The sequence below is a fragment of the Malania oleifera genome, chromosome 3 (genome assembly GCF_029873635.1).
Source record: "Malania oleifera isolate guangnan ecotype guangnan chromosome 3, ASM2987363v1, whole genome shotgun sequence".
Lineage (NCBI taxonomy): Eukaryota > Viridiplantae > Streptophyta > Magnoliopsida > Santalales > Ximeniaceae > Malania > Malania oleifera.
Genome location: NC_080419.1, coordinates 105,935,366 through 106,007,454, shown reverse-complemented (window position 1 = coordinate 106,007,454; position 72,089 = coordinate 105,935,366). Strand labels below are relative to the sequence as shown.

The window sequence follows — 72,089 nt, the reverse complement described above, 5'->3', positions numbered from 1 at the left end:
AACACTAACTCAGCGAGGCTTTTCTCGCTCTCCTATCTGGGGCTCCTGAAAAGTTAATAAGATTTAGGGGTGAGACACCTCTCAGTAAGGGAAATAAACTAATACTAGTGTGTGGCAACATGAGTATTTTGTGTTCTACATATATCATACATAACATATTCAGTACTGTTTTTTCGTCAAATATGGAAAATACATATATATATCAACACATGGCAGAACATACTGCATTTTCATAAGCATATCTCATCTCATATAGTAATAATAACAGAAAAACAATCTTGGAAAGTTAGCTGGCTATTGTCATGTATTACCCTCACGTGACTAGGTTGGGTGGCCCGAAGGCGGGACTTGACAATGGTTGGCCGACCACTTCCAATTCAAACAGTAGTTTGTAGGTCCGATGGATTTGCCAGACTTGGTCCGTACACCAGGGGCGATCACAGCACACTTCTTTAATAACCACATCGAACATCCAATCTCACACCACTCTGTACAGCGGCGTTAACACAAATATCATGATCACGAAGACCATGGACACATAGCAATGGTACAGCGCAAGTGCTAGCCTAGACCAAGCCAACCAGGTTCTGCTATCATATAACATATACTAAAACCGTGATACATTGATATCTTATATCATTTATTTTCACATCAATCATATCATTTTGCATATATACATGTATCATGAAAATCATCGGCCCGTACGCCGATATTACACATTTTATCATAGCTTGGCCCGTACGCCGGCAAATCATAGTACAACCCGTACGCTGGCAAACCACATGACATAGCACGGCCCATACGCCAGCAAACGTAGCACAACCCATACGCTGGCAAATCACATCATAGCACAGCCCGTATGCCGGCAAACATAGCATAGCCCGTACGCTGGCAAATCACGTCATAGCACGGCCCGTATGCCAGCAAATCACATCATAAAAAAAATCTCGGCCCGTAGGCCGATTTGCCCAATATAAAAATCCGTATCATTCACATTCCCAGAAAACAGTATTTCTTAACATATTATACTCATGCCACACTAAACATATTTTCCACGTATTTAAGATATCATTATTTAAACAGTATTTTCCCAAATATAAATCTTATATATATACATATTTACATTCCACAAATCACATACTATACATACATACATTTTCTGAAAAATAACTAGCTTAGTTTATCCTCTTACCTGACTACTGAGAAAGCCCCCAAAACAATCTAGTCTAACCCTCCATAGAACTTCTTGACCAATACCCTGAAACTAAAAATTCCTAGTATTAAACTTTAGTATTTCCATGCATACATCATTTCCTATAACTATCACAAGACCAAATACGGCTTAAAAAGCCTTACCTCAATTCAAGGATGATTTCCAACTTCGTTTTCCCAACGATCCACTCCGACAAACTTGTACAGAACTTCTCCAGGAGCGTCGTGGTAGCTTCAAATCTTTGATCTGGCGAGAAACGAGCCCAAAATCGAAGAGAGAGAGGGAGAAAATCAAAGAGGAAAGAGAGAGAGAAGAGATAGCTTTTTTAGAAAGTTAAAATCCAAATTTTCATACTTATAGAACAGGGGATTTCGTTGACGAGCCACGTCATTCGTTGATGACTCCTTCAATAATTTCGTCGAAGAAATTCAGTCCTCATCGATGAAATTCAGTTCGCTCAAAACGCCTCTCGGTATTTCTTCGTCGATGAAATTCAGTCTTCGTCAACAAATTTTCTTAAGCCTTTGTTGATGAATACAGGGGATTCGTCGACGAAGCCCTAATGATCCCCTTTCGTTTTCCCTCCAAAATCTTCGCGTTCGTCGACGAAGCCGACTGCTTCCTTCTGTTCCGGTTTCCATTTCCCATCCTCTATATCATTTAAATTCCATTTTAAATTCGGGTTGTTACACGTTCCACCTACCTCATGACGAAGCGACTGTCACATTACAGGACGTCACTGTTTTGTTTGGGTTGCCGATTGATGGGCGAGCCGTGACCGGTCGCACTACCGGACCAGTGAAGGGACCTACAGATCGTCAGGGTTGACTTGCCCTGCATACTATGTGCAAGCGTTTGTTAGGCGTCGTTCCACCCGAAAGCGAGTTGGTTGGTGCACGCATCCGTATGCGGTTCCTCATGGGGGATGCGTTTCATGAGCTTCCGGCAGATGCAGATGCATGGATGATAGCATGCCACGCACGAGCCCACTTATTGCATTTGATTTGGGGGTTCGCTACTTTGGCGTGGTTGTACAGGGAGATGTGTCGCGCTGCGTACTACTCGAAGACACAGATTGCAGGCCCCTCTCGCTTACTCCAGGTTTGGGCCTAGGAGAGATTTCTTTCCTTCACACCTACGCAGTGAGGTTTCCTGCAGATTGAGAGGGGTCAGGACGGTCGTCCGGTTGATCCTCTCCCACTCGCATACCGGTTAGTACCAATTTTATCTATCCCTCCTCTTTCACTCTATAAGTATTACGAATACTAATTCGTAATACGTACTAGTCTTGCATTTGGGAACTTACGTTTCATCTTATACAGATGGAGGGACAACTTGAGGGCACCGATGGTTGCGCTTCACATATTGCCCTAGTACAGGTTTGAGTTGGACATGCACTGGGAGCATGAGGTATAAATCAATTAAAGTATAGCATATGATATTCTTTCAGTTGTTTATAGTCCGCTTATCTTTTCGTTATGTCTAAGTGCAGTTTTTATGGATGCCCTACACGATAGAGATTCTAGCTGACCTGCCTCCTGACTATGCAAATGGGAGGGACCTGTGGGTAGCTCGAGTGCCACTCATATGCTTTCATATTATTGAGTGGTATCTCCCCAATTGAGTCATGCGACAGTTCGGGTATTGACAGGTCATTCCCGCCTGATTTCTGACGTCGGGGGTAGATATTGTTGGGGATGACCTCCATGGCATGGATGGGCGCGGTCAAGGGGTCACAGACTGGTTGAGTACGCACGCGATATTAGTCACTGCATGGGATCATCGGCGAGACTACATCATAGGAGGAGTGATAGAGCACAGTTTGATGTGTCTAGATGATCCATACTTCACTTGGTATAGGTCTATCACACGCCGCTTCGTCGACAAGACCGCTACTGTATATTTAAGCCTCCTAAGAAGACTAATCCCACAACTCATTTTATTTTATATATATATATATATATATATATATATATACATTCCGATTTGAATGCGTTAATCAAATATTTTCATATCCTGCAGGCTGACATAGTCATTGAGGCAGACTAGATCTCGTTGGATCCTGCGATCCATCGATTGATGAGTGCTGCACTGGACCTCGTCCACGAGGACGGTCGATGGATCCCAGGACGAGGAGGTCAACCTGATGTACCAGTACGAGGAGGTCGACCAGCTCCGGTACAAGGAGGACGACATGCCTCCTCTAGTCGTCCAGTGACTCCCATGTCCTCCCCACTGGTCGTACAGGCAGAGTACATGTTCGGCCCGTCAGCGCCTTATGCGCCTTCCACTGCAGCTGATATTGTCGGACCGTCGAGTAGACCGACTGATGCCCCATCCAACTCTACTACTACCCCATCGATGTCATTTTTATTGGACGATCTTTTCGATGGGGTGGAGGTCGATGCACCCCCTATGCTGCCTCGTTCTCGTCCCGAGACATCGTATCAGTTCTCACCGCGTGCGCTCCGTATGGATGATGATGATTATGCAGCACCTCTTGGGGGAGAGGATCCACATCCAGGACAACGGGATAGGACACCTGATGTTGTTGACCAACAGGGAGAGGATAGATGCAAACGACAACCACCACGACCCCGGAGACGACCTCGCTACGGCACAGAGTAGTTTAACATTATTTTCATTGCATTTGATTTGTATGTATATCATTGTTTATTAGGACAGTCATTTGTATATAATTGATTATTTTTTTATTCTTTTGTATATATCATTGAATAATTCGTATCTCTAAAGAATTAAATACTGCCAAATATAAAAAATGACACATAATTTGTATCGCTAAAATTCATGCCTAGTTAAGTTAATTCCTGAAATTGAATTATCTTTTACTGCAAAATTCGCATCGCTAAAATTTGTATGGTATTTGGTTAATGGATTTTACTCTTCATGATATATTTAGTATCGTGGGCTATCAAAGCAAGATTACTTGTGTATTAAAAAAAATAGTTTAAATTTTTGTTAAGCTAATTTTCCTATAATTTTCCAAGACTTTGAAAACAAATTAGACATTTAAGTGTGCATGGAAACTAGTGTCATAGATGTTTAAGACAATTTATTGTATTTAACTGCAATCGAGTTTTAATAAATAAATTTTAAATTAAAATTTTTAATAAAATAATTTTATCCCTTATCTCAAAATAATAATTTAAATAAGAATAATCTACCTATCCATATGATAGTATCCTAAGGTAATTTTGGTATAAATTTAATCATTTCTCAGTTAAACTCCAATAGATTAGTATTTACTTTGTTTTGTTAGGTCTCATAATATTATTCTATAAAAGACGTCTCACAAATATAAAACTTAACAATTTGGTCCCAATCTCTTCCTCTCCATCGTTCAAAAAATTCTAACTTGATTTACCACTACATGCAAGAAATTATTATGTCACGCTTTAATTATATTTAAAGTTGAAATTGAACTGATAACTAAAGATTATTAAAAAAAATCGAAACCAAACCGAACAAATCTATTAAACGAGTTTTGAATTCAGTTAAGATCAAAATATTGATCTTCAAATATATTATATCGATTTTCAAATATTTTTTACTAGACCCATCCTTGATGACTCGGGGGTTGTAAATTGAATTTCAATTAAAATTATTTCTACGCAATAGTACACACTCTTCATGCATCTAATAATTGATTATTTTTTATCAATCCCAATAAAATTCCCTAATAAAATAATTTTTGAAGCTGACTTAATTAGGTAACATTTTTTAATTAATTAGAAATCAGTACAATAGTGGTACAATGTTGTTCCATTTGAACATAGTCTAGAAGGGCTGCCTATTCATTTCACACATGACACAAGTTTTATGCCCTTGAAAATTAAAAAATTTTAAAAAGAAATAATAAACAAGAAAAATGTTTTGACTACTACACTTTAAATAGGAAAAGAGTCCAATAGCTTAAACTCCTAATCTTAAATTGATTAAGCACCCATGAATTTTTAAAGAATACCTTAAATTAATTCATATATTATAATCAGAAATTTATATATATATATATATATATATTATATAGTATGCATTAAAAAAATTGTATCATTATTACAGAAAAAACTCGGGTCGAGTTTTTTTAACTTAAATAAAATTTATTTTTGAACCCACCGACTAGCTGGAATTTAACTTTAAAAAAAATCTCCAATTTCTAGATGACTTCTTAATTTATATTGCTATATAAAATAAATTAAAGTAAGTTATAAAAATAAATAATTCAAAAAAAATTAATTAATGTTATGAAAAAAATATATTATATATGTGTTTGCTCTATTAGAATTGTTAATATGTTATTAATCTATTAGGTAGTTTAGTTGTTAATTTGTTCGTTATTATTTCAGTTGTATTTTTCATTTCATATACTCGTATAAATACTAGTATAGGTATCATTGTAAAGATAACTTTAATTACCGAAATAATACAATTTTATTTATTTTACATGGTATCAGAGCATTTTCCTTCCGCTCTGACGCTCTCCGTCTCCCTTCCCGGTTGTCTCCTGTTTTTCAAGAACTTGCAATCTTCATCTCCGAGAAGTTTTTCTTCAATCTCTGTGTCATCTTAGCTCATTTGCTTCAGAGGACTCCGTCATTATGATCGCGGTCGAACATTTCTACAGATCCAGAAAGTTGCCCATTCTTGCAATCTTTCATCCTCCCACGGCACTCGCCGGTGATTTCGCCATATTCCGTGCTCTCTTTCAGACCCTCTCTCGCATTGTCTATGGTTGTTGCGTTTTGAGGAAGGCCAAGCACGCCATTGAGGGCTTCTTGTCTAAACTGCAGCAAATTTTATCCAACTCAGAAAGAACACATGACCACGCGCTTCGTTACAAGACATCTCAATTTTTCAATATTCTGGAGTTTGGATCTGAAGGCGAGGGCCATGGCGCCATTGCCGGTGAACAGACTGGTGAATTTGTCCATGGAGACTCACAGTGATCTCTCCCAACTCCATTCCTCACCAAAACTTATCAACTTGTTGATGATCCTTCCTTCGAACGATCGTTCTTTGTAGATCTATTTTTCGCTTCTTATTTTAATGTTTTTTTTTAATCTCTGAATCTTGCTGGATCGCTGAATCTTGGAGTGCGACTCGCTTCTCTCCGAAGCTGTCTCAGATCGTGGCAATTCATATGTGCAAGTCGATGTTCGCCTCTCAGAGCACTACTCACCGGGCTCCATTGATTGTTCCGATTGTTGTTGCGGAGTTCATTTCCTGCGGACTCTTCAACTCTTTTCAGTTTGAAGTTCAGAATCACCTATTTTTGCCTCCTGAAAGATCCTCTCGCGAGCATTTTCCCCTCTCTCTCGGTTTTAAGAAGTGCTTTCTTGAACTTGTTGAGGAAGGCAACTCGCAGAGCCAACTCGCAGAGCCTTCAAGTATCTTTGCCTTCGCCACTCATCTTGGGTCCTCTCACAACCTTGCGTTTTCCAACCACTTCTTCGGCTCCGGTGTCCTTGTTTCGGCACCCGGGTTAGAATGTGGCTCGTATATCTGCTTTCTTTGATTTTTTTTAATTGCAGTGATTGCCGGTCAGGAGCTTTGCACCTTAGAGTGACTTCGCAGCTCTCCATTCTCATTTTTGGTTTGATCTGCTGGTCCGTGTCGTCGTCTCCGTCTCGTCTCCGGCTCACTTGTATTGGGTCTGATCTGCTGGTCAGCCATTCCCGGCTATGCCGTGTTTCCAGAGACAGTTAATCTCTTGGAGTTTCTTGATTTTGAAGGAAATTTTTACAAACTTTTCCTTCGTTTTGGGCCATATCTTTGGTCTTCACTTCGCAGCAATTTTTCGCCGGCACGTCTCGCCTGCTTTATGCATCAGCATCTTCTTTTACAGATCGTCTCCGTTGCCGTTGCCTTCTCTACTGCTGTCATGCTTCACATTAATGGAGGTTTTTTTTTTTTTTTTCATCATCTTTTTACGGCAAGATGGTGATGTGAAATCTTTATTCACCATCTCCATCTTGAGGGGGCGTATTAGAATTGTTAATATGTTGTTAATCTGTTAGGTAGTTTAGTCGTTAATTTGTTAGTTATTATTTCAGTTGTATTTTTCATTTCATATACTAGTATAAATATCATTGTAAAGATAACTTTAATTACCGAAATAATACAATTTTATTTATTTTACATGCTTAACTACCACTAAATTAAAAAAAATATTTTCAATTTTTTAAAATGCTCAAATTCTTTTACTTTAACATTTATTTTTTATTACTATCATATTACTACATAAATATTACTAGCATGGGATTAATCAGTTTTTCACAAATCTTGCAGCTTGGTGCTGCGAGATTTGTGCCACGCGTCACCTTCTCGCGGCCGCTCTCTTTAAATCTCACAGCTCCAAGCTGCGAGATTCTCTTGCACTCCATGCCACGCATCAACTTCTTCCTCGCTGCTCTTTTTAAATCTCGCAACTTAGAACTGCGAGATTTGGTTCTCTCCTTGCCACGTGTCGTCCTTCCAGCAGCCATCGATTTAAATCTCGCAGCATGAAGTTGTGAGATTACGTGAGTATTAATTTGAGAAAATTTTTCCTAATCAGAGTGTTATTTTATATTTTATTTATTTTCAATAATACGGAAAAAAAACTCCACACATGAGATAAACAGAGTTTTTCTAAAACTGCCCAGGAAAATCCAATCATATATCACATCAATCAATTAATCACACATCACCATGCAATTCTATAAAATTCCAACGACTCTCTGACACACAAGTCCTTGACTATATACATGGCGGAAAGAATAAATTTTGTTAATTAGACGATAGCCGGCAGATTAAAACATTAAGGGTGTGCTGCCGTGGTGTGTGTACTGTGTGGTATATTAGGAGTTTTTTTTTTGATTTATTTTTTTCTAGAAAATATATATTAAATAATACGTTTTTTGAAAAAATAATTCTTGAAATGACTCTAACGTAATCTCGCTACTTCAAGTAGCGAGATTTGTCACGTCTCATTCCGGGAATTATTCTTAAAAAAAAATTATTTAATATATATTTAAAAAAAATTAAATCGAGAAAAAACTCCTCACCGAACAATGAAGAGAGCCGAAGTGAAGTTACAATGTTGTTGCAAGCAAAAGCTAAAGTTTCATGTACGTCAACTAGACTAGACCCAGAGCAGGCTAGACTAGACACTTCCACTCCCTCTGCCATCCTATCAGCCACCTCAAAGAAAATTAATTCATTATTATTTCTTTGTTAAATATTTATGGATTTTCTCTTTTTATTTACTCATTTTTTAAGTGTATATATCTTGAGTTATTAAAATATTTATTTTTTTAATAACTGAAAGTTACCAATTTAGGGAAGAATCGTCTTATAGATAAAGACCTGATTTTCACAAAGAGCTAATCATAGTGCCTACAAATGCTATGGATTACAGAAAGAGTAATGCCAGTCCCATGCACAAAGGGTCGCATCCATGCAAGTGGTGCTATGGTCCAACTCAACTAATAGAATTAAGCTTAACCTCCAAAGAGATGGCATCAATGCAATATATGGATATATGATGATAAAGAATCCGAAGTGCTCCAGAATACTTACTTTGCTTTCATAGCTGCAAACCGTGCAGCCAAATCATCGTAGTCCGGTAGCTTAGGATGCACCGTGCACGTGCCGGGCAAGACTCCACATATTTGGCTGGAGGGAAGAGGCACGGGTAAATGTTTTTGCAGCCTCCAATGGAGGTGCTTGTTCCCAAGGAAGAGAAGATGATCTTACTGTGGTAGAAACCTTCTCAGATTTCACTTCAGGCTCATCTCTGCTTCTGTGGTGCTTCAATTTAGCAACACCAAGGGAATTGCGGTGCAAAGGACTAGCTCTTAATTTTTGTTTCACCTTTTCTAGTTCGTAGGCTGTTGGTTTCTTACTATAATGCAACAGCAGTTTGTCAATCATTCTTTCCTCTTCATCCTTCTGATGATGCTCATCCTCAATCAACACTTGCAAGCCCCATCTAGATCTATCCCTTCTCCTGCTACTTGAACTTTTCCTTGCAACACCAGTATCTTCTAAATTGACCCTATCGTCATGACTGGACTGCGATCTTAAGTGTCTCCTCCTGGATGATCTTCGTTTTGGCATAGGGCTGGCAGTGATATCTTCCTGATAATAATGTTCCTCATGGCCATGCAGATCTGATCCTATTTGGATCCCCTCTGGTGTAGCACCAGCATCAGCTCTAAAGTAGACTAAAGGGTCTAGTCGGGCTCCACTACAATCAAAACTAGCATTCTTAGCCCGTACACTAACCCTATGCTTGCTATGTTTCGATTTGTGATAGGGAGGAGGGAGGGCATTATTGTAGTGTGGCTTTTTTATCCTCTCTCTTTCTTCTTCCTTAACTTGCCTAATGGAATTAGTAGTATGGTGTTGGCCATCCTAGTTATTACCTGCAAATGATATTTCTATACGTTCATTTTTTACTAGCAGCCCATGAGATGAGTTGCCCAATCTTTATGAAAATCAAGTCCTTATCTATAAGACCATTCTTCCCTAAATTGGTTACTTTGAGTTATTAAAAAAAATAAATATTTTAATAACTCAAGATATATACACTTAAAAATGAGTAAAATAAAAAGAAACAATTCATAAATATTTAACAAAGAATTAATAATAATTTATTTTTCTTTAGGGGTGGCTGACAGGATGGCAGAGGGAGTGGAAAGGTCTAGTCTGGCTGACGTACATGAAAACACTTTGCACTTTCCAAAAACACTTTAGCTTTTGCTTTTCCTTCTACTTCTAGAAACTGCAACAGCATCGTAACTTCACATCAGCTCTCTTCACTCTTCGGTGAGGAGTTTTTTCTTGATTTAATTATTCTAAATATATATATATATATATATATTAAATAATATTTTGTTTAGAAGAATAATTTTTGGAGTGACACATGGCAAATCTTACTACTTGAAGTAGCGAGATTACATCAAAATCATTTCAGGAATTATTTTCCCAAAAAAGGTATAATTTAATATATTTTTTTTAAAAAGATAAATCGGAAAAAAAAAACTCCTTGTATTAGTGTGTGTGCAGGTCTGTGTGGGTGGTGTGGTATGTGTGTGTGTGTGTGTTAGTGGTGTGTGTACTGTGTGCGTGCATTAGTAGTGTGTGTAGCACTGTGTGTAGGTGTGTTTGCAAGCAAGAGACTCACCATGGATACTGCCGGAGCTGGAGAAGCAAGCTCGTGTTGAGTAGGTGATCTTGGTCGTGGGGGAGTAGACCGAAGCCAGGTCGCCGGAGCTGCAACGACGAAGACAGAGACGAACGGTGTGGGCGATGGTGACGTCTAGGGGCAAGGATGAGAGCGACGATGACGGCGGGCCGGGCTGTGTGTGGCCATGCTGTGAAGAGTTGCCAGAATGACGGAGATGGTGCAGGTTCGTCAGTGTTAAAAATTGGGAGAAGAATGACTTTTCTCTATTGATTTTTCACCCATTACAACTTACAAGGATTACAAAGGTATGTATATACATGAGAGAATTTAAAAATGGAAAGTGTATATTTCTCTTAAATGAAAAGTGTATATTTCTCTAATCATCCAAGTAAGAAGGATGTGTGATAACTCGTTTTGGTCGTGAAGAAATGGGTGGAGGAGGAGGGGGGGAAGGTGAGGGTGTCGATGAGGAGACCAAGGGAGAAGGAGGAAGAGGTGAGGGGCTAGGAGTAGGTGTGGATGGTTAGGTAGGTAGAGAGTAGGAAGAGTGTATATCAGGAATAGGGAGAGGAAGAACTGGAGAAGGTGTAAGGGTTAGAGATAAGAGATGATAGGGAAAAACATTTTCTTCAAATGTGGCATCACGAGAGAGGAGAATTTTTTTGTTTTCAAGATCATAAACATGATAAGCCTTATGATGAGCGGGATAACCCAAGAAAACACATTGAAGAGCACGGGGAGAGAATTTATCGCGATATTGGCGAGCGGTTTGGGCATAGCACAAGCACCCAAATACTCGTAAGTGTGTATAGGAGGGTGGTTTCTGAAAAAGAAATTCATAAGGAGACTTATTATTGAGGCTGAGAGAAGGAGTGTGGTTAATTAAATAAGTAGTTGTGAGGATGCATTCACCCCAAAAAGAGATGGGAAGATTAGCTTGAAAACGTAAACACCGAGCCACATTAAGAAGATGACGATGTTTACGCTCAATAACACCATTCTGTTGACGTGTATCAACACATGTGCGCTCATAAAAAATGTCATGATCATGGAAAAATGTTTGAAGTGGAGTAAATAGAAATTCTCTACCATTATCAGTGCGCACATGCTTAACAGTACAATTGAATTGATTTTTAACCATGGCGCAAAAATTCTTAAGGCAAGTGAAAGTATCAGATTTCATGCGTATAAGGTAGACTCATGTAGCACGCGAGTAGTCATCCACGATTGTTAAAAAATAATATGTACCAGAAAGTGAAGTTGCAGGATAACCACCCCATATATCACAATAAATTTGATTAAAACAAAATGTGTTCTTATGTGTATTCAAAGGAAAAGGTAAACAAGTATGCTTTGCTCTAGCACAAACATCACAAGCCAAAGGAGAACAAGAAATATTTAAAATTTTCGAAATACATGAAATAGAAGGGTGACCAAGCCATTGATGCTAAAGGGTAGTGTCAGAAACACACTAAGATTGGAAAACGGAGGCAGAGAGAGGTTTGTAGTGATAAAGTCAATCCTGTACTTCACCCGTTCCAATCAGCTTCCTCGTTGATAGGTCCTGAAAAATTCAAAAAGTAGGAAAAAAGATAGCAACACAATTGAGGTCAGTGGTGAGTTTGCGGATGGACAATAAATTAAATTTAAAAGAAGGCACATAAAGAACATTAGAAAGAAAGAGAGTAGGAGAAAAATGCATAGTACCGGTATGAGTTATAGGAACAATGTCGCCATTAGGAAGCTTAAGGGGGCATGGTTGATTAAGGAGCTGAATATTGTCAAGAGAAGAAGACAAATTAGAAGTCATATGATCTGAGGCACCTGAATCAATAATCCAGTCAATATTAGAGAAAAAAGCAAAATGACAAGAGGTAAGGTTACCAGCAAAGTTGGTAGAGTTGGTGTTTGAGGGTGATAAGAGATCCAAGAGCTGACGGTATTGCTCGTTGGTGAGACCAGGGACAACAATCTCAAAAGAAGTTGAAGGACTTGTGACATTATTTGCAGTCATTGAAGAACCAGGTTTTCAGTCGGGCGTGCCACGAGACTGAGACTTTTTGTTTGGAAAACCATGCAGCTTATAACATTGTGCTTTCCAATGACCATCACGACCACAGTGACCACATTTTGGACGACCACGCCCTCACCCCTTGCTATCAGAAAGATGAGAAAAAGGACGAGGAACCGCCATGGCAGCAAATTTTGTTGGAACAGTAGAGATATGAAGAAGGCGCTACTTCTCTTCTTGATGCAAAATTGAATAGACTTTGGTGACAGAAGTTAAAGGATCCATGGCCAAAATTTGGTTGCGGATGGACGCATATGAGTCATGTAGCCCCATCAAAAACTGAAAAACTCGCTTAGTGTCTTGCATTCGGATTAGTTCGGTTAAGACACCACAAGTGCACTGTGATGTGAAGGCAAGCATGGCGAGTTCATCCCAATAACCTTTAAGTGTTGTAAAATATACAGAGATGTTCATGGATCCTTGGGTAAGATTAGCAATGTCACGTTTCAACTTGAAAATACGAGGATAGTTACTTTGAGAGAAACGATTTTCAAGATCCAGCCATACATCACGGGGACATTCATGATAGATCAAACTGTGAACAACGGACGGATTGATGGAGTTAAGGATCCATGATAAGATCATATCACTGCAACGTTCCCACAATTAAGTTTCTGTTGAGAAGGACGTTGGTTTGGGAAGGGTACCATTAACAAAGCCAAATTTATTTTTGGAATTCAAGGCCATTTTCATAGCCCTCTTCCAGGTAGGATAATTGTCACCATTGAGAGGAGTGGACACGAGGATGGCACCAGGATGATCAGCAGAATGGAGAAAATATGGAGAAGACACGTCCAGAATTGATGAGGATGTTGCTTTGGAGAAGGAGGCCTCCACTAATGTGATGTCGGACATGGTTAAGATGAACCAAAAAATGTAATAATGCTAAATTTCCCCAGAATACGATGCACCCCTCAATTCCACGAAATCATCAAAATAACCACCTAAAATGCGACAGATTTATAACACAGTTCATCGAACCGACCACGAACTTGTAGGCGTTTCTCCATCGAGTTGGCAATTGAATGCAATTCAATCCAACAAAGATTTCTCCTTTTCCAAATACAAACAGAGCAGAATTAAATCAAATTGCTTTCAGATTGATGTACCCCCAACGAGACAAATCATCACCAATCAAAATGAATCAAACAATCTGCATATGTGAAATTTTCAAAATTTTCAAGGAACAAAATAAACAATCTGCATATGTGAAATCTTCAAAATTTTCAAGAAACAGATTGGGACTGAGATGATGCCGGAAAGATGAGGGACGGTTGGACGGCAGAACGACGGAGAACCTGAGCTTCGGTCACGAACAAAGAAGAACCATACGATCGAAAAATTTAAAAAAAAAAAAAAAAAAGCAGAGAGAGAAGCGAGCGACACTGGAGAAGACAAGATTAGCGTGAAGCCGATGGGTGTGTGGCGGCAAGGTAGAAAAAAAAAAGGTTAAGAAAAAAACCTAGGTTGAGAAAAAAAGTTTTTTTTTTATTTTTTTTTATTTTTCTGCTCTAATACTATGTTAAAAATTGAGAGAAGAATGATTTTTTTCTATTGATTTTTTACCTATTACAAGGATTACAAAGGTATATATATACATGAGAAAATTTAAAAATGAAAAGTATATATTTCTCTTAAACGGAAAGTGCATATTTCTCTAATAGTCAGAGAGAGGGAAACTCGTCAGTGAGAGCTGTGCAAGACCAAGAGGAGACGACCGTGGGGGCTGCTATGTGAACCGACCGTGAAGAGCTGCCGAAATGACGGCTGGGGCGTGTGGCTGAGAGATGAGAAACGTGAAGAATAGCGCGTGGAGGGGAGTCAAGAGTGAGGGAGATGGGTGAGTAATGAGAAAGAGAGAGAGTGAGAGAGGGATGCCGGTATTGCAAAGTGTAAGAGAGAACGATGATGTGGCCGTGAGGCGCCGAAGCCAAAGTCGTGGCTGCCCTTCCCTGGGACGGGTGAGTGGTGACCGGAGCTGTGTTTGCAGGAGGTCATACACGGAGCTGCTGCTGTGCGTGACTATCGTGAAGAGAGCTGGGCTCGGCTGGGCTGCCCTCGTGCGTAAACAGTGAGGGAGTTGGTCGTGGCTGCTGGTGAGGATGAACGTGACCAGATCTGATCTGGTCGATCAGACTAGAGGCGAGAGTGGAAAGCCGCAGGCGGTGAGGTGCGACAATGAAGAGGAGATGAGAACGGAATGGGAGAAAGGCAGAGAGAACCGGGAGATGGTTTTTGAGATGGTGGTGAGATCTGGGGCCTCAGAACAGTGGTGTGAAAAAGATGGGGGAGGGCAGTGTCGATAGTGGTGGTTGCATTGTATTGCATTGTAGACGAGGGAGATCTTGTCAACGTCGTCTGCGTTGACGAGTTCCTTGATGAGGGTTCGAGAAGATTTGGAGAGTGGAGATGGTGGCTGTGAGATGATTGCTGGGTGGAGATGGGGTGGAGACGTCGAAGATGGTGGAGAGTGCCGGAGATGATGCAGATCTGCGGAACGATGACAAGGGGGAAGATGTAGATGCTGCGAGAGACAGAGAGATGGGAGAGCAGAGAGGCCATGAATGGATGGTGAGGATGATTTGCGTATGGACGAGGGACCGAGAATGGAGGCTGCGACGATGGTGGTAGTGGAGGTTCTGCGAAGCAGGTTCGGGAGCCCCTGGGCGAGCCGCGAGTGAGGGAGAGAGCTAAGGGAGCAGTTGCCTGCGGCTGTTGGGTGCAGAAGCTGGTCGGAGATGGTGAGGCGTTGTGGGTCGTGGATTTGGCTGTGGGGGTTGTGAGGGCGTCGCAGCTGCTGTTTGGTTTGCTCGCAGCAGTGAGGGAGGGTTGCCGAGAGCCAAAAATGGGAGTGAGAGCAGTGAGAGCTCGGAGGGATCGGCCGTGGATGGTTTTGGAGAGAGCCCGGAGAGAGAAGAGGGAGGATAAATTAGGGGAGATGCTGTGTGGGTTGGTGCAAGGATGACGAGTGAATGAGGGAGATGATGAGAAAGAGAGATGATATGCGAGGGGGAAGCTGGAGAGTGCCACAGAGGCAAGGTGACGATGAATAGTAGAAAAATATTCCTCCCGCCCCCTTCTGTGCATGCCTAGGCCTGCGTATGCCTGCGTATTCCTGTATTTTGGGGACGTTCCTCACTCATGCATTTTCTTTTAATGAAATGTGACTTCATGCACAACAATTTTGACCCAATTTCCTGATGTCAAAATTATACCCCAATTCCCGATGGCAATAAATCCTGACTTTAAAAATGAACCAAAGTATCCGGTTTTGAAATTCACTCATGAGGACTCAATTGGAATCCAAAACTTACTTAAAACAATTAAATAAAATTAGGACTCTATTTAAAAACTTAAGGACGCATTGAAAATTTAAAACTTAATTTTTAACATAAGAGGACTCAAATTTTGAAATTCAAACCGAAAATCAAGCTTTAAAATTAAGATTGAAAAGGGCTCAATATATTATTTTTTGGAAAACATCACTTAACCTAATCAAGGGGTTTATTTTAAATTTGTAGGACCTCAATAAAAAAAAACTCACTAATGAACGACTCAAAATTCTTCCTAGAATATCAGGACTCGAATAGAAAAATTATTCTTGAAACAATTGGGACTTTAAAAACGGGAATCGAATTTCGAAAAGGACTAAATAAATTGGGACTCCAATCAAACTCAAAGTTAGCTTTACTACACCAGGTCTTTTCAGGAAGGTCTGGTAAAAATTAGGATGTCTACACGAGTCAAGTAACTTCTAGAGGTAGCAATCCCACCGTCTAACTACCAATGGACAAAGGAAAGGCACTCCTGAATGAATCCTCAAAACAAAATTCTGGGAATGATGTGTGCTACAAGTGTCACAAAAGAGGTCACTTTGCTAAGCAATGTCCAACTAGAAATTTCGCAATTGAAAATGTTGACCTTATAGGTCATACCCTATTTTGATTATAACAAATAATTAGGTATTTAATGTCTATCAAATTTGTATGTAGGTTCATATTAGTAAGATCATTTGATGGTGAAATTAGAAATAGCTTCCCAAGAGAGGGGGTGAATTGGATTCTTTTTTATTTTAATAATTTTTTAGCTTTGCTCATAACACCAAGAAAAACACAATGAATAACTGATAATCACACTTGAAAATACTGAAATTTAAATTCACAAGCCAATCAATTAAACCAAAACAATTCAACCACTCAACCAAGAATATTAGTACTTTTGTCAATTTTCCTATAAATGTTTACCACCTTCTTTGAATAACCTCTTCGTATGCACTTCTCTTGATCAAGATTTCCGCAAATTAACCAACGTACTCCCTTTTGGGTTTCTGCAAACGGTTAATCAAAACATACTTTCTAAATATCAAGAGTCTTTGTTTATTTCTAACTTTAGAACCTGCAACCTGCACTTTAAATCACACAACAACAGCTTGTACAGAAAATAGGAAGTAAAGAAGAGAGAAAGACACAAGGTTTTTATGAGGTTCGGCTTCAACACAGCCTACGTCCTCGCCCTCGGCAAAATACCGAAAGGTTCCACTATAACAGTTCCGTTACCGGGTGGAACAACGCCTGTTTAAAATCACTCCTTGGCCAAGGCTAGAGCCCGCCTTCTCCAAACAATACACCCATGTTTGGTCAACGATCCAACAGTATGGAATCGTCCAAAATCTACAAGAGAGATAATAAGAAGCTGGTGTACAAAAGATGCTCACACAAAGAGCAGGTTAGTACAAATTGAAACTATGTACTTCAAAAGATAAATATCAAGAACGAAATACACTTTTGAAGCTTAACAAAGATTTCACCAAAATCCTTTTCTCCAAATGAGAAATCAGTAATCTATCTTCAGGAATTGATGAATAAGAATATCAAAATCACAGCACTTTCAACTTGCAAGAGATTGATTAAGGTGAAGCTTTGAGAGCAAGAGAGCTTATGAGAGATTTTCAATGCTTGGTGTAATTTGATTTACAAAAACCATGTATTTATAGGCTTTCAAACAAGTTTCCTTGTTGCAAAAGTTTCCTTAGAGAGTTTCCCAAGTTGTTAGAAAATTAGGAGCTCAAAAAGGCTATTTTTAAAAAATTAGATTTTAAAAAATTTGCCCGTTGAATAGTGTTCAAATATCTGAAGAGTTGAGTTCAGTCATCTGAAGTTCCTGAAACCCTTTAAAAAATGAACTGGACACAGGGTCAGATGTCTGAAGAGAGGGTTCAGACGTATGAGGTGTCGGGTTCAGATGTATGAAGTGTTAAGTTCAGACGTATGAACAGCTACTGCCTGTTTCAGTTTTGTCCTAGAAAATCTTCAGACGTCTGCACTTATTCTTCAAACGTCTGAAGTAATTCTTCAGACACCTGAACATAAAGTTCAGTCATCTGAAGTTACCACTTCAGTTATCTGAACTTAAAAGTTCAATCATCTGAACAGCCAAGAAGCTGTTTTAGAAAAAAAAAAATTTATTAAAACTGATTTGCTCTCTTAGTTTGATTTTTACAAGACTTGTTTCAATAATCCTAAATAGGTCTTTAGGCCCTCATAAACTCTTGGAAGAGCTTCAAAAAATATTTCAAACGATATTTAGCTTTTGAAATACTTACAATATGTTTCCTAAGTCTTTATATGGCATTCTTAAGTTCTTTCTCATTCTTTGCTCTTGAAGTTCTTTAAATATTTGCTTGAGCTAGCTTTATCTGCAAATGCCTTAGTTTCTCCTTGGATTATTGGTTAGTTTATCTTCCTTGATGATCCACACTTGATCCATACTTGATCTTCACTTGATCCATACTTAATCCATATTTCCTGAAACACAAAAACTCAACCTTTCCAAGTTAAATAGTCATTTGTTTGTTATCACCAAAACTGATTGAAAGACCTTGTTAGGCCAATAAATGGCATGTGAAGACTTGAAGAATAAAGACTCAGAAGATTTATTTTTTGTAATTTATATTATCTTCATTTCGGGTTTGTAACAGTAATATTGGAAAGATCTGTAATGATAAATACATGTCATGCATGTAGGAACTAATAAGCTCAAAGACCTTAGAATAACCTTAGGTCTTTGCACTTACACTTAAATTAGTCCCCAATATCACATATACTATCAGGGGAACCTATTAAATTGAAAGAGGACTTAAAGGGCCAAAATAGTAGGGTTTCGGGCGACCGAACCTTGGTGTTCAAAACACCTCGGTCGACTGAACCATTGAATGGTCAGCGAGTTGACTTAGTTTCAGACGACAGAACCAAAAATACTATAGGGTCCTCGGTCAACCAAATCTTTATTCTGACATTTTCCACTAGCTCCGCAGCCCAAACTTTCACATTCAAAACTGTCTCGGGCTTTTGAACTTGATACCGGGAGACTGAATCGCAGACTTTTGGAAAGTCGCCTCAGTTCAGCAAATCTTTCTCTTCCTAGGGCACTCGAACATGAAAAACGTACTTTTTCTTATGTGTCTGTTCGAGCGACTGAACCACAAGTTAGGCGCCCAAAACTCTTGGGTCAAGTGTCAAGTGTTTAGAAGGATTCATGAAAACTTATATTTCAAAGAAAGATTATCAAATGAAGCTTAAAGAGTTAAAAAATCGAATTTGAAGTATATCAAAGCTTGAAGACATAATGGAGCCAAAAAAAGACAAAACAAGAGAGCTCAAAAAAAGACAAGTATGAAGACGTCAGTGATTAGAAGTTCAAAATGTCATAAGAAGTCTTTATGTAAGTACTTCGCATTTAAATATCTCTTGAAATACTTTGAAGCTCATTAGAATGTAACAAAGACTTAGATACCAGTTTTTTAAATTCCTGGAAAATATTTTTGAAAAGTCACATTTAAGTTTTTTAAATAACAAAAGTTTAAAAAAAAAATAGAAGTTTTGAAATAATTGACTGGTCAGTCGACTGATCATAATGCTCTGAAATTTCCCAGTCGACTGACAAATATAACAAGTTGAATAACTGCCCAGCTGACTGACCCTTTCAACCTATGATCAGTCAGTCGACTGACAAGACCAGCCGACTGACACTTTTGAACTGTGTTCAATCAACCGATTGACAATTTAATGGAATTTATCTTTGGGAGACAAAAAGGTCTCAGCCGCTTGTCCAGCTGACTGACCTTATATAAAATACTTAACTAGTCGTCTGTCTAGCCGACTGACCCTATGGAAATTTAAATTTTAAACTTCGACGGGAAAATTCTAAAAATTAGTTTTTCAAATGTGAACGTTATAAAAACTTGGGAGACACTCCAAGCAACTTGGGAAATAAGGAAATTCACTCTAAAAACTCTATAAATACTCCTTTAACCCAATGAATTAATTACCCAAGCATAATATCAGCATTCAAGCTCTCTAATTTCAATCTTCTCTTACTCACTCATTGCAAAACTAATTTGCTGAGATAATCTAAAGTGTTGAATCCATCCTACTCTGGTTTTTACTATTGATCCTCATCTAAGAAGGAACCTTGGTGAAATCTAATCTTGAGCTTCATCTTATTTCATTTTGATATTTAAATTTTGAAGTGCATAGTGTTTGAATTTGTACTAATGTGCTTCGTGTGAAAGCATTATTGTACGCAACTCTTGTTTCTTATTTTTGATGATTCCAAGTTGTTGGATCATTGACCAAGAGTGGGGTATCGCTTGGATAGATGATTACTCTAACCTATTGAAGGAGTGCCCAAGCGTGGGGTATCACTTGGAGAGGTGATTGCTCTAGCCTACTGAAGGAGTGTGTAACAGTTTTGTTCCCCTTGAAAAGGAACTGGTATAGTGGAATCCTTAGGTGGTTTGTCTAAGGTAAGGACGTAGGCTGGGGATAAGCCGAAACTCGTAAAAATCTGGTGTCACGCTCCTTCCCTTAGTCTCTTTATTTTCAGCATAGATTAACTGCGTGGATGATTTATATTTCTTAATCATAAAAACTACGTGGTTTGGATTTTAAATAAGCTGAAGTTTAATTTGTTTTTGAGATTGCGGAAACCGAAAGGGAGTACACTGGTTGATTAATAATTTTTGGAAACCTTAAAGGAGTACATTGATTGGTTAACAACCCAAAACCTATTAACGGAAGGTTTATTTGAAATCTGAATTTCTGAAAGAGTGTGGATGTTATATTGATTATCATATTGAAAGATCAATTATATTAACCACAGGGTTTGAATCAAATAATCATATATACAGGGTTGCATACAACTCAATATCTTGAATTCTTAAAAAGCTGTAAATTGCCAAAAGAAGTTGCATAGTATATCTTGATTTGAATATTGATTCGCTAATTAAGTTTTGTTGTGTCATTGTGGATTGAATAAAAAGAACTAAGTTTTTGTGTGATTGCTAAATCAACAAAAAGGTCAAGAATTCATTGAAAGAATTAAAAGAGGTTAAGAATCTTAAAAAGAATTAAAAGAAAATTTTAAATAACCCAATTCACCCCCCCTCCTCTTGGGACTACACCTTAGTTTTCACATATTTTTGTGTGCGCAAAAATCTTTTTACAAGCTCATATTTGAATGTCTCTTTGTTCTTTGATATTAAGAAAATATTTTTTGAGGTATTCCAATAACTCTTGATACAAATCTTTGAAACCCTAAACTGTGATTGAGATTTTTATCTATACATAGTTTCAAAAATTAGCTTGTTGATACACTTTTGTGCTTAAATTGAGATAGTCATTACTTTGAGTGTTAATTGCATACATACACCATTGAGCTTATTGTTCTTACATTATTGGTGTGCTTTGATTATTACTAGTGCCAATCTACTTGATTGAGAAGCATAATATTTGTACGCATCTTGTATTGAAAATTGGTTATATTTTAGGCGTGGTCTGAGGGGGTGTTAATCCAATCCGGAAGGATTGGTTGTAAAAGGTTGAGGTTAGCCTTGTGTTAATTTTACTTGGTTATATTACGATGCTGCTCCACCCATGAAGTGAGCCTTAGTATAATCATTGTGCTTGTGAGCCAAGGCAAGCACGTATGCAGTTTACCGAACCTCAATAACATATCTGGTGTTATCTCTTTTTACTACTGTATTGTGCATGCTTAATTAGATTACTTGTGCAATTTAATTTCAGCATATATATATATATATATATATATATATATATTGATTTATCTTATATCTGCACTAGATTGACCCTAGAGTTATGTAATATTGCTGCTGGTTAATTGACCTAGGGGAGAAATTTTAAAATACCATTTCACCCCCCCTCTTTGGATTACAGTAAAGTTAACAATTACTATCAAAGACTAGTTGCTTAGACTTAATAGTTATTCTACAAAAGATCTAAATGACTCATAACACTGTAACCCATTTCCCTGAGAGACCCTCTTCCACACGTCCTCCCGTCTTCAGTGGTGTTAATTACACCTTTTGGAAACAGAGGATGCGTATTTATCTTCAGAATATTGACTGGAAGGTGTGGAGAGTAGTCTTTAAGGGAAACCATGTTCCTATGAAAACTGAAGGTGAAACTAGAGTTCCTAAGATTGAAGAGGAACATACTGATGATGATATAAAAGCTCTTAGTATAAATGTTACTGCCATGAATAATTTGTATTGTGGTCTTGATGTTAATAAATTTAATAAAGTTATGGCATGTTCTCCTGCTAAAGAAATATGGGATAAGTTAGAGGTCACTAATGAAGGTACTAGAGAAGTGAAGGATAGCACTACAAAAAAACTGGTTTTTAGTGATGAAACTATTAGTGACGGAAAAAATTGCGGGAAAACATTTTTCGTGCAAAAATTATCCCGAAAAAATATTAGCGACGACTTCTGCGGTATTAGTAACGAATTAGATCCGTTAATAAAATATTCTTATTAGTGACAATTAAATAACTGTTACTACTATTATTTAAAAAAATAAAATAAAATTATTTTAGTGTATTAGTGACGAATTTGAAGATTCGTCACTATTAGAACCTTATTAGTGACGAATTTGGGAACCGTCATTAATACCTATTTTATTTAAAACAAATAAAAAAAAATTATTTTAAAGTATTCATGACGAATTTGAAGATCTGTCACTATTAGCCCCTTATTAATGACAGATTTGGAAACCACTAATACCTCTTATATTTAAAACAAATAAAAAAAATTTATTTCAGAATATTAGTGTAACACCCCAACCCCCGAAGGGGTCTGAGATATGAATTTTTTACTATTAATTTACAGCGGAAGCAAATAAACTCAATTATTATTAAATCAGAGCGCTAATTATTCATATTACAATCATTTATTTCAAAAGAAGAAAAATTACATAAGCATAAATATCTGGCATCATACTAATATTTCTAATCAATCTTTATTTTTCTAATCCCCACCCGCATAGTTGCTAAACCTGATTTCCGACATGCCCTTCAGAGTTATCTAAAATAAAAATATGATTGGAGTAAGACGACGCTCAGTAAGTAAATAAGATTATTATTAGTGTGGCCAAAATGAGCTTTTTAAAAATTTCATAAAACAATATTTAAACTATTCAAAACTGCTTTTAGAATAAATATAAATTTAAAAATTACTACATAAAACTTTTACCATCAATTACAACAGTAATATTTTATAATCATATTCTATAACTGTTAAATTAAACTTTTAACTTTAAAAATGTAAAAATATTTAATGATAAACATACATATACTTTCCCTTATACGTTTTCCTTATATCGTCATTTAAGCACCAGAATGATCATTTTCATGTAAACTTACACTTTTCCTTCAAATCATCAGTAACTTTGTATACGTAATGAAATATGTATAAATATATGTTGTAAAAACCACCCTTAAGCTTATTTGTCGTAAGTCATGTTTACCCCCATGACTGGGTTGTGCGCTCCGAAGACTGGATTTAATTGGCTGGCTGACCAAACTAAATCAACGTACGTAAACTTTAAGTAAGATTTTCCTTATTAAGTCCTGGTCCAGAACCAGGTGTGCACTCAGGAGAAATCCACTAACATAAATAACCACTTTGTAAACAGTGTGGGCGCACTCTGATCCGTTTAAACTTTAAGTTGCGGTATCGAGCATTTGTAACTTTGAACTTTCGTTGCCATAAGAGGTTTTAAAATCATCTTATTATAATTTATGTAATTTAAAATAATATCGTGAAAATCTCATCTTTACTCATATTTTCATAAAACATGCAACGTAAAAATAAACTCATGCCACACAATTTTTGTGTTAAAAATATATATAATTTTTTTTTCTTAATAGAAAGAAATACTGAAAATTTACCTGAGGGAATTAGAACATTTCTTAACCCAAAAATAAATGCAAGTATATTAAAGATAGAACTGGTATAATTAAATATACGTAAAAATAAACTCATGAAAATTTTATGGAACTAACTAACATAATTGAAATTTACTTACAAAATAAATTCGGGTATGAATTTTAAATTAAAAAAAAAACTAACATAATCAAATTTACTTACAATAAACTCGGGTATAAATTTTAAATGAAAATCTAACATAATCTAATTTACTTACAAAATTAACTCGGGTATGAATTTTAAATAAAAAAAAAAACTAACATAATCAAATTGACTTACCTTCTTCTTTTATCTTGTGCTACGAACACTATAACTATCTCTAAGAGATGAGATCGGAAAGAGTGGGTGAGTGAGAACTTAACTTAAAAATTCTCTCTCCATCACAAATTCTTTCACTCACTAATCCTTCTCTTCCTTGGAAAATTGTTGTGAAAAATGAAGGTTGAGAGCTCCCTATTTATAGGAAAATTTTGGGGAAGAAATGGAATTTGTAAAAGTGTGGGGAGAGGGGTGAAATTATAATTGTTTTTAAATTAAAGAATGGGCAAGGGATGAGTAAGGTATGGGTTGAGTATGGGATGGGGATGGAGGCCATGTGGGAGTGCTTGCCACCATTCTCATTAACTAAATTTTTAATTAATTACTTACCTAATTAATTAATCATTTAGTTAATTTATTATTTTATTATTTTATTATTTTTCTTAATCATTATTATTATCATTGTTATTACTTTTAAACAATTTTTAGTATTTATTTATTTTATTATTTATTTTTGAACAACAATTAAATTTGAATTTGAAAACTCATGTGGGCCCCACACCACTTCGAGATCCAAACGGATCTTACGTAACTCCAATAATTCTCATACAATTTTACGAGCCCTACACAGTTTCGAGACTCGTGTAAACCTCCACACGGCTTCGGGACTCATGTGGCCCCACACAATCTTGTGGGCCCCGCATATGATACTTATATTATTATTATTTATCATATATTTCTACAAATTATGCCAGTTAAAACATTATTTTATGTACTTATTTACGTATATAAACAGTGTCTACCCTGTTTATCCTATGAAATTCCATTTTGATCAGGCCGACCTCTAGGGAGCGACTGAGCCGCAATGGTCTCTAAGCACTCACTAAAATAAGGTCTTTCTTAGGCATCAAACATGGAATCAAGGATCCTACAGAAAAACACTTTTGTATTGATATTAACTTAATGACCATTTTTTATTATTTTATTATTATTGTGCTTTAATCATATATATATTTTTGGGTCATCACAATTAGCAACGAATTTGAATATTTGTCACTATTAGCCCCTTATTAGTGACGGATTTGGGAATCGTCACTAATACCTCTTTTATTTAAAAATAAATAAATAAAATTTATTTCAGAGTATTAGTGACGAATTTGAAGATTCGTCACTATTAGCCCCTTATTAGTGACGGATTTGGGAACCGTCACTAATACTTATTTTATTTAAAAAAAATAAAAAAAATTTATTTCAGAGTATTAGTGACGAATTTGAAGATCCGTCACTATTAGCCCCTTATTAGTGATGGATTTATGAACCGTCACTAGTACCTTTTTTATTTTCCCAGTTTCCCCCAATCTCTCCCTCATTTCTCTCCTTTCCCTAATCTTTTTCCCTCCTCGCCTCCTCTCCCCCATCACCGTTCACTTCTCCCGCTGCCGCTGCTGGCTCCTCCTAGGTCTTCATCTTCTTCTTCTTCTTCTTCTTCTTCTTCTTCTTCTTCTTCTTCTTCAGTGTGCGAGTGTGACTTTCTGCGTGTGTGTGCTTGTGTGTGCGCGTGTGATTGTGTGCGTGTGTGTTACATTCACATATTTTTGTATTGATTATGGATCAGAACTTTGTGGAAAGTGCCTTGTATCTTTAATAAGAAAAATGATAGAATACTTATATATAAATCCACTGCAAATTTGGAGGCTGCAAATCTTCACATACCTTCTACTTTTATCGTCAGTGTTGCATGTCCTTGAGGGACTGCATTGGGATTAATCATAGTACTTTTATCTTAGATACTAATTGCACAAATCTAACTGTATATGTGATGCATACAATGTGTTAATCAATCGATTATGCATACTCCTAATAAGATAGAATTTCCAAACATATGCCAAACAACCTAGGTTTTCCAATTAATATCTTCTTGGTGGATTGTGGAATCATGAGTGTTTGTTTCTTTGATTGATTCGGGAAATAGATTTGATTGAGAATGGTCAAATAATTAAGAAGGCTCATCTCAGGTTGCTCTTAACATTGGGTGAATTGAGCTGTAATTAGTAGCATTCTCTTAGTAGTTTTGTTTAATTTATTTAGGCATTGTCTGGTATAGGATAAAATTGATCGGGATAATTATTAAGAATGTAATATTTTATGAGAATAATTTTTTTATTATTAGTCTACTAGCATTATTTCATCATGGAAGGAAATGTAGAAAAGTAAAACAATCCAAGGGATGCAGTTATTGTTGTGATTATTTTGATTGTGGTTATCACGCCCCAAACTCGCAGAAGGGTCCCAAGTGTGAAAATAGTAACCTAGCCTGTCTCTGTATCAATTAAACATACATGACACAATACCGAAAGAGGGTCCGACCTCATGGGGTAAATGGAAGCCCTACAAAAACATACACATACACATCCATACTCATCAAATATGCAGCGGAAACTGTTCATTTTATTCATACAACCTACCATATCAGAGTCTATACAACACTAGGATATACATTCCCATAATTACAAAACATACTCCGGGTGTCTACAAAAACCATCATGAAAACCTGGTTACGAAACTCGTACCTAGCCAGGCACTAACTGTAGCTAAACGACACCCCCACTTTTGGATGCTAGGATGTTAGTTTCGGCTACCCGAAGGACTTGAAAATATTTGTATATACATTCGGGGTGAGACACCTCTCAGTAAGGAAGAAAACAGGTTATATCAGTGTGTGGTATACCAGTGTTATTTTACATAAAACATAACACCATTCAATACAATACAGTTTCGAAACATTTCCATACAGTTCCAGTATTTTCACAAGTCCATTCTAGTATATACGATACCCAAACATACGGTCAGTGTCGTCACACTCAAGCAATTGAAACCCTGTGATAATCGAAGCCTCACAGTGGTACGTCGCCAATACGGTGTAGCTCACACCCATCGGTGACCAGCCGAAACACACAAGTGATATTTCACACCCTCGGATATAGAACCAAAAACTCTCGCCCACGATAATGAACCGATACATGACGCAGCATACGGTAATTAGCCACTACATAGTTGTTTCAGCGTACGGTAATTAGCCGCCACTAGCTGATTTCACAAAATCTGGAATCATTTTGGAACTCATGTTCCTATACTCATCAACGTACGGTAATTAGCCGCCACTAGCTATTTTACAAAGTACCTGAAACAATTACATACAACCATACATTCCACACTCATTTGGTATACTGTAAATCATATCGTTTTCTAATTCAAGCATTCGATTTTATACAAATATGGATACGGTCACCTCAATAAACAGTTTAAATACAACATACCATTTTCTAAACAAAGTAGAGATGATACCAAATATCCCTGATTTTCCCAAAAACTATAACCCAAAAGTTCCGTATTTTTACCCGATAGATTTCCCCAAATAAGTGGTCAAAACATATATACGATCGTAACTTACAGGTTTACCGATCTTGATTTCAAAAATAAATTGATATAAACAGAATCCCCTTACCTTAACCCGAAGTCGAACCACGAACTCTACAGCTCTCAAAACTACGAACCAAGACACCAAAACCTAAATAACGCAGAACAATACTTTCTTACAATTCGTACTACTACACATATTTTGAAACAGAAATGGAAACCTTACGCCATATTATATAAATTTCTTAGTTTGAAAAATCCCTGTATCATTTTATCATTTTCTTGAAAGCTATATTAACATACTTACTTTATAAATATAATATTTCCTTATCATAATTTTCATGGTAAATATTACTCATGCCACACAAAAGAGATAATAAACTTATTTATGATATTATACATGAAATCCATATTTCTAATCAACAACATTATTTCGAACATAATTCTATAATATACATATTTATCTAAAATTAAATGTTGTAAAATGATAAACACATTTTCGTAAAATCCTGACTTTGTTTATCCCCTTACCTGATTGCTGAAAAGCCCCTTACAATATTTAGTCTTACACCCATAGGGTTCCCTATTCAACACCTTGAAAATAACATCTTCATGAACAAAACTTCAGTATTTCTTCGAGTACTACATTTTCTACAACTGTAGAAAAGCCAAAAGTTAAATAAAAAGCCTTACCCTGAATTTGGGGTGGAGTCTAAGTTAGTCCCACCAACGATCCACTCCAGAAGACTTGAAGAGAAAATTCTCAGGAGTGTCATGGCGACCTCGGATCATCAATCTGGTGAAGAATGGACCCAGAATCTTAGAGAGAAGAAGAAGGGGACGAACAGGAGAGAGAGAGAGAGAGAAAGAGAGTGAGTGAGTGAGTGAGTGATTCTTCGTGTAATTTCTACAGAAAAAACGAGTTTAGGCTATTTATACACCTACACTTGTCGACGAGCCATGTCACTTCGTCGACGAGGCCACGAAGGAAGTTCGTCGACGAATTCTTATTCCTCATTGACGAAATTCAGAGCTTAAAATAGCCTCTCGGTAACTTCTCATCGATAAGACACGTGTCCCCGTCGACGATCCCCCCAAGTGTGTTCGTCGACGAGACCCTGTTTGAATTCCAAATTCAGTTTCTTTCCTCTCTACCTCCTATTATTTAATTATTATAATTCTTTCAGGTCACTACACTTGTGGTCTGTGAAGATCTCACACCTACCCCCATATAAATAATACCTCCAAATTTTCAGTGTATAAACCACCGCTGCTAACTTCAGATCATGGGTAGGGTAATTCTTTTCATATTCTTTAAGCTGTCATGATACATAAGCCACAACCCTCCCCTACTGCACCAAAACACAACCAAACCCCTTCTGAGACGCATCACTGTAGACTACATATTCTGTCACGCCCCGAACCCGCCAAGTGGGCCCAGGGTTAATTATGATGTTTATGTTGGTTAATTAAATTCTTAATCCAAAGTGTTTTGACTGTATGTGCTTGTGTGAGAGTTGAATTGCAGGACTAGGTCGACCATTCTTGTCCTACATCACCATCAGAGCAGAACCAGAATTTACCAACCTATAGGTGTCAAACCAATCTTTATTGGGTGTCATATGATGAGAGCATGCTGAATCCAGAATCCAAGAATCTATGAGATGGTCTGAACCAAATGAAACAGAAAGCATATCCCCATCACCGCTCTCTGAGTTTGCTTCTTCATTATATTCGCTGATTTTGATGGACGCTCTTTATTCTCTGCATTCCCCTTCTTCTTCTCTGGACAATCTTGTTTTATGTGCCCATTTTTCCATCACTTAAAACACTGTGTATCCTTCCTATTCCTGGAGTTGAGCCGAGATTTATTGTTACTCAGTCTACTTTGGAACTTGCTTCTCCCACATTCTTAGTTACCCCTTACCACAAGCCCTTCACCTTGTAAATTCTCATCACTAGCTTTCTTCCTTTAATGAAAAGCTAAAAAAGCACTTGTGATCTCCTCCAATTCAAGACTTTCTTTTTCCCACATCAGAGTTGTAACCAAATTTTCATACGTAGGAGAGGCGGGTAGGGAATTCAGTAACATCAACGCTTTGTCTGTGTTTTCGAACTTCACATCAACTTGCTTCAAATCACTGATGATCTGATTGAACACGTTGATGTGCTGGTTCAGATCCGAACCGTCTAACATCATAAGACCATACAATTTCTTCTTAAGATAAAGCTTGTTCGTCAATGACTTTGACATGTACTAACTTTCCAGTTTCAACCAAATTGCCGCCAGTAATTCCTCATCCATGACGTGATACATCATGTCATCAACCAGACAAAGCCTAATAGTTGCCATAGCATTCGCTTCGAGTTCCTTCCAACTAATGTCGTCCATGCCTTCCAGCTGCCTTCTGTATAATGCCTTTACCATGCCCTATTGTACTAATATATCCTTGACCCTCCTCTACCATAATCCAAAATTTCTAGTTCCGTCAAACTTCGTAAAAGAAATCCTAGCCATTGTAACCTATGGCTCTGATACCAATTGTTGTGCAATGCAGAAATGTGTGGAACAGTGCTGCAATCACGACGAACAATACGAAAACACACACAGATAATGAAAGCAATAATTAACACAAGAATTTAACATGGTTTGGCAAAGTGCCTATGTCCACGGGAGCAAGCAATGGCTGAAATTCACTATCCATCAAAACCATGGTTACAAAATTATATTTATACTAACCCCTAGACATACAGAGGTATTAGAGAATCTCTCAAATACCCCTGTATCAATTCGTGGAGGATTTGTCTCTGTATCCCCAACCTATTGATCTTCCTAGTTTAAATTTCAAAAACAACGCCAAACAAAACCATCAACGGTTATCCTTCATTGGAAGAAATCATCGACGTACTCTGCAAACCGTCGACGATTTTTCTTTAGACCAACTTCCTTATTTTTCTCAGTTTGCTTTCTCTGTACATGTGTTCCACTCAATATCAGTGATATGCTACAACATCTAATTGTTCAACTTGGATCTTTAATTTTGAAGGTCACGAGTTCAAAATGACAAAAACATGAAATCAAAAGAGAGATAGTTTTATCTTGTTATGTAACTTAAGGTAAGTGGGTTGAGTAGACCAAAAAAAAATCTTGGATAATGTGATAATAATTTTTTAAAAAGCTAAAAGCTTATTATTGTCATTTTCAAGAGGGTAAAATTCAAATACATTCTTTGACTTTTTTTTTTCTTGTTAGCTAGTTGTGGTCACAATGCATGCCTTACATTTTTAAGTGTACTGTCTTTTTTAAGGGATTAAAAAGAGTTAAGAAGATAATAAGAAATTACGAAGATGTCATTTAAATTTGAAATAAAAATAACTTATTAAATTACTTATATAACTATAATTTTTAAATATTATAAGTATAAGGTAACTTGTAAGTTGAGGATATTTTTGAAAAGATAATTGAAGAAAAAATATGATTAAAAACCATCTACATTTCTTGATAGTTGTACTTAGTTGCGCGTACACACCTTTTATTTTTTGAATTTTAGAGGATAATGTGGAATCAAGAAGATAATGAAAAATTATAAAATATGTTTAAAATTTTAAAAAAAATCTAAATTATATGTATTTAAATATTATAATTATAAGATAACTTGTAAATTAAGGGCATTTTTTAGAAGATGATTGGAGAAAAAATAATTGAAAACCACTTATGTTTCTCTCACTGATAGAGATATGACACTACACTTGCAGTTCGTTTGGTTTGATAGAATAACTATTCTTTGAATAAGATAAAATATAAGATACATTTTGAGAATCGAAAGAACGGTTATTTCTTATATATTTTATTCAGGATGTAATATAAAAAAAATATACATCTCTATGATAAATTTTTCAAATAATTATTCCTTATCTATTCCCTATTATAAACTCATAAAAAGTTTCTTAATATTACTTGTAGTGACTCGAAGAATAATAGCGTTTTTAATAATAAGAGAGAGAGAAAAAAAAAATAGAAACAGAAATAGAAGGAGACCGTAGACTTCGTCGACGAACACAAGGTCTCGTCGACGAAGGTCTTCAGAATTTCGTCGATGAACACAGGGCTTCGTAGACGAGAAAATACCGAGAGACGGTTCGGGGTGCTTTGAATTTCGTCGACGAACACAGGGTCTCGTCGACGAATTTTGTGAAGGGCTCGTCGACGAAGTGACGTGACTCGTCGACGAACCTGGCCCTATAAAAGGCGGGAAACCGAGATATTTCTCATTTTCTCTCGCTGCTCTCTCTCTCCGACGACTCTCTCTCCCTTCTTTCTTCATTTCCGGCCCCACCAGTCACTGGATCGAAGATTCGAAGCTACCACGATGCTCCTAGCGGAGTTCTTTACGCATCTACCGGAGTGGATCGTTGGGAAATCAGAGTTGGAAATCATCCCAAATTCAGGGTAAGACCTTTTAGCCTCCTTTTGGCCTTGTGGTAGTTATAAGGAATGATTCAGGCAAAAAAATACTGATGTTTAGTTCTGGCAAATATTGGTTTCAGGGTGTTTTGTAGGAGGCCCTGTGGGTATTAGGCTAGAGTACAGTAGGGGCTTTTTAGAGATAAGGTAAGGGAAATATGCTATGATAGAAAAGTTCTGAATATTATGCAGTTTATTTATTTACAAAAATTATGTATTTTAGTATGGTGTGGCTTATGATTATGTATATGGTACGAGGATATGTTTATGAATTTAGTTTCAAGATTTTATGAATTTTTGTATTATGATTATACGCATTTCAGTACCTTGATTATACGAATTTCAATACCATGATTTTACGATATTTCAGTAGCATGATCTTATGAATTTCAGTACCATGATAACACGAATTCTAGTATTACGAATATGCAATTCCATGTTATGATTATTCAGATTTCAGTACGTTATGCAGTATCATGGTTATTTCAGTACTTCAGAATCATGGTAAATCAGATAAACATGTATATAGAAGTATATTATACGATATCAGACCTTGTTGGACTTGTAGCTACAGAGCACGGTACCGTTGCTACAGATACTATGTTACTTTATGAGTGCAACCACCTATTCAGATAATACGTGGTACGGTCAACCACCTAGGCCCTTAAAGAGGTTAGGCTCCCCATCCAAATATGGGTTGAGGTGGGCAAGTCGACTGACGGAGTTCAGTGATTTATTCCTGGTTGACCAACTAAGGTAAATCCAGCCTACGGGCCGCACAACCTCGTCATGAGGGGCATGTCATGACACAGATAGCCACAGGGAACAGTTTCAGCTACTATTACTTATGTATTGACTTACAGAAACAAGGATCCTACTATATATACTAGAAGTATTTTGAATTATAACCATAGTATTGATATGTTAAGCAATAGGGAAAAGGGATGGTGTGCTTTATTATTTGTACTGCACTTTTGTACTCAGTTATTCATATTTATATGAAACAGATTTCATGATATATAGTAGCTCATTTGCCACACACTAGTAATAGCATATTTTCTCTTACTGAGCGTTGGCTCATCCCAGTGTTGATCTATTTTTCAGGTGATCCAGGTAGGCGAGCAGATCAGGCTTGCAAGTAGAGGGCGTCTGTTGTGCCCTAGCAGAGAGTGAGTATCATTTTTGGGAGTGATTTTGTGTAGCCCTAGCTAGTTAAGGGCATTTTTGGGGATACAGTTATGTTGTATATATTGCAAAACATTTCAGAACTCTGGTATTGAATGTAATGGTTTAGGTTATGTTTATATGATTCTACTTCCCGCTGCTTAGGTTAACACGATGGTATCAGAGAATGTTAATTGCTATTATGGAAAAAAAATCAATTAATTAAGCAGGTCATTACAGTTTGGTATCAGAGCCTAGGTTTGCTAGGTTTTGTAGACTTTAGAATGCAACAGAAGTCATACCAGAGTATAGGAAAAGGATTTGAGACTTGTTCTGTGTCTGGGTACAAGATTACCGTAGTGGTTTCTGTGCTTTTCCTGGAGTGACAATTTCAGGAAAACCATAGTAAACTATTGTCGGGTCGTGTGCCTAGGTGACAGAACTAAATATTGGGTAGAGACAGGGAAGATAGTTTATTGTGAGTTGGTATAGGATAGGTCCTTATAGGGGATAAGATGCTTAAGTGTGTTTCTATTTTTAGGATGGATCCAGGAAGTAGCGATATGAACGCTGGGAGGGATGGAGCAGGTCCTTCCAGTATGGGTGGAGGAGACTCAGATGCTGTACTGCGCAGTGTCACTCAGCAGGTGATGGCTGAGATGGCTAGGAGTTCTAGGGAGCGTGGCTATTCGATTGAGCAATTTACACGTATGAAGCCCCCATCCTTTGTTAGAGGAGATGACCCGACTGTAGCTGAAAATTGGGTACAGGCTATTGGGGAGATGTTGGCGGTGCTTCCATGTACAGATGAGCAGAAGGTAGCATTTGCCACTTTTAAACTAACAGGGGAGGCGAAGCGTTGGTGGAGAGCAGTGCGTCTGATAGAGGAGCAGAGTCCAGTTCCAGTTCCAGTGACGTGGGATCGATTCAAGGATATGTTCTTCGAGTGGTATTTCCGTGCTATCGTTCGAAGTGCGAAGGCAGCAGAGTTCCTACATTTGGTATCGGGGCAGATGACCGTATCTTAGTACGCGGCTCGGTTTGTCGAGTTGTCACGTTTTGCTCCGCATTTAGCACCTGATGAAAAGAAGAAGGCGAGAAAGTTTGAAGAAGGGTTGAGGCAGAATCTGTTTGAGCAGGTGATTGGTTTCAGGGCTCAGACATTCAAAGAGGTTGTAGAAAGAACTTCAATTATTGAGAGTGGCATTCAGAGGGGTGTAGCAGCTCAGAGTCAGCGGAAGAGGCCTGCGCCTCAGGGTTTTCAGGCTGGCTCCAGTAGTGGTCCATGGAGAGGTGGTCACGATAGGGGTGACCAGAGGGAGATGGTAGGACCTCGTGGGAACCAAGGTGCCCAGACTTACCCAGTGTGTCAGACATGCGGGAGACATCATTTGGGTGAGTGCCGGGTAGGCAAGGGTGTATGTTATCGTTGTGGGAGACCAGGTCACGTGATGCGTGATTGCCCAGGTCAGCAGGACCAAGTCCCAGCACCCAGGCCTTATCAGGGAGGACACCAGGCAGCTAGGGGAGGACATCAGGTGCCACGGGATGGCCAGCAGAGGAACGTAGCTCCAGTGCGAGTTTATGCCCTAACGCCAAGTGATGCAGAGGCTGCTACGGATGTGGTGACAGGTACATTTACCATTTTATCATACCCAGTTATTGTTCTTTTTGACTCGGGTGCTACTCATTCTTTCATTTCTACATCTTATGTTAAATTATCTAAGAGTGAGACCCAGTCATTAGATATAGCACTGTCGATAGCTACACCATCAGGGTTAGTGATTAGATGTCAGAGGGTACTTAGAGGCTATCCGATAGAGATTCAGGGAAAAGTATTACCAGCAGATCTTATTGTACTTGATATGTGTGGGTTCGATATAATACTGGGTATGGACTAGTTGGATGCCAATCATGCTAGCATTGATTGCTTCTAGAAAGAAGTAATTTTCAGACCTCCTGGAGAGCAGGAATTCAGATTCACTGGTTCACGGGTACGTGCTCCAGCACAGCTGGTGTCTGTCATGCAAGCGCACAGATTACTCCTAGAAGGAGGTCAGGGGCTTATAGCATTTGTGAAAGAAGCATCTGAAAATGAACTGAAGATCGATAGCACTCTAGTGGTACGAGAATTTCTAGATGTTTTTCCAGAGGAGCTACAGGGTTACCTCCTGTGTGCGAGGTAGATTTTCCTATAAATTTACCTCCAGGTATGGTGCCGATCTCTAAGGTTCCGTATCGTATGGCTCCAGCTGAGTTGGGAGAATTAAAGGAGCAATTGTAGGATTTGTTGAACAAGGGATTTATATGACCCAGTGTATAACCATGGGGAGCTCCAGTGTTGTTTGTAAAGAAGAAAGACGGGTCCATGAGGATGTGCATTGATTACAAGGAGACAAACAAAGTTACTATCAAGAATAAATATCCTCTAACCCGTATAGATGATTTGTTTGATCAGCTCCAGGGTACGCAGGTATATTCTAAGATTGACTTCAGATCCAGGTATCATCAAGTGAGAGTGAAAGCGGAGGACGTCGCGAAAACGGCCTTTAGGACCAGGTATGGACACTACGAGTTCCTCGTTATGCCATTTGGGCTGACGAATGCCCCGGCTGTGTTCATGGACTTGATAAACAAAGTCTTTCACAAGTATATAGATCAATTTGTAGTAGTTTTCATCGATGATATACTGGTGTACTCGAGGAGTTTTGAGGATAATGAGGTGCATTTGAGGCAGGTGCTGCAAACTCTCAAGGAGGAGAAGCTTTATGTAAAGTTTAGCAAGTGTGAATTCTGGCTAGAGAAGGTGGCATTTTTAGGCCACGTGATCTTAGGGGACGATATTGCAATGGATCCCAGCAAGATTGACGCATTGGTAAATTGGGCTAGGCCGAGAAATGTGCAGGAAGTCAGGAGCTTCTTAGGACTGGCAGGTTATTACCGTAGTTTTGTTGAGGGTTTTTCAGCCTTTTTAGGTCCTCTTACGCGGTTGACTAGGAAAAATGTCAGGTTTGTGTGGGATGAAGAGTGCGAACAGAGCTTTCAGGAATTAAAGCAGCGGCTCGTCACCGCACCAGTTCTTACGATTCCATCTAGTGGCGATGGTTATGTTATTTACAGTGATGCATCCTTAAAAGGGTTCGGTTGTGTACTGATGCAGCACGATAGGGTGGTGGCATATGCATCCAGACAGCTGAAAGAATATGAGAAGAACTACCCTACTTATGATTTAGAATTGGCTGCGGTGGTACATGCATTGAAGATCTGGAGCCATTATTTATATGGTGAGAGGTGTGAAATATTTTTTCATCATAAAAGGCTAAAATATATCTTTACGCATAAAGAGCTGAACATGCGGCAGAGGAGGTGGTTGGAACTCATCAAGGATTATGACTACACCATCAGTTACCACCCGAGTAAAGTAAATGTGGTAGCTGATGCACTAAGCCATAAATCAGGAGACACAACACGGTTAGCAGCAGTAGTTCAGCATCAGATTCAGATGGACTTGGAAAGACTCAGTTTGGAGCTATTGGAGGATGATCCTCAGGCACTTATGGCCAGTTTGGTTGTACAGCCCACGTTGAATGAGAAGATTAAAGCTGCTCAGAGAGATGATCTAGAATTAGTGGAGGTGATAGCCAGAGTTCAGGATGGTCAGGGGGAGGAGTTCAGTATTTCTGATGATAGAGCTCTGAGATTCCGCACCAGATTATATGTGCCTACAGATGACAATATCAAGAGGACGATTTTAGAGGAGGCACACAGGTCCCTATACACTGTTCATCCTGGCAGTACGAAAATGTATAGGGATTTGCGGGATTATTTTTGGTGGAGTGGCATGAAGAGGGAGATAGTAGAGTTTGTGTAGCAGTGTTTGACGTGCCAGCAGATTAAGGCTGAGCACCAGAGGCCGGCTGGTCAGTTGTAGCCACTTTTCATTCTCGAGTGGAAGTGGGACCACATATCTATGGATTTTGTTACTGGGCTGCCGTTGGCATTGCATGGTCAGAATGCCATATGGGTGATAGGTGATAGATTGACGAAGACAGTGCACTTTCTGCTTGTTAAGGTTAGCTATCCTATGAACAAGTTAGCCGAAATTTATATACAGGAGATTGTTCGATCCCATAGAGTGCCGGTATCCATAGTCTCGGACCGTGATCCATGTTTCACATCACGGTTCTGGAGGAGTTTGCAGGAGGCACTAGGGACTCAGTTAGCATTCAGCACAGCTTTCCACTCTCAGACCAATGGGCAGACTGAGAGAACCATCCAGGTATTGGAGGATATGCTTCGTGCTTGCGTACTAGACTTTGGTGGTAGCTGGATTCAGTTTTTACCGTTAGTTGAATTTGCTTATACTAACAGTTATCAGGCAAGCATCGGCATGGCACCCTACGAGGCATTGTATGGTAGGAGATGTAGATCTCCTTTTTTCTGGGATGAAGTGGGCGAAAGGCGAGTTTTGGGTCCAAAGATAATTCAGCAAGCATGTGATAAGGTCCGACTTATTTGTGACAAGATCAGTGTAGCGCAGAGTCTGTAGAAAAGTTATGCAGATACTCACCGCCAAGAACTGGAGTTTGGAGTGGGTGATTATGTTTTTCTGAAGATAGCTCCTCTGAAAGGAGTTATGAGATTTGGAAAGAAGGGCAAGTTGAGCCCTAGGTATATTGGCCCTTTTGAGATACTTGAGAGAATAGGGTCAGTTGCCTACAGGCTAGCTTTGCCGCCAGCTTTGGCTCATATTCATGACGTGTTTCATGTTGCCATGTTACGAAAATATGTCCCAGACCCATCCCACATCATTAGCTATGCAGAGATAGAACTCAAGAATTCATTGGCATACGAAGAAGCTCCAGCACAAATTTTAGACAAAAAGGTTCAGATTTTATGTACTAAAGAGATACCATTAGTTAAAGTTTTGTGGAGAAATCATGACATAGAGGAAGCCTCTTGGGAGCTCGAGGAGCAAATTAGACAGAGATACCCATAGTTATTCCAAGAGGTGTAGAGGTACTTAGGTAAAGTATAACGGTTAGATAAGTTTTCTTTTGCAGGTACATGTATTGATTATGGTTAGTAGATAGTATTTTTGTTCTGGGGGAAATTTTCTTTATGATATATGTAATCTCCTAGAACCACTCATATAACCATGGTATTCCTCCGCCATAAGTGAGGGCAGGTAATAAAATAAGTAGACTCTTTTGTTTATTGGAAGATGGAGAATATAAATAAAGATACAGATAGTAAATTTCGAGGACGAAATTTTATAAGGAGAAGAGAATGTAGTGACTTGAAGAATAATAGCGTTTTTAATAATAAGAGGGAGAGAAAATAGAAACAAAAACAGAAGGAGGCCGTAGGCTTTGTCGACGAACACAGGGTCTCGTCGACGAAAGTCTTTAGAATTTCGTCAACGAACACAGGGCTTCATCGACGAGAAAATACCGAGAGAAGGTTCAGGGTGCTATGAATTCCATTGACGAACATAGAGTCTCGTCGACGAATTTTGTAAAGGGCTCGTCGACGAAGTGACGTGGCTCGTCAACGAACCTGGCCCTATAAAAGGTGGGAAACCGAGATATTTCTCATTTTCTCTCGCCGCTCTCTCTCTCCTATGACTCTCTCTCCCTTCTTTCTTCATTTTCGGCCCCACCAGTCACCGGATCGAAGATCCGAAGCTACCACGACGCTCCTAGCGGAGTTCTTTACGCATCTACCGGAGTGGATTGTCGGGAAATCAGAGTTGGAAATCATCTCAAATTCAAGGTAATATCTTTTAGCCTCCTTTTGGCCTTGTGGTAGTTATAAGGAATGATTCAGGCAGAAAAATACTGATGTTTAGTTCTGGAAAATATTGGTTTCAGGGTGTTTTGTAGGAGACCCTGCGATTATTAGGCTAGAGTACAGTAGGAGCTTTTCAGAGATAAGGCAAAGGAAATATGCTATGCTAGGAAAGTTCTGAATATTATGCAGTTTATTTATTTACGAAAATTATGTATTTTAGTATGGTGTAACTTATGATTATGTATATGGTACGAGGATATGTTTATGAATTTAGTTTCATGATTTTACGAATTTTTGTATTATGATTATACGCATTTCAGTACCATGATTATACGAATTTCAATACCATGATTTTACGATATTTTAGTAGCATGATCTTATGAATTTCAGTACCATGATAACACGAATTCTAGTATTACGAATATGCAATTCCATGTTATGATTATTCAGATTTCAGTACGTTATGCAGTATCATGGTTATTTCAGTACTTCAGAATTATGGTAAATTAGATAGACATGTATATAGAAGTATATTATATGATATCAGACCCTGTTAGACTTGCAGCTACAGAGTACGGTACCGTTGCTACAGATACTATGTTACTTTATGAGTGCAACCACCTATTTAGATAATACGTGGTACGGTTGACCACCTAGGCCCTTGAAGAGGTTAGGCTCCCCATCCAGATATGCGTTGAGGTGGGCAGGTCGACTGACGGAGTTTAGTGATTTATTTCTGGTTGGCCAGCTAAGGTAAATCCAGCCTACGGGCCGCACAACCTCGTCATGAGGGGCATGTCATGACACAGATAGGCACAGGGAACAGTTTTAGCTACTATTACTTATGTATTGACTTACAGAAACAGGGATCCTACTATATATATTAGAAGTATTTTGAATTATAATCATAATACTGATATGTTAAGCAATAGGGAAAAGGGATGATGTGCTTTATTATTTGTACTGCACTTTTGTACTCAGTTATTCATATTTATATGAAACAGATTTCATGATACATAGTAGCTCATTTACCACACACTAGTAATAGCATATTTTCTCTTATTGAGCGTTGGGTCATCCCAGTGTTGATCTATTTTTCAGGTGATCCAGGTAGGCGAGCAGATTAGGCTCTCAAATAGAGGGCGTCTGTAGTGCCCCAGCAGAGAGTGAGTATCATTTTTGGGAGTGATTTTGTGTAGCCCTAGCTAGTTAAGGGCATTTTTAGGGATACAATTATGTTGTATATATTGCAAAACATTTCAGAACTCTGGTATTGAATGTAATAGTTTAGGTTATGTTTATATGATTCTGCTTCCCGCTGCTTAGGTTAACACGATGGTATCAGAGAACGTTAATTGCTATTATGGAAAAAAAAAATCAGTTAATTAAGTAGGTCATTACATTATTTGTTTTATAATAATAATATTTTGTATATATAACTAATTGTAACTAATCTATTAAAGCTAATTTGTTACTTTGTAACTAAACATAACCTCAATGAATTTTTTGTGACAGCTTTCAAATACCTTCTTCACTTTATAAGATTGGAATACAATGAAAAACAGTACTTCTTTAAGTAGAGGTGGATTGTTTCTATCAACAAAATTATAATATCTTAAAATTTATTTGATATATAACTAGCTTTTAAAATCTAAAAGGCGTATTTGAATTCATTTTATTAAAAAAGTAATTTGATAAATTAAATGTCAAGATTTTATATTATGTGACAGTAAAATAACAAACAAGATGTTAATGGTGCCTTAATAATTTATAATTGCAACGAATACAAATGAATTAAATGATAATTAATATTAGAAAAAATCCACCTAAGAACTATGTTACATTTTCTTAGTATTATTTTTCTACCAAAAAAGGCAAAAATGGCTCTTTTATAAAATAATAAAAAAAACAAAAAAAAAAAAAACAAAAGTGAAAAGAGCAATAAATACAAATCTAAAGTTAGTATCCAAAATTAATAATAAAATTTTAAATTAAAGTAAAATAAAATTATAAAATAATCAAATATAATATATATATTACTTTTTTTTTTTTTTTTGAATAGGACTAAGGACGGGCGAGGCTAGAATGCTAGAAGCCTAGAAGAAAGACTCAAAGTTGAGCTGGAGCATAGCTGGAATAGGAATAGGAAGAGGAATAGGAATAGAAATAGAAATCGGAATTGGAATTGGAATCAGCCAAACAAGGCAATTTGTGGAGCCGTGATTCTGAATCAACATTCCGATTCCGATTCTACAGCTCAAAGTCCAACTTTATCTCCTTTTTTCTCTCTTTCCTTCTGTCTCTTTCTCTCTCTCTCTCTCCACTATTCTCGCCGATAATCCCTTTTCTTTTGAATCTTCATATTTAATCTTCTCCCGGCCCACAACGCCAGAGATTCATTGACCAAACGTTTCCCCCACGCAGAGACTTGACTTCTACAGAGACCCGGAGAAGGTGAGATCTGGATTTTTCATCTGTATTTCTTGGTGATTGCTCATTTTTTCTTCTAAAAAATCTGTATTTTCTCAATTTTTTTCTCTTGTTTGTGTTCCTTTTCTGGTAATTTTTATTTTGTTTTGAGCGCTTGATTATGCTGTATTTTGCTTTGATTCGATACGTTGTTCTAATTTTATGAAGTTTTTTTGTGCATTTTCTCTATTGTCCTTTCTTTTGGCTTCAAAACTATGACAAAAATTGTATAAAAAAAACTATGGATCTTATGTTTTTGGTGAGTCCGTGGATCATATGCCATTGATATATGTGTTTTCAGAAAATTTATGCCCTGTATTTTTAATATTTCTCTTCTCTATTTTCTCAGCGAGCAAATGGAACATTAAATTCTCCTCTTCCTATTTAATTTTCAATTAAATATTGAGAAGGAAAACTAACCTAGGATTTTTTGGGGGAATTTAGCTGTTCTTATTTCTTTATCGTTTCCTTTTTATTAAGGGTTGGGGATGCTCTTGAATTATATATTCTGATTTTTTTTTTTTTTCCATAATTTGGTTTCTGGAATCTAGTGAAAAAAAATATGTTTTTGGTGTCATCAATGAAAGTTTATCTCGTTTGAGTTTATTATTCCAATTGTTGAAGGCTGATGATTGTTACAGACGTTCCTTTTAATGTAATTTTTTGTATTTTATTTGTCACATATGCTTGTTCTTTTGCAGCTCACTATTAGTTGAATGTTTCTTTTGTTTTTCTAGGGGCAATGGCGGTGACAATGAAGCAAATGTCTGTCATTGTTGCAACACTTGGTGTGTTGTCCTTCATATTTGGTGTGATTGCTGAAAATAAGAAGGTAATCTCTCTTCACTAATAATTGACAAAATCCATTTTCTCTTTTACTGCTGCTTGCAGCCATGCTTACCCGTCAAGGCTATCATGGAGGTTTCTTGTTCTAGATTTCTTTCTTATGGATAGAATTAGGAATTGGTGTCGACCCCTTTATTTTCAAGGGATATCATGAAATTTTCTTATTCTCTTTCTGATGGATAGAATAATAAAGTTATTCATCATGTGCCTTAGTTATTCAATAACATTTGATCTCTCAACATTGAAATGATGAATCTTGTTTGCTTATGTACACATTAAGAATTTTGATTTGTGTGATCCTAGTTCCCATTGTAAACTTCTTTATTCAAGTTTAGAATTCTAGGCTATGGAAAAAAAAATAAAAATAAAATTTTTAGCAGCATCTATGAGCTGCCTCGTATTCAACATGACCAAGATTGTTAGAATCGGGATTCAAAGTGGGTGTTAGAGGGGTCTGCGTGATAAAAAATCGTAGAATTGGATCGAGAATTGTAAGATTCTACTTTCAATGTAAAATAAATATTAAAAATTTTGATATGTGGAACTTTGTGACAAGTCTTCACTAAAAACTTGGTTAGTAACTTTGTAACTATAAGAAGTTAAAAATACAAGAAAAAGTTCAAACAATAAAAATAAGAAAAAAGAAGGGCAAGAAAAGGAGGAGGAGAAAAACAGTGCTCACTATTGAGTCTTTTCAAGAAGCAAAAAATTTGTTTCAAAGCGTACCTCTGCAGCATTGCTAGGCCAGCTGGCTTGGCTCTTTCTTGGCTGCTGCTGTTCAAACAAGGACTCTGTGTTGAAGAGGACTGATGTGTTCTTGTCGAACACCAAAGAAGGAAGATGACTGAGGATTTCGAATGCCAGGAACTCTGGTTGTTGAACACCAAAGAACTGTTGATCAAACAGCAAGACTGCTAGCTGCTGCTGATCAAACATCAGTCACCAGATGGAGCTCTCTGGTTGTCAAATGGGAGAGAAAGTCAGGTGCTGGGTTGCTGAATTTCAATGACTAGAGGACTGAGGTGTCGAACTCCAGGGAAGTCAGGTGCAGATTCTGCTGACTCTGTTCACTGATGGGAGGCTGGGAGCCATTTTGCCCCAGTTTTAGTAGACTTTGGACCAAGCATAAGCCTTTTGGGGCCTTCGGGTGAATGAAAACACGTATTGGGCCACATTATTGAAGCCCGAAAAGGAAAAAAAATTCCAATCCAGGTAACAGAGTAGGATCTGTACGATTCTACTTACGATTCTTTCACGATTCTACCATGATTCTACTTGATTCCAATTTTTGTTGAGACTTAAATCATTTGGGTGAATCTGAATCGTAGAATCGTACGATCCTACGATCCAAATCGTGATTTTAATAACCTTGAACATGACATGTTTCTTTTGAAAATAAACAGAGGCAGCTCTCACAAGCACATAAGATAGCAATAGTAGAGGCCATTGACTCTTAACCTCTGCTTGAAACCTTGGAGTTTGGGCCTTGAGTATGGATTTTTGTGTAGAAAATACACAGATCCAAATCCAAGGTCTGAATTCAAGCTTCCAAACACAACCTTAAGAGACCTCCTTCCGGAATTATGGAACTGCTTTGAGCTGTACCTCCTAAACCTATGCCCAGGTGGAATTTATGCTAATGCATCTACAGAATGTTGCTTCCAGGCCCTCTGATTGGTCATAGCCAATGTAAACCCGTGTGCTGTTATGTTCAAATGGTGTCTTTGTGAAAATATTGGTTGGCAATCTTGTTTTTGTTTTATTCTGCTTTGAAAGCTGTGTATTGTGACATTTGTTCAATTTCTAATAGGCAGTAACCTAATCTATCTGTTTTTGTGTTTTTAATTCTCATACAGCCTGCATCTGGAACCCCCATTACTGGTAAAGGTGTCGTTATTTGCAAGTATCCATCTGATCCCACAGTGGCTCTCGGATATTTGTCTGTTGTATTTCTAATTGCTTCAACAGTGGCTGGCTATTTGTCTCTATTTTACCCTTACAAGGGGAAATCTATTCCAAATGGTGCATTGTTCCGTAGCACCTCCTTTTCTGTATTCTTCAATATTGCTTTGTAAGTATACTTTACTTTGAATGATTAGATCAACTACTTGATTTCTGAATATTTGAAGCACCCTCATGTCTTTGTTTGCAAATCTATTTTTGGACTATTGGGACTGATTTTTGGAGGACAGTTCAGTCCAATTGCTCTTATTTTACTGGGTCGTTTTGGATAATTAATATGTCATATATTATATATTTGTTCTTTATAGGGGAAAAAAGATTTATTAAGATTTAAGAGGAATAAGAAAAATACTCAAAAATAAAATTAAATAAATAAATAAATAAAGCTGAAAAGAACTTCCCTAGATGCCTGACAGGGAAATCCTCATTGTGTATTTCCTTGCTGTCTCTTAGTTTATCTTTGCTGCTTATCTATGCCTCCTAATGCACTGCCACAAAGGGCAGTGCGTTGTGCAAACCAGGGGCTGAAGGATTGTTTCTGGATGGATGCTTCAAAAGCCCTAAGCGGGAGGTAATATGCCCTCCAGTAAAAAAACCTATGCAGACTGCCCTTGGATCAAGATGCTGTCCAATGGAACTCCCATGGATAAAGCCCAAATTTAGGCCAAGAGAACAACTTGAGTTAAATGTTAGCTTAACTTGGACAAGGCAAACATGTGCCTGAAAATAGGTGGAAGATGGCAAGTTTGCAACACAGTTGAAGCTGTCAGTAAAACTGAGGCTAAAGGGAGTTGCACTAAAAGGAAACTTAATCAGACTGAAGGAAATTTGGCTCAAGGTTGTAACTAACTAATGAAATACCATAGAAACTGTTATATGAATTGAAATTCTCCATTTGTATTGCATAAATTCATTAACATTTGTATTTGTCCTAGGATGTGATTCCTGGTATAATGTTGTGTTACAGTTGCTTATCCCATTTAAAATAATTTTAGATTTTCCTTCCTTTGACAAGTTGAAAAGTTCCAATGCTTGGCAGCAGCATGTAGTTCCCCTGTTCTTTTGTTAAATGTTCATTTAGTGGAAAATGAAATATGGTCCTGCAAAATAATGTTTTTGAGGACAATATGGGTCAACAGTTCTGTATTTCCTTTTAATTCCATTATGGGAAGGTTCTGTATAGCCTGACAATAGAAATGTAGTCATTCCCCATTTGGTTGTTTTATGACCAAGCTGGGTGCTAAACATGATCATTATCCTGGCCCTTGGCAGGAATAACCTCTGCCTGGTATTAAGTTCTTTACTGGGGCAGATAGGTCTAATTCATTTTCGTGTTTGTCTTTCCATGAAGCCAGAAAAGAGTCCTGGGTACTGCTCTTGAGTTTTGAGAAATGTAGCAAGAATCGAGGTTATATATTGTGGGAGGTTGTAATGTAGCATAATCTCCCAACAATATTTCCTTACTTTGATTTCGATGAACACAGATGGGTTGTTCTGCTCTGTGTGTGTGTGTGTGTGTGTGTGTTTTTAATGTGCTGCTTTGCATTTTGTTCTCGTCTTTTGGTTAATGGGTACGGTGGTGAAACTGCACAGGGGCACAGCTGGATTGGCAGCAGCATTTCTGCTATGGCCAACAATCACGGAGCAACTTCATCTGTCGCACAATGTTCACCACAATCTGGAAACAGATTGCCCTACTGCCAAGACTGGTCTTCTGGGTGGGGGTGCCTTCTTATCCCTAGACGCATCCCTCTTCTGGTTGGTTTCCCTAATGCTAGCTGACAATGCCCGGGAGGACTACTTCGAAGAGGCAGAGGAAGATCGCAAAGCTGAACGTGGTGGCCGTAATAACATCAAGGGCTCTGCCTAGGAAATGAAAGTGTCCAAGTGCACAATTTGCATTATATTTCATTGTTTGGTTGCCTCATTAGAAACTCTTTTGGATTTGGAACTTAAGATTGTAAATATATCAGTGAACGGCAACGCATATCCTTCCGTTTAACAGTGGCTCCTTTTGTGAATCTAGTTTCTATGAGCAATAAAATACAATGTCTGGGTGTGAAAGTTGAAACAATTTAGACTGCATTTGTTTGACTTTGCTTGCTGGTCGCTAGAAATTTATTATGCAATTTAATATATATTTGATGCATCAGAATGGAATCTAATCAAATGAGAATTCTTTTGTTATTTGATTTATGATGTTCATTAATTTTTTGTTTTATTTCTTTCTACAAATAAAATAACCTCTTAGTATTTACAAGTATGGATTTTGGGTTATAGATTTGGTTTATATAAACTTGGAAGAAATCTAATCTAAATTTATACTAAGATCCACAAAAATACTAAATATTTGAAGTCGAAAATTTATCTTCCCAAGTGTAGCGTAAATATAATAGCTAAGGGTTTGTATTGAACTTTGATAGTTTAATCTCAAAAATAGGTTATTATTGTATTTTGGCTCCATTAGGTTATCGCTTCAATTGATATCATGGGTTCTATTTATGCGGGAATTGATTGTTTGGGTTAGAACTTTTAGCTTGTTAAGTATATATGGATATTCTTACGAGCATTCTATGGGTATTTAAACTTGAATTAATTTAAAAATATTGAGTTCAAAACTTGATTTAAATTCAATCCATTACAAAAGTGTTCAATTTGAATTTGATTCAATGATAAGTTATTAAAATTTGAATTTAGGGTGCTCATAGGTTGGGTTAGTTAGACTAGATTCAAATTTTCAATTGATTTGATTTTGGGAATTCGGCCCCAAAAAAATAAAAATAAAATAAAATACCAGTTCTAAGTTGAAACATTGAGAATGTGGCTTGGATCAGTTTGAAAATCGAGTTACACTAATATTATTCAAGTTAAATGTGATAGGTTGGTAGATTTCTCATTAAAAAAATAGTATCAATGTAACATAATAAGTACTTTACATTTCTTTAACTTTGCATTGATAACTCAATTTAAACTAGGTTTTGAAAATAATTAAAGAAAGATTAGATTTGTTATCTAACATGCATATTATTAATCACATTAAATTGTAAAATGCATGTGTCCATTGTCTTTTAAAAGGACCAAAACCTCTTAGAAACTTGGACGCATATAATTGGGTTATATAAAATGGAAAATCGCCAACAGGCGCATAAACCATTCAAAATTAATTTTTTGGGTTAGTCCGATGTGGTAAGTCAGCTTGGGCTATTTGGGTAGATTGTTAAAAATCTCTTTTCAAACTTGACTGGAGCAAGCTCAATTTAACTATAAATTAATACTAGAATAATATAAAATAATATAATGCATATATTATTTTAGTTATATGTGTAAAACCTATATTATAAGACTTACATAATATAGAAATAAAATAAAATTACAAAAGCATGATTAGTCACAAGAGTATAACTACTACACTCAAACTCGACTCGTTAAACCACTCGAGTAGTTTGAATTCGAGAAGAATCAAGTCATGTCAACTTGCTGAGTAGTTCAAAATTAAGTAGTTTGCGAGTACGTTTGACTCACTTACACTCCTAAATATCCTAATAATCATATTTATTTTTTAAATTGATTTTTTAAAAGTAATAATAAAACTTATGCGATCATTACTATTCTACTAATTTAAAAAGACCAAGGAAGATAAAAGTAGTATCTCCTTACAATGAATAATATATATATATATAGTAATATCTTTGTCTATTATTATTTTTTTTTTTATTACATAAAAACTCCAGTCACCAACAAATCCTTCGGACCCCCTGGTGCGACACCAAACCTATGGATCAGCGTCCTCCGCCCCCTAGGTCTCGCTAATCAGGGTAAAGTCCGGATGTGGACACGGTTTTCATGCATCAGTTAGACATTCAGCCAACCCAACTCTCGGGACACATCTCCATTACCACCATGGTCCCTGCTGGCCCAGTTACACAACATGAAATAACATATTATTCATTTTATGTCCTTTTCTATTAGTTTATCATATTTGAATCAAAATCTTCAACTAGCCTAGATTATAAGATATACCCTTATGTCTACCATGATTTAAAAAAAAAAAGGTTGTGATAGTTGTGATCACTTTTTTCTTTTGACTTATATTTCAAAGAACAATTCATTATTTTTAGATTCATAATTAGAATGAAAATTCTGAATGATTCCTAAATTAGTAAATTAACATTTCAAGACCCATCTGCATATCAATTATCAGCAACTGGCAACAACCCATATGGTTTAATGTGATAATAAATTTAATTATTTTATCTCCACTATTAGTTAAGGAAAATTACAAATTTTTTAACTATTTTCTCAAATTATCTATTTAAAAACATTCTTAATTTACAAATTATTTAATTACAATATTTACAAATTATGAATATATAAATGCTTTAGTAATTTTTTTTAATTTTAAGATTTAAAAAAAAATTTTATAACTTGTGCTATCTCCTAAAAATAGAAAATTTTAAAATGTGAGAATTTAAAAAATATATATATATATATATATTTATATTCTTTCTTTTCTTCATAATTCTCCTTTTTCTTCTAAAACTCGTGAACTTTAAAAAACGTGAGGCACACCCATAGTATATACCCACGTAAAACTAGTAATATTTAATATTAATATCATTGCAATGATAAGAAAAATAATTTTTTAATATATATATATATGACTTTAATTTTTTCAATATTAAAGTTACAAAAGTTCAAGAAGTGTTAGGATTTATAGAAATATAATCGACATGATAGGTTGTGTTTTAGGAATATGAAATTCAAATCTTAAATTTGAATTTTGCGAATTTAGAAAAAACTTAATACAATTTTATATCTATTAAGTTTCATTCAAATTCATACAAATAGAAATCCAAATATCGAATTTAATGCTTTCAATGTAAGGTCATTGTATCTAAATATGCACAAATAATAATTATTTTAAATTCAATCAATTCAACTTGTTAAATTTACTTGAAAACTCATTAATGTTTTGATATTTTTAATTGAGTAATTTAATTAATTCAAAACCTTATTCAAATTTCATAACTTTTTTTTTTTCAGATTAATGGAGTTTGAATTTTTTTTTTTTATTGCATATGGCATATCTATTCAAATGCAAATATTTATCAATTAATCCATTATGATATTGGAATAAATATTCATTTGTCATAAAAAACTATTATAAAAGGGAATTTGAGTTTATCTATGTATGTTGTTCTAAGATCATGTCATTACAGCATGATTAATGTTTCAATCTTTTTATATAATTAACTATCTATCTAACCAATTTAATAGCCAGCCTGGTCTAATTGCTGTAATTTATTATGTAAATATCATATAATCATCACAATTGACATTAATTTGCGATAGGTCTAGTGCATAATTAAGCAATTCTAAAGCCAATCATGGAGGGGAAAAAAAAATTGATATCAACCAAATCAAGTTCTACATGGGGCATCGTAAATTCTGGTGTTAGATTAATCAAAATTCAGCCTGCCTCAAATCATTACTTGTATTTACAACCCTAATTAAAACTTAAATAAAATTGTTTGGACAATTGCAACCTCAAATATTTATGGAATTATTTGTAATTTGGTTTTACCATCAATTCTAATCGTTCATTATAAGTTGAAGCATGTCACATTTTAATAGCAAATAAGATTTGATCAACCATCAAACTTTCGTTGTTTCCTATTATTGTTATGTCCTTAAACCTTTTAACAAAAAGAAAGATATCAAAGGATAAGTAAAATTTTTACGCCATATTAATGGGATGTTAAATAAATGAATGAAATTTTGAATGCAAAAGATGACGAAATCAAGTGATAAATTTTATTTCATTCCATTGTTATGTACAAATGTACAGTTAGAATAAAAGACACAAAAAGTTTGAAGGAGTCATGTTAGAGAGAGAAGCTCTCACCTCTCTCTCTCTCTCTCTAAGAGGCGCATGACCATGAGCTGATTTCTCGCTAGGTTCCACATCCATCTCTGGCCATCTTCTGTTTTTTTCCCCCTATTCTTCTTCTTCCCCTCACATGCTTGCTACTACATGTGCTGGTCCTTCCACACCCCATATTTTCCAGTTTGTCTTGTTTTGAAACTCGGGATTATTCCACCTAACTTCACCACAGTTTGCTATTGCACAGTTGAATAAACAATGAATGATTGTGCAAAATTACACCAGGTAAATTCCTAGGGAAGTGGGAGGTCACAACGGACCACTTAAGTCCCACTTTCCTAGACAAAATTTTCCTTAGACATGTAATTAGCATAATATATAACTACAACTATACCCGACAATAACTAACTACTGAATAGATGAAAGGAAGAACACCAGAATTTAACAAGGTTTGGCTAATTGTGTCTATGTCCTCGGACACTATCAACTAATATTCCTTTATTACAGAAATATTACAAAAGAGAAAGAGAAGAGAGAATGTGCCTAAAAGAGAAGTAGGCAAATTTGGGAATGGATTTACAAATGGAAGTAATGAGTTTATATAGATTAGAGAATAACACTATTAAAACAATTCATCACCTACCATTAAAAATTAGCCCACCATTGAAGACTTCCATGGCAATTTCAAGTTCAAAAATGGCGAGCTTCAAGAAATGAGCCATAATTCAACAAATCTCCACCTTGGAAAAATTTCATCTCTTAAAATCTCTCATGGATTCCATAGTGCCTTCAAACGCGCTTGTAACGCTAATCTTTCAATTTTCAACAATATTGATCAAGGTCAAGCAATGTTGAAACTTGACCGCGGTCACCACTTTTGTTATCATGTCACCAGGATTCTCAGTGGTTCAAATCTTCTAGATTACTACTCCACCTTCATCTAGAATTTCTCGAACAAAGTGATATTGAACGTCAATGTGCTTTGTCCTTGAATGGTAGACTTGGTTCTTTACTAGATGGATAGCGCTTTGGCTATCACAATGCACCTTAATGTGCTTCTATTCAATTCTCAATTCTTTCATCAATCCTTGAAGCCAAATTGCCTCCTTCACAGCCTCTGTGACTGCCATATACTCTGCCTCTATAGTGGACAAAGCAGTTGTTGACTATAAGGTAGACCTCCAACTAACCGACACTTTTGTAAGAGTAAATACATAGTCAGTAGTTGACTGACGCTTATCCCAATCACCAGCATAGTCAGAATCGCAGTTCCAACAATACTATGACTATCTTGTTTATCCTGCTCAAAATCAGTCCAACATCTACCGTATATAGAATGTATCGTAGAATCCATTTCACAACTTGTCAATGTTCCTTTCTAGGATCATGCATATACCTGCTCACAACTCCAACGACTTGTGAAATATAGGGCCTTGTACACACCATGACATACATCAAGCTACCAACAACACTTGAATATGGTACTTTTGACATGTATTCTCGTTCTGCTTCAGTTTTTGGAGACATAGATGCATTCAACTTGAAATGAGGAGCAAGTAGAGTACTAACAGGTTTTGACTTCTTATTCATACCAAAACGCTTCAGTACTTTTCTCAAATATTTTTTTTGAGTCAAATAAAGCCTCCCCAATTTCCTATCTGTTGACATTGGCGTATTCCCAAGAGGGGGGTGAATTGGGTTTTAAAACATTTTTCACTAATTTAAACAATTACACCGATTCCCCACAGTTCATATCCCATTCAATATTGAAAAACGTATGCGTACAACGATTAAGTGATTAGTGTGTGCATACATACACGTGTGCTGCATATCTCATTTAAATCAGTTCTTTGTGCATGCAAGATGGTTATAACAAAACATGAACAGGCAGCTGAAATTTAAGTGTAGGAATTTAAATAAGATAGAGAGAGAATGACATACAAATTTGTTAACGAGGTTTGGCCAATACTGCCTACATCCCCACCTTGGGCATATCCCCAAAGATTCCACTAAACCTGCTCACTTAACCAAGCGGAGTAAAAGCCTTTTACATCCTCTCCTTATGGGGCGAGGAAAATCTCAACTCAATTACTAGGCTGAGTCGAATTGGTCTCACTTACGAGGCTGAGACTCCCCAGTTCAATTCCGGGCTAAACCGAACCGATCTCATTTACGGGGCCGAGACTCCCCAGTTCAATTCTGGGCTGAACCCAACTGTTACATTCAAAACAATTTTTGTACATGAAAATGCTTCTAAAATACAACCAAAGATGTACACGATAAAGCTTTAAATATATGCACTCTCTTATAATATGATTTATGCTCAGTAGAGAAAGAGTGTTTTTCTAAATAAATATTCTAATCTTTGAAGAAAGATATATATGATAAAATGCTTCAAAGATTTGAACCCTGATAAAATATTCTCCTAAAAATATTTTTCAAATGCACCGGAAAATCAAGGGTTTGCTCTAAATGTATTTTTGCAAAAACTAATATGTAAGATCTTTGATATTATATGAAACATGCAATAAAAGCTTCAAATATCAAATGTAAAACAAATATTTTGTCCAATGAAGATTTGTAATAATATTGTTTGGAGAAGATAGGATTTATGCTCAAAATGTTTTTGCAATAACCATACTTTAAAAATAACAGCCCAATAAAAATACTCTCTTAAAGAGAATGTTTTCAATGAAAGAGTAAAAGAGAGTTTGGAGAGTCTGAAAATATTTGACCCTAAAATGATTTTTCAAGTAAAAGAGTATGTGTGGGAACTTTGATTAGTAAAAATATTTGAGAGAAAAATTAGGCTAATCAAAGTTAGTAATCTTGGCTTATGAAGGGGTATATATAGACTAAGGGAAATTTTTGACCGTAGGGACACGCTGGGTATTATTAGAAAAGTTTAATTAATTTTAAACCCATTTTAACATTTAAAAAATACCCCAACCCGAGAGTTTCGGTTGACCGAGCCATAGGTTCAGTTGCCCGAACAAACACAATAGAAAAAGATAATTTTGAAGTTCAGGTGCCCGAGTCTAGGTTCGGTCAGCTGATTCAAAGACAAAAACTTTCTGTCCGCAGTTCGGGTGCCCGAAGCTGAGTTCGATTAACCGAACTAGCAAGTTCGGTCGCCCGAGGCATATTTAAGCGTGGGGTTCGGGCATCCGGGTTGGTGAGAAGGTCCCTGACATGAGTTCGGTCGCTCGGGGACACTCAGTTCAATTTGGTTCGGTCGCCCAAACGAAGTCAAACTTTTGACCCGTCAGCTGTTCGGTCGACTGAGGCAATTTGGCTTGCCTAGGTTCGGTTGCCCGAAACCTCACAAAAATGTCCTATTTGGTCTCTTGAACCTATTCAACCATGTGTGAATAAATTATGACATTTTGTGCAAATGGCTAAGGGTCCTAGGGTCAAACTATGATCTAGGCATTTTGATTTACCCTAAAATCCTGACGTCGGTCGACCTTTCCTACGGTCATTTGATTAACCTACAGTCTGACTATGGCATTACTGAGCATCCAAACATATCATGCAAATGCATGCAATATTATAGACCAGAATAAAAATAAATGCATTACAAATGAAATAAACAAATGTCTTCTTCTTCCTCCTGTATTCCACTTCCCCTTATGTCTGTGTTGAATTATAACCTGTTCAGTCACTAGAATATACACATAAGTAACACGTGTACTTGTCAGCATCAAAATTGAGATCGAACTCAAAAAGCCAACAATCTCCCCATTTTTTATGATGACAAATGCACTAGAGCAAAATGGGTACTGCCTAAAAAGGCTCCCCCTAAGAATATGCATAATGTAAAAATAAACATAATAACTCAAACATATTCATGAAGGAAGACACAACAAAGATCATGCATTTAAATTTTTTGCATTAAAGCTCATGCTCATACAATTTTCTCTATGATTTGCCCCATGATTTGTTCTTAACAATTCCCTTTTGGTCATTATCATTTTGCTTAAAACATTCTCCCCCTTTTGGCATCAGCAAAAAGGGCTAAGTTAAGTGGAGAACATTTTATCATTTAACACGGACTTAGCAAAGAGAACGTCCCCCTTTTAAAAATAATTTTTAAAGAAAACTCTCCCTCCTTTTTAGTATAGATTATGCGCATAAAATTTAAACTGTTTTAAAGATATAGTCATTAAGCATACAAAACAGTTTAATTGGTCATTTAAAAGATTAAAATGACATGTAAAACATGGTTAGACTAGAAATATACACAAACCACTGCAGTTGAAACATATCATAAGACCCGTGGAAGATTTGAGTTAAAGGCACACGTCATATGATACCAAAGGACGGTTTGAGCATAAATATGATCTAACTAGTTCACATGTATTTCCCGTAAGTTAATGAACCAGTTATGTAATACCCTTTTAAAAATAAAATTTCATGACATAAGATTTTAACACAGAAAGACACAAGTCATGAAAGCATTTAAGCACACAAGCAAGACATAAAATATATTCGATATAAGTTCAATTCTTGCTTTTATAAATGTATATATATATATATATATATATATGTGTGTGTGTGTGTGTGTGTGTGTGTGTGTGTGTGTGTGTGTGTGTGTGTGTGTATAAAAATATATCCCTTTAAAATTTTTGATAAAAAACTGGGGGCTATGCTTGTTGAAAAAAAAAAACTAATTTAAAGATCAAGCAAGCAATATTTTTCTGGTTTGTCATTTAAGTGCAATCCATAGTATAACCAGAAAAACCAACCATATAGATCTCACAATGATTTAGACAAATTGGACCTAGATCATATGGCAAGACCAAAGACACTGTGGCAAGTCAAAAATATTTTCATTAATGATATTCAACAAAAGCATTACAGTTAAGCACAAGCCACAATGAATTCAAAAACCAAATCTAAGCCAGAAATGTTGTGAGCACAACAAGATAAAAAAATAATTTCTAGGTGCTCCCCCTATCAATTTGAATACGTGCTTAGATTCTTTTAACTACTTATACTGATATAAATTGTGAAAATTCATTAAAAGTCCAAACAGTATAAGTATTAATTTCAGATTTTATTGGATATGTGTTAGACGAATAAATTTCACTAGTAAAATGTCCCTAAACACACAGACGCTAAATATTAAGAACTAAGTCATGCATGGTATTCATATGTACCTGGAACAATCCATATCAAAGATATTCAGTTGAGACAAGATATGATGTTCAAGGTGCCTAGAAAACCTTCAGACTCAAAAGGTAGAAACAATGAGTATATGAGTCCATGGGTCAGGTGATTCTAATGCTTTTTCAACGATGAGACTTAACCTCCCAAGTATAGTCTCAAGCATACAAAAGTGCATTAATGTTCAAGGATGGATTTCATTTAAGCACACTCAACACATGTTCATCCTTCTAAATATTACTTAGCATGTAGGAGATTATAGGCATTAAGTTCATTTTTCTTAAAAGTAGGGCTTAAACTCCCCCTGTATATTTGCATACATGCATACTTGCATTAAGTTGAGGATGATAGTCATTTAAGAGCATTCCTAAAAAATTCATCCTTTCAAAATATTTTCAGTATGCAGAAAATATAGGCATTTAGCACATACTAGCATGACATATTGCATTTCGTTTTAATACACAATAGCCAATCAAGACTATATTCCAAAGGTAATGCAATAGGGGATTAAAAAGGAATGACACAACTCAAAATGCTCAATGAGTGTGTGCAGAGTGAATGCTCTTCCCCGAGTCATGCAAAATTCCTAGTCACATGGACTTTGAATATTATAACGTGATGATTGACCATTTGGGTCCTTCATGACATTCATACCCCAAGGTTAGGACCAAATGGCGTTCATGAACTAAGTTTCTCCGAGGTCCATAAAATATGTACATATTTTTAGTTCAGCGCAAACCAATAGGATTCTACAGATACAAATCTATTTAATTATTTAGCAACCTAGGAGATAAACATAAAGAATGTGCATGTTTTTCAGTTTAGCACATAACATTTAAAATTCAACATGCACCAGTGGACAATTCAGTATGCACCTATAACTAAGGATGAAAATTGATATTCGTTTATGATTCACTCATCCTTTCAAAATTATTTTAGGATGCATCATATGATTATCCTAATGCATGGTTCATTTTTGGGAAAAATTCTACTGAAATTTGGGTAGCATTTTGTCTATAAATTGAACATTTCCCATTTTTCATGTACCTAAAACCTGATAGATTCACACATTCAACAAATAATAATCCACTTTAAGCATGTGAGAACCTATTTCTACTACCAGCATGCAATTCTCATCAACTGCATCCGTTATGCAGGAGACATTCTAGACTAAGCATTCAATCAGGTGGTTCAATCAATATATCAAATAAAATATAAACTATCCATACGAAGATATGATCATTAGGCAAGTGATGGATAATGGCATTCAGCTCAAAGCAGATCAAATTTAAAGAATATCCATCCATCAGAAAATATATTCATTTAGCACACATGGATATTTGCATTCAGCTCAACAACATATTAAAGGAGATATTATCCATTCATCAGAAAATATAATCATTTAGCACAAAAGGATATTTGCGTTCAGCTCATACAAAGCATCCAATATATATGAAATAATATGCACAATACAACAAAATGCATATTGGATGAATTTTCAAAATATACTGCTCCCCCTCAATTGTGCAATCAAAGAATTTTATATTCAACAATAGTATTTGGCATAACAAATATTTTCAAAAAGGAGGATGAGCTTATGAATGTGTTTGAATATGATTAAACGTTTAAGCTCCATGATAAGTTTAGGGTTACATGATATATAATACTATGATGGATTCCCTAAACCTCAATCCGTGTGATGGACAAAACATTTTACATTTAAGATTTTTTTTAAATTACAGCACATATATATATATATGTATATATATATATATATATATATATATATAGCATTATGAATATAATGAAAATTTAAAATCAATTTGTCCATTTGAATGAGATTTTATTTAAACATGCTTATGACATTTTAAGAATTGATAGTTCTATATAAGCATGAAATAGCCAATATTATCAAGTAACATCCAATCATAATGATATGTATACATATATATATATATATATATATATATATATAGAGAGAGAGAGAGAGCTTAGATTGGATAAGATCATTAAAACTCACATATTGGCTAGATTTTCTTAGGGTTCTCAGAATGATAATAGTGTATATTAAGGTTTTGAATTTTAAGCATTATACACTATTTAGGCATTTAAAGTATTCTAACCCTATGTATAACAATTTCTAAAATCTTATGAGTATATAAAATTTCCTTGGAATATTTCTCATAAGATGACATGCTAGCAATATCCAATATATCATGATTCATAAAAATTTAACACAACACAAGTCATACAAATCATGACATAGAATTTTCAATAAAGTTGAAGGAGAAAGATGTACCTTTACAATTTATTCCTCCATAACAGTTCATGCTCAGGGTGGTGTCTTTTTCTCTCTTAATTTTTCAAAATCCTTATGATTCCCAAAATCCTTAGCACATAGAAGAATATATACTCATAAAAGCATTAGTGACTAAGGCACAATAAAAGTATGCATGACACTCAAATGATATGCATTGAAACACAAGTCATGCAAATTCAATTGATTTTCAAATTTTGGGAAGTTCGCAGTTTGAAAACATTTTCAATGGGATATCATAAGCATGACAAACACTTTCCAAATCCTCCAATCATTTGATTTTACAAAATCATTTTCGATAATCAAATGGTAAAATCTACGCAACAAAACCAGTGGAGGATTTGCAAGGCGTTGACCCTCAAAACAAGGATACACCGAAAAATGAGTCGTTACAATCTTTATGCAAGTAGCAGTTTAGCTTATTGCAACTAGACTCTGATACCAATTGTTGGCATTGGTGTATTTCCAAAAGGGGGGTAAATTGGGTTTTAAAACATTTTTGACTAATTTAAACAATTACGCCGATTCACCACTGTTCATATCCCATTCAATATTGAAAAACGTGTACATACAACGATTAAGTGATTAGTGTGTGCATACATACACGTGTGCTACATATCTCATTTAAATTAGTTTTTTGTGCATGCAAGATGATTATAACAAAACATGAACAGGCATACACATAATGAAATTTAAGTGTAGGAATTTAAATAAGATAGAGAGAGAATGACACACAGATTTGTTAACGAGGTTTTGCCAATATTGCTTACATCCCCACCTTAGGCATACCCTCAAGAATTCCACTAAACCTGCTCTCTTAACCAAGCGAAGCAGAAGCCTTTTACATCCTCTCCTTACGAGGCGAGGAAAACCCCAACTCAATTACTAGGCTGAGCCGAACTAGTCTCACTTACGGGGCTGAGACTCCCTAGTTCAATTCCGAGCTGAACCGAACCGGTCTCATTTAGGGGGCTGAGACTCCCCACTTCAATTTTGGGTTGAACCCAATTGTTACATTTAAAACAATTTGTGTACATGAAAATGCTTCTAAAACACGAGTAGAGATGTACACGATAAAACTTTAAATATATGCACTCTCTTATGATATGATTTATGCTCAGTAGAGAAAGAGTGTTTTTCTAAATAAATATTCTAATCTTTGAAGAAAGATATATATGATAAAATGCTTCAAATATTTGAACCCTGATAAAATATTTTTCAAATGCATTGAAAAATCAAGGGTTTGCTCTAAATGTATTTTTGCAAAAACTAATATGTAAGATCTTTGATATTATATGAAACATGCAATAAAAACTTCAAAGATCAAATGTAAAACAAATATTTTGTCCAATGAAGATTTGTAATGATATTGTTTGGAGAAGATAGGATTTATGCTCAAAACGTTTTTGCAATAACCATACTTTAAAAATAACAGCCCAATAAAAATACTCTCTTAAAGAGAATGTTTTCAACCAAAGAGTCAAAGAGAGTTTGGAGAGTATGAAAAGATTTGACCCTAAAATGATTTTTCAAGTAAAAGAGTATATGGGGGAACTTTGATTAATAAAAATATTTGAGAGAAAAATTAGGCTAATAAAAGTTAGTAATCATGGCTTACGAAGGGGTATATGTAGACTTAGGGAAATTTTTGACCGTTGGGGACACAATGGGTATTATTAGAAAAGTTCAATTAATTTTAAACCCATTTTAGCATTTAAAAAATACCTCAACCCGAGAGTTTTGGTCGACTGAGCCATAGGTTCGGTTGCCCAAAAAAACACAATAGAAAAAGGTAATTTTGAAGTTCAGGTGCCCGAGTCTGGGTTCGGTCAGCTGACCCAAAGATAGAAACTTTCTGTCCGCAGTTCGGGTGCCCGAAGTTGAGTTCGGTTAACTGAACCAGCAAGTACGATCGCCCGAGGCATATTTAAGCGTGGGGTTCGGGCATCCGGGTTGGTGAAAAGGTCCTTGACATGAGTTCGGTCGCCCGGTGACACTCAGTTCAATTTGGTTCGGTCGCCCGAACCAAGTCAAAATTTTGACCCTTCTGTTGTTCGGTCGACCGAGGCAATTTGGCTTGCCTAGGTTTGGTCGCTCGAAACCTCACAAAAATGTCCTATTTGGTCTCTTGAACCTATTCAACCATGTGTGAATAAATTATGGTATTTTGTGCAAAGGGCTAAGGGTCTTAGGGTCAGACTATGATCTAGGCATCTTGATTTACCCTAAAATCCTGGCGTCGGTCAACCTTTCCTACAATCATTTGATTAACCTATGGTCTGACTACAGCATTATTGAGCATCCAAACATATCATGCAAATGCATGCAATATTACAGACCAGAATAAAAATAAATGCATTACAAATGAAATAAACAAATGTCTCCTTTATTCCACTTCCTCTTATGTGTGTGTTAAATTATAACCTGTTCAATCACTAGAATACACACATATGTAATACATGTGTTTGTCAGCATCAAAATAGAGATCGTACTAAAAAAACCAACACTATCTCTACTTATCTTCATACTGAGAATCTTCTTTGCTTCGCCTAGATTCTTCATCTCAAGCTCCCTATTCAATTGAGCCTTCAATTTTTTAATTTCTGTGTGACTCTTGGAGGCTATCAATATATCATCAACATAAAGAAGAAGATATATGTAAGATCTATCTTGTAGCTTGCAAAAATACGCACAGTGATCATATTTGCTTCTTCTATACTTTTGCTCCATCATAAACTTGTCAAATCGTTTGTACCACTTCCTTGGGGATCGCTTTAATACATACAACGATTTTTCAAGTTTGCACACCATATTTTCTTTTCCAGCAACTTTGAAACCTTCTGGCTGAGTCATGTAGATTTTCTCTTCCAAGTCTCCATGTAAAAATGCAGTTTTTACATCGAATTGAATTAGTTCCATATCCAATTTTGCTACCAAAGTCAATAAGATTCTAATGGAGTAATGTTTTACTACTAGAGAAAATACCTCATTGTAATCAATTCCCTCCATTTGTGCATAGCCTTTAGCCACCAACCTTGCTTTGTAGCAAACACTATTCTTGTCAGGAAATCCATCTTTCTTTGTAGATACCCATTTGCACCCAATTGCCTTCTTTCCCTTCGGAATACTAACAAGCTTCCATGTTCGATTCTTATTAAGGGACTGCATTTCTTCATTCATGGCTCCCCTCCACTTTTCTTCTTTTGAACTTTGGATTGCTTCATTGTAAGTGACAGGAGTATCATCGTTTGCAATTGGAGATGCGTAAGCCACCATGTCAACAAAGCGAGCAGGCTTTCTAATTTTTCTTTTTGGCTTACTCAATGCTATAGATCTTGTTGCCGTGGAGGTTCTTGGGTTGAAACCTCTTCTTCAAGCGACTCTTCTTCTACCATAGGAGAGTCTTTTGTCTCTTTATTTTCTAGGGAAACAATTCTTCTATCAAACTCCACCTATTTTAGAGTACCATCTGTCTACTCAACACTTTCTATTGTCACCTTTTTTTAAAAAAGTAGATTCATTAAAGGTAACATCCCTGTTGAAGATTATCTTATGAAATTAGGAATAGCTTCCCAAGAGGGGGGGTGAATTGGGTTTTAAAACTTTCTTTTAACTTCTTTGAAGAATCCTTAACTTCTTTAAATACTTAACCAATTCTTTAAGTTATTTGTTTAATTTCACCAATCACACAACAACTTAATTAAACAACCAATCAATTAAACACAATCTTCAAACCAAACAATCAATTTACTTTCCAAGTACAAGTCAAACAACAAACAACCAAACCAAGATATAAAGTATTCAGCACTTTGGTAATATAACAACTCAAGATGGTTGTTTGTTTATATTTGCCAAATTTGAACCAAGCCCTGTAATGAATGAAAATTTATGTTTGCCGATGTAAAGCCCTGTATAGATGAATCAAATCACTCTTTCCAAATATTTAGAACTCAAATAAACTCTTGGTAAATTTATCTTTGGGATGTTAACCAAGTAACGTACTCCCGTAAGGTTTCCGCAAGATATGGTGTAACCAACATACTCCCTTTCGGTTTCCGCAACCCAAATCAAAATTAAACCTTAAGTTTGTTTGATTTCCAAATATATGTAGTTTATATGATTTTCAAATTTAAACCATCCACACAATTTTAAATATACTGAAAATAAAGAGTAAGGGAAAGAGAGAATGAGACAGAAATTTTTATGAGGTTCGGCTTATACTCAGCCTACGTCCTCGCCCTTGGCAAACCACCAAAGGATTCACTAGTTCAGTTCCATTAACGGGTGGAATAATACCGATTACAACACTCCTTGGGTAAGGCTAGAGCCCGCCTTCTCCAAACGATATTCCCTCGTTCGGTCACTCCTTACATATGCTAGAGTCCGCCTCTCTAAGCAATGTCCCCTTGCTTAGCCAACGATCCAAATGACCCTTGGAACGTCAAAGAACTATAAGAAACACAAGATAAGATTTTCATACAAGTATACTCTCTCAAAGAGCAAGTTAGTACAATTTCAGCACTATATACTTTGAATGTAAAATACCAATATGAAATACAATGAAGCTCAAGTATAGAATTCACCAATATCCTTCTTAGAAGAGGATTAGAAGTAGGAATTCAAAGGAGGAATAATTAGCACTTCAGAATTTCTCAGCAAAATAGATTTGCAATGAGTGAGCAAGAGAGCTTTTGGAAGAACAAGAGTGCTTTCAGCTTTACAAGTAGATTTTTCAATTCTTGGATGAGTTTTGATTTGCAAAACCAAGTATTTATAGGCTTTCAAACTTGTTTCCATGTTGCAAAAGTTTCCTTAGAGAGTTTCCCAAAATTTTAGAAAGTTTAGAGCTCAAATGGCTATATTTTAAAACATGAAAAAAAAAATTTGCCCGTTGAATAGTGTTCAGTTGACTGAAGTTACAAGTTCAGTCATCTGAACTGCTACTGCCTGCTGTATATTCTGTCCAGAAAATCTTCAGTCGACTGAACTTAATCTTCAGTCGTCTAAAGTCATCTGTTCAATCATCTGAAGTCCCTCCGTGAACAGTGTTCAGCTGACTAATAGCAGTGAACCCGCTTCAGTGTTTTAGCCATAACTTTTTATGTATAACTCCAAATTAGGTGTTCTTGGTGTCAAAAGAAATATAAGAGAAAATCCTAAAACTTTCATGCTAATTACTGTTTAAAATAATGAAGTTTTGATAGTGAAAAATATACCTGAATACAGCTGTATAAAAACTGATAGCAAACAGAAAAACACTTTTTGGTGCTTTTTATTCCAAAAATGATTCTAACCCTTTTAAAATAATTTTTGACTTTATAAAATTATTTTACAGATATTTTAAAAGGTATTTAGGTCCAATAAGTTAACCTAAGAGCTTCAAAATATTACAAACGATATTTTAAACATTTAAAGTACTTACATGAAAACTTCTAAAACTTTTCTCATTTTAGGTTCTTGAGTCTTCATGTTTTGTTTCTTCAAGCTTCAAGCTTTCATATTCTTTGAGCTTTATCACTTTGCTTTTCTTTGGCTCTTTGGACTTTAATATGCCTTGGCTTTGAACAACTCATTCATGTCTTCATATTCTTCAAGGTTTAATATATCATCTTTAAATCTATGCTTGAACTCTTTTAAGCTTCATTTGATCCTCTTGAGCACTTTGACTTTTGCTTTCTCATATATGAGCCCTGAAACATCATTACTCACACAAATACATTAAATTTCACTCGTTTGTTAGCATCAAAACAAGATAACAAGGTTTTAAGCCTTGTAAGGCCAACATCTTCTTTGTTTCTGGACACCAAAGACGATATCCCTTTACTCCAGAGGTGATTCCCATAAAGATTGCTTTCTTAGCCCTTGGATCCAGCTTTGATTCCTTAACATGATAATAGGCAGTGGAACCGAATACATGTAAGGAATCATAATTTGTAGCAGGCTTTTTAAACCATTTCTCTGATGGTGTTTTACCACAAATAGCAGTAGATGGTCGGCGGTTGATGAGGTGGCAGACATACTCAGCCTCTCTACCCAACCCAGCATTGGACAACATACACCGAACCTTCTCCAACAATATTCGATTCATACGTTCTATCACTCCATTCTGTTGCGGTGTACTTCTCACTGTCAAGTGTCATATAATACCTTCTTCTTTGCAGACTTTAAGAAATGGATCACTTCTATATTCTCCACCATTATCTGTATTGTAATGACCCGAAGAATAATGGTATTTAAATAATAAAGAGGAAGGAAAATGGAAACAGAAACAAAAGGAGGCAGCAGAAGCATTCGTCGACGACGTTGCACTTTGGATGTAATAACCTGGAAGATTTACACAGGGCCTCATCGACGAGCTCATAAGGAGGCCTTGTTGACGAGAAGACACCGAGAGGGGTTTTTAGGAAGTCTGAAATTCATCGACGAGGAAGGAAGGCTCGTCAACGAAATTCCTTAAGGACTCGTCAACGAGATGATGTGTCTCGTCGATGAATCTAGCTCTATGAATTTCTAAAACTCGGATTTGTCACAAAATTTCAACGCAAGTCACCTCTCTCTCTCTCTCTCTCTCTCTCTCTAAAATGCACCCCTCTCCTTCTCTCTTCGATCCCGGTCCCGTATCTAGCTGGATCGACGATCTGAAGCCATCATGATGCTCCTGGCGAAGTTCTCTACAAGTCTACCGGAGCGGATCGTCGGTGGAAGTGGTTTGAAATTCATCCCAAATCCAGGTTAAGGTGTTTTATTCAGAATCTGCATTCCCTACAGTTATAGGAATTGTAGTATGTAAGAAAATACTGATGTTTTGTTATGGGGGATGTCGTTTTTAGGGTGTTGAGTGGAGAACCCTGCGGGTGTAGGGTCAGAGTTCAGTGAGGGCTTTTTCAGAAACTAGGTAAGGGAAATATGCTGTGCTAGGAGATTTTACTTATATTATTAGAGATTTTATATGCATGTATACCAATTATTATGCAGTTTTATAGAATAAAAGTATTAAAGAATGTGTGGCCTGAGTAGATATTATTTGATATAGAATCTTATGCAGTTTTTCTCAGAATATCATGTTATATAGTATATACGAGCATATGTACATCTACAGTTTTATTCATATCAGTATATATTCAGATATTTACACTGACAGATATACATACATGTATACAGATGTTTACTCAGATAAGTATATACAGTATTTACAGAATGTCATGTTTTCCTAGTGCCATAACACTCAATTTATACAAACAGTTTATATAGACATAATATGTATAATTATAGCATCAAGATACTACAAACATGTTGTTCAGATATTACAATATTTACAGTACAAAATTATAATGTTATGGTTATTTTGGAAACATGATAAAAACAGCAAAGATAATTATAGTATATATAATTATATAGTATGAGATCCCTGATGAGATATTATAGACAGATATAGTCTACAGAGCACGGTACCGTTGCTATATACAGAATATAGTGCAACCACATATCTCAGATAGTGTGTGGGTACCGTCAAACCATGCTCGGAGAGGATGACGCTCCCCAGTTGGGTTAAGGGGGCTGGTTTGACGAGATAGCAACTTTAGTTCCTTGCTTAGGAGTGGATGTAGTTTGGCTGGACTGAGGTAGTGTAGAGTATAGTAACTTACCTAGAAGGCCAACCAGCATTAAGTCTTGCCTACGGGCCACACAACCCTGTCATGAGGGGTCAAATCATGGCATATAAATTTTCAGGGAAAAACATAGTTATATATATGTATACAATTTTACAGCATTTAATGTATATAGTATGATATTAGCAGTACGAAAGATAGAAAGTTCAGATGATGCAGTTATATATAAAGCTACGATTAATGTAATTTATTTATTTATACTGATTTTTCAGCTTTACAGTTTCAAATGTTATTATTATTGATATGCAATTTGGTCGCCACACACTAGTAATAGCATATTTCCACTTACTGAGCATTGACTCATCCCATCATTTTAACATTTTTCAGGTGAGCTAGCTAGGCGAGCAGATCAGGCTCGTGGTTAGAAAGTCCCTTGGTTGCTCTATACTTAGGGCAAGTTGGTACAGGGAGGTTTGAGTTTTGGGGAAGTGATACTAGTATATGTAAATATAATATGGAAAATTACTGGATTCTAGTATTGTATGTATATTTTTGGTTATGTGATTTATGTTTTCCCGTTGCATAGGTGTGCCCACTATCCACAGAAATACTTCAGCGCCTATTTGAGGCCTGAGAGTCTATAGCAGGGATATTTGAGTAATATATATATATATATATATATATATATATAAATGATATAATTTTGAGGTTGTTACATGAATGAAGGCACTTGATCCTTCTGCTTGTTTAAGTTTCCATCATATTTTTCCATTTGGGGAAGACTCTCAACACTTCATCCTTAGTTTTCACAGTATACACCCATACTCTTCGAGAAAAATCGTCAACAAAGGTCACATAGTAGTGTTTTCCTTCTAGTGAAGTTGTCTTGGAAGGTCTCCACACATTAGAGTGAACATAATCCAAAATACCTTTGGTATCATGGATTGCAATACCAAATTTCACTCTTGTCTGCTTCCCTTTGATGCAATGTTTACAAAAATCTAGCTTGCAGGTCTTTGCTTCCTTTAATAATCCTTGATTTGTAAGAAGTCTCAAGGATTTTTCACCTGCATGCCCCAAGCGTATATGTCATAACCTAGTTGCTTCTATTTCCTTATCATCAGTAGAAACTATTGCTGTCGTCCTAATAACTGTACAACATTGATAGTGATGCAAGTTATTGTTCTTCCGCATTCCCTTGATTACCATGAGTGCACCAAAGATGATCTTCATGACTTCGTTTTCTACTTTTACTGTGAACCCCTTTGATTTTAGGGTTCCCGCAGAAATAATATTTTTCATTAAACTTGGTACATATCTAATGTCCGTCAATATTTTGATTGATCCATTTTGATTCCTCAAGCGAGCTGAACCAATCCCATGTGTGGTAAGAGGGATATCATTTGCTGTGTCGACAACTCCACCTTCTAGTTCTTTAAAATCAAATAACCAATCTCGATTGGGACACATATGATGGCTACACCCAGAATCTAATAGCCATATACTCGAAGAACTAGTTGACGGCGTAACAGCAAGTGAAAGATCTAAGCTTCCATCTTCGTACTCAGCCACATTTGAGACAACCTTTCCTTTATTAGGTTTGCCTTTATTCTTTAACTTTGAACAGTCTTTCTTCTAGTGCCATTTTTCTCGATAAAAGGCGCATTCATCTTTGTTTGGTCTGGACCTTGACTTGGATCTCTCTTTCTTTCTTCTATTCTGACTTTGTGAATGGCCTTGAACTACTAGAGCCTCTTTGGCTCCACTTGTACTTTCAAGCTTTTCCTTCTTCCTTAATTCATAACTATACAAAGCAGCACAAACCTCGCTAAGAGACACTTTATCCTTTCCATGGAGTAAAGTAGTTTCAAGAAACTCAAACTCCTCAGGAAAGGATCCCAACAACAATAAAACCAGGTCTTCATCTTTAAAAGTCTCATCCAGATTAACTAGATCAGTAACCAACCTATTAAAGTTGGTGATATGATCATTCATAGTGGTACCCGAGACATAAGTGAAGCGAAATAGTCTCTTCTTCAAATGGAGTTTGTTCTGAGAGCTTTTCTTCAAAAACTTTTGCTCCAATGCCTTCCACAATTTATTTGCAGAAGTTTCCTTATAGAATGCATACTTCTACTCTTTTGAAAGACACAATCAAATTGTGCCACATGCTAACCGATTGATGGACCCCTATTCTTTCTTCTCAATATCTTATGGTTTCTCTTCTTCAATGGCAATGTCTAGACGTTGCTAAAATAGAGCATCTAGAACCTCACTTTGCCACATACCAAAATGACCGGTGTTGTAAAAAATCTCCACTGCAAATCTAGCATTTGTCATAGTAGTTCTTGCCATAATAGACGAGTTTGATGTGGATGTTTTTGCGCTATCTGCCATCTCTACCATAAATGCTATTCAATAGCTACCCATGCGGAATGCCAATAGCCTAAGAAAAACGTTTCTAATGTGGAAGATCAGACTAAGCTACAACCACAGGGCATACTGAGAATAACCTTGGCTCTGATACCAATTGTTGTGAAACACGAGATTATTCCACCTAACTTCACCACAGTTTACTATTGCACAGGTGAATAGAGAATGAATTATTGTGCAAAATTACACTAGGTAAATTCCCAAGAAAGTGGGGGGTCACAATGGACCGCTTAAGTCCCACTTTCCTAGACAAACATTTCCTTAAACACATAATTAACATAATATATTACTATAACTATACCCGACAACAACTAACTACTAAATAGATGAAAGGAAGAAGACCAGAATTTAACAAGGTTTGGCTAATTGTGTTTACGCTCTCGGACACTATCAACTAATATTCCTTTATTGCAGAAATATTACAAAAAGAGAGAGAGAGAGAGAGAGAGAGAGAGAGAAGAGAGAATGTATGTAAGAGAGAAGTAGGCAAATTTGGGGATGAATTTACAAATGGAAGTGATGAGTTTATATAGGTTAGAGAATAACACTGTTACAACAACTCATCGCCTACCATTGAAAATTAGCCCACCATTGAAAACTTTCATGGCAATCTCAAGTTCAACAATGGTGAGCTTCAAGAAATGAGCCATAATTCAACATGTCTCACTTTCTTGCTCTTTTCAGTTTTGAATTTTTGGAGTGCTTTAGGTTGGAAGTGGGGCGCAAGAATGCGCACAAACAAAGGAGAAACCCTCAAATGACCTGAGCTTGAAAATGGAGTTGATGGATGCCCTGAGCTTCATAAAAGACAAAGGAGGTATTGTAGAAGACTAGATGAACAAGAGGCCAAAGGAAATTTTCTCTGAGGTCAATAGACTTACGAACCTGAAGGTTACCTTTGTTCAAGACGAATCGAGTGGAATGGAAGAATAGGGTGATTTATTTGGGAAAAACCTTGCATCTGTAACCCTTGGATCGTAAGACACCAATCAAGATATTGAAATGTTCGAAGGTGAGGTTAGACTTGAACAAATTTCGAAGGAAATAGGGAAGGAATGACAAGAATAAACAGAACAATTAAAAAGGGTCTTGGGTTGGCATCTTCGCAGATAAAATGCAAGGGCAAAGTTGTGGAACTATCCCATTTTTTGAATCTGATGGCACAAGAGCTCATATTTCTACTGCAGACATTGATAACCTTGAAGGTATAGGGAGATTTTGCCTTGTTGGATATTTTGTGGGAAGATTCCCAAGTAAGGTTGACCTTCAAAATCTGGTAAACTCTTGGAGGGTGATGGTGGAACTCATCCACCATGGGAGTGGTTGGATAGTTTTCAAGTTTAACAAGAAAGAATATTTATCCAATGTTTTACAAAAGGGTCCGTATCTAGCATATAGCAAGCCTTTGCTGCTGAAGAAAATGCCAAAATTATTTCAGTTTGATGAAAAGGAGATGATCACTCTCCTTGTGTGGATTCGTCTCAACAATCTACCATTGGAATTGTGGAATACGAATGCTTTGGGTAGGATATGTTCTCTAGTGGGTAGACCCCTAATTGTTGATAAAATGACAACACTGGAGGAAAGGATAACTTACGCAAGGGTGCTAGTTGATGTGGATGTGGCGAAAGATATAAAACGAAGTGCTAAACTGTGGTTGCCTAATGATAAGGTGATAAATCAGGAAGTCTATGAAAATTTACCAAAATATTGTAGATGCTGCAAGACCCTACGACATTCAGTGCATGAGTGTACAACAAAGGCCCCAAATGCTATTCATTCCATACCTATTATTACTGTCCCTCCTTTGGATGATAAGGAAATTTCAGTTAAAGAAGGGACAGTTGGGGAACCCCAGGACTTCATGGAACCGGCTAAGCAAGAATCTAGGAAAGGCATCACTTCGCATGTAATAGTTGAGGTCCTAGATAGTGGTCATCATGAAGGAGGGAAGAATTGAGGTAAAAGCCTCAGAACTGGAACTGTAGAAACCCAAACCTGTAATAAGCTGGGTTCGTCGACAAAGGAGTCACGTTCGTCGACAAAGTCCTTCAAAGCCTCGTCGACAAAATTCAGGGCCTCGTCGACGAGCAAATACCGAGTGGGTCATAAAAATATCAAGAATTTAGGCTCAACGACGAAGGGATGGCTTCGTCGACGAGCTGTGTGGCGGATTCATCGACGAAGACATCGCCTCGTCGAAGAGTTTGACTCGGTCAAAGGCCCTATAAATATCCATTTTTGGTTGCTTAGAAGCTAAGTTTCTCCCCAAAGCTCTCTCTTTCTCTAAACCAACGAAAACTCTCTCTCTCTTTCTCTCTCTAAGGTTCTTCGTCGTTCAACGTCCGTTTCTAAAAGCGAAAGTTCCTGCGGGGATCAGAGGAGGAAGTTCTACAACTTTAGAGAGATCAAATCGTTGTTTTGAAGATTTTCAGGTTTTTCCAAAAATTGAGGTAAGGATCTTATCTCAATTTCGATTGGATATTTCGATAGTAGTCGAAATTATAGTAAGGTTATGTTTTGTGGTTTTTAGGTTTTGAGGATCCCGGGTTGTCAGTTTGGATCGTTTCCGTACGTAGTTTTGTTTCGAGTTTAAGGTAAGGGGAATTTGATTACAACAACATTTTTTGGAAAAAGTAAACCGCTAAAAATTTAGGTTATGCTTATATGTATGATTTAACTACTTATTTGCTAAATTCTACCGAGTAGAAAAGTCGGTTTACGATTTTATGGTTTTTGGTAAAAACGAGGATTTTGGCATATGATCTCCAAATTTTACAAAAATCACTTATTTGCATTTATACTGTAGTAGGAGATGCTTGAATCCTTTACTTTTCCATTTAAATGGTGTTTTCTAAATTTTTATCATTTAGCGGACTTTTGAATTAAACTCGTGTGATATATGTTGAAATGGAAATGTATGAATTTTTGATATTATTGATATGGATTATGGCAACAGAGTTCCAATTTGTTATATTGAGAATGTGGAAAATAGAGACCAGTTATACACTGAGCTGTATCAGTGAAACAAAAAGGGGTAAACTGAGTGGATAGGCGCCGGTTTAAACCCGATGTGATTATTTGAATTTGTGAAAATACTGGAATTGCACAGGTTACTATATTTTGCTATAAATTGTATATATGATACTAGAACCACAACTTGCTACCAAAAGAAGTTGAAAAAAACTTCAGTGATGGGGTTGAAAAATACTCTAAACTTTTATAAGAACGATTCCGATGCTGGCAGTACAGTGCAACCACACATAAGGGATCCGTATGAGTACTTTAGATGGTGAAATTGCAAGGAGTTAGTAAGCTGCTGGTAGAAATAAACCAGGGGCGGTCGGACTATAAAAGATGCTCGGCTTTGTCTGCACGAACAGGACACTGTCAGAGGTATCAGTGCACAACCCGTGTCATGGGGGTAAACAGGAAAATTGTCATACCAAGCTGGAAGTTGTTCTAGTAATCATATGCATGATTTAAATACTTGAATGTGTAGATAAATTTTATATGTTACAATATTATAAAGAAATGTTCCATATATATATATATATATTTGTGTTTTTATGAAAATATGCATTATGCAGTCACACACTGTTGTAACACTTTCTTCCTTACTGAGAGGTGTCTCACCCTATTATACAACCTTTGTTTTCAAGTCCATCAGTACATCGGTCCTAGTAGCTAGAGGGACTGAGGAGATTGTTTTTGGTTTAGCATTACGTAAACGTTCCAAATTATGTACTAAACTTTGATGAAGTTCCTTTTTGGAGGGTTGTAATAATAAGTTATAATTTATGTCTGGATTTATGTACTTAAGGATGTAATAGTAAACTCTGGTATAAGTCTAGTAGAAATCTCAATGAATGTTTATGTTTTTCCGTAACATTTACATTAAACAGGTACATATATTTTGTATTTGGGTTAACAGTGCTGGTCCGTATAAAGGGTCGGGTTGTTACAGGAACTACTGTGGAGAATGACATTAAGAAAGGCCTTGACAAAGTCCATAACAGGGGCAAGGCGATTGTGGACGAGTCTGAAGGCTCTTCTAACGCTGAATTGGGTAAAAGCCTCAACCTAGCTTTCTGAGGAGTCTGCAATCTCTCCTAGCACGATTAGACAGAATCTACACACTATCTGAGATATGTGGTTGCACTCTGATATGGAATATCAATGGTATCGTGCTTTGCTGTCTAAATCTGACTGAATATTTCCACAAGGTATATATATAATTATCATATTGTTTTTACCATGATATTGAAATAACCATAACATTTCAAAGCTGATCTGCATAATCTGTATATCTGGCTGAATAACTGAATAACTGAGTGTCATGGTTCTGTAGTCATGGCATTCTGAAAAATACTATAAACTATATTTTCTGGAAACTGTATATGGATATACTCTGCTAGTATACTGTAAAACATGATATTTTTAAAATTGTATTAATACTTTACTAAATTGTTATGAACTCATGCCACACAATTAAGCAATTAAATATTTACGTTCTAAAATCTGTAACTCCTATTGTAATAATA

The 72,089-nt window shown here is 36.5% G+C and overlaps 1 protein-coding gene across 2 annotated transcripts; it reads left to right on the top strand.

Moving 5' to 3' along the window:
• The first annotated feature begins 40,942 nt into the window (after positions 1–40,942).
• Positions 40,943–46,206, top strand: LOC131151619 (uncharacterized). 2 transcript variants are annotated; one of them, XM_058102887.1, is made up of 4 exons: positions 40,943–41,309; positions 42,062–42,156; positions 44,027–44,241; positions 45,726–46,206. In XM_058102887.1, the coding sequence occupies exons 2-4, from the start codon at positions 42,067–42,069 to the stop codon at positions 46,000–46,002; spliced, it is 582 nt and encodes a 193-aa protein (XP_057958870.1). In that variant the 5' UTR covers positions 40,943–41,309; positions 42,062–42,066; the 3' UTR covers positions 46,003–46,206. The 2 variants fall into 2 exon arrangements, with proteins under 2 accessions (XP_057958870.1, XP_057958871.1); XM_058102888.1 differs by lacking the exon at positions 40,943–41,309 and adding an exon at positions 41,319–41,414.
• The last annotated feature ends 25,883 nt before the right edge of the window (positions 46,207–72,089 follow it).

Bases quoted from the DNA above. Each gene is read 5' to 3' on its own strand.
- LOC131151619 (XM_058102887.1), top strand. From the start codon at position 42,067: ATGGCGGTGACAATGAAGCAAATGTCTGTCATTGTTGCAACACTTGGT. The intron at 42,157-44,026 runs GTAATCTCTCTT...ATTCTCATACAG, and splicing joins TGATTGCTGAAAATAAGAAG to CCTGCATCTGGAACCCCCAT. The intron at 44,242-45,725 runs GTAAGTATACTT...GAAACTGCACAG, and splicing joins GTATTCTTCAATATTGCTTT to GGGCACAGCTGGATTGGCAG.